This window comes from Leptonotus elevatus, chromosome 1, assembly GCF_054856555.1.
Source record: "Leptonotus elevatus isolate MCC_2025b chromosome 1, RoL_Lele_1.0, whole genome shotgun sequence".
NCBI classification, from domain to species: Eukaryota; Metazoa; Chordata; class Actinopteri; order Syngnathiformes; family Syngnathidae; genus Leptonotus; species Leptonotus elevatus.
This window is the reverse complement of record NC_141239.1, coordinates 16,894,741-16,962,984: the sequence shown is the minus strand read 5'-3', so window position 1 is coordinate 16,962,984 and position 68,244 is coordinate 16,894,741. Positions and strand designations below refer to the sequence as shown.

Sequence of the window (68,244 nt, the reverse complement as noted above, 5' to 3'; positions counted from 1 at the left end):
AATGTTTTTAATGAATTGGCAGTGAATGAGTTAATAAAATATAAATATGCAACTTTATGTACATGATTACCAAACATCATTCACTTCAAGCACTTTACAATACCTTTTAGCAGGTTTAAGACTCATTGTATTTACTATTATTTATTAGGGGATGATTGATACCACTTTTTTTTCACACCGATACCACTAGTACTTTTGATACATAAAATAATTTAATTTAATTAAAATATTTTTTAAAGACATTTGAATCCCAATGTAGCATTTTTCCTTAAATTACATCAACTTCCACTTGTTCATAAAATACCTATTGTGTATAGAAAAACACAATAAATCACACTGCAATAAATAAAATAAAACTAATAAATCAGTGGCCATAAAAAGTCTGTCAGGCATGTGTATGCCTTTAGATCTTGATCATAAAACGTCCACAAGAGGGTGGCTGCGAGTACGACGAGAATATCTTGAAATTCGACTGGTATCGGCCCGATACGGATACATGGTATCGGTACTCCCCCATCCCTAACGAGGGGAAATTCAACTTACTCTTTTCCACGTATTTTAAAAATCCTGGCCACATTTTTTTCTAACACCACTGCAAGGTCTTCCCATGTGGCTGATCATTATTAGCACTAGCTTGTGCACGAGCCGCAATATCCCGCTGGCGCTATCACACGCGGTCTCACCTTGGTATTGCTCAGCATCTCCATAAGGTTGCTTGGCGCCTTGACCACGTTCTTGTCCAGCGCAGTCACATAGCACAGTTCCCTTACTTTGTCATAATAAGCCGTCTTGCCCTATCGGTACAAACACGTTTTAATATCCGCTTGAAATAAATACGTACAAATACTTGGACATTGGTAATAAGCTTGCTGGTCCAAGGTGAGAAGCGCGTCTTACATTTGCGAAGTCATGGACGATGTCAATGTTGTCAGCGCTACCAAGACCTCTGACCATGAGAACCTTGATGAACTGGAACTCCTCTTCCACGGAGATGGCCACCTTCAATTCCATCTCCAGGTTCCAAGATTTGGTCTCCAACACAACGTGGCAATTGAATTCCTCCGCACGCTAAACACACGCACACGCCACACGCACCTTGGTCAGCACACAGCACCTTCCATCAATAACCTCACACTTTTTCTTTGGGGTACTGGATAGATGTATGAAATGGATGGATGGATGGATGGATGGATGGATGGATGGATGGATGGATGGATGCATGAAAATGGATGGATGGATGACAGCATGGATGAGCAGATGGGTGGATGGATGATGGAATATTAGGATGGCAGGATGGCTAAGAGATGATATATGGATGGATGGCAGGATGGATGGCAGGATGGATAGAAATGGATGGATGGATGGCAGGATGGATGAGCAGCCGGGTGGGTGGATGGATGGATGGATGGATGGATGAATGGATGGATGAGCAAGCAGCTGGGTGGATGGATGGATGACAGCATGGATGAGCAGATGGGTGGATGGATGATGGAATATTAGGATGACAGGATGGATGAGAGATGATATGTGGATGGACAGACGGATGGATGGATAATGGATGGATGGCTCAATAGGATGGATGGATGGAAATGGATGGCAGGATGGATAGATCGAAAGGTATGGATGGATAATGGATGGATGGATGGCAAGATAGATGACCAGATGGTTGGATTAATGGACAATGGAATAATATTAGAATGGCAGGATGGATGAGAGATGATATATGGATGGACAGACGGATAGATGGATAGCGGATGGATGGATATATAGGAATTATGGATGGATTGCTCAATAGGATGGCAGAATGAATGGATGGACGGAAATGTAAGTATGTATCAATATGGATGGATGGATGGCAGGATGGATATATAGGGATTATGGATGGATGGATGGATGGACAGATGGAATAATGGATAATAATGGATGGAAATGTATGGACGGATGATGGATGGATGGATGTGTCAATATTAGGATGGATGCATGGATGTCTCAATATTAGGATTGCAGGATGAATGAGATATATATGGACGGACCGACGGATGAATGGATAACTGACGGATGGATATATAGGGATTATGGATGGATCAATATTAGGATGGATGAATGGATGGATGGTTGGATGGATGGACAGATGGAATAATATGAGGATGGCAGGATGAATGAGAGATGATATTTGGATAGACTAACGGATGGATGGAAATGGATGGATGTCTCAATATTAGGATGGCAGGATGGATGGATGGATGGATGGATTGATGTGAATATAAGGATAGGATGGATGGATAACATATATGAATGGATGGATGGATGGACGGAGACGTACACTCAAAAATTCATAGACTTTGGAGTCAGTTGGCCGGTACAATTTATGGACAGATAGGTCTGCAGAGATGTCCTCCAGCTGGACGGATGGATAAACACATCGACAATGAGTCATGTCAAGGAAAATGGCTGTCAGGATCACTGCACTTAGTGATTAACGAAGACGGACGATCACGCAGGCGCCTGATGGGCGTGCAGTGATGCAAAAGGTACCTCAACAGGAAAGAAGTGGCGGTACGCGTAGATGGAACCCAGCACCAGTCCTAAGAGGACGACCAGCACAGAAATCAAGAGGGCGCACAAGCGGACTGGAAAATACTTCTTGATCCGGGAAGAAGTGTCCGTTTCCAGGTCCTGCCGAATAGACCCCCCCAAAAAATTATCTTTGGGTTGCCAAAGAACGGAGGCCCTTCTTATAGCATCAAGGACTTTCTACTCAACGGGTACCTCTTTTGGATACTGACTTGATTCTAAGTTCCAAACATAAAACCAATAATCACACTCCCGACACAATAGGTTGGCGTGTTTACAGTGCTAATGCTAACTTAGCATTGCTAGGGCTGCCATTTTGAAGCCAAAGAGCGGGGAAAAATGGATACAGGCCATTTGTCATTTGTGTTAGAATCACTTTGACATTGTTCCTTTACACAGACTCACACTTCGTATGAACTTTTTTTTTCTGAGATGTTAAATTTGAAGTTGCGACTTTTACCGTCTCTGCGGCAACCTCCTTATGAAACTGACAAAACATGACTCAAATTAACTCATTCACTGCCATTGACGGCTATAGACATTAAAAATTATTTTTAACTATTAGTCTAACATTTTTTCCACTTTTGTTAACAAGAGTATGAAAACCTAAAAAAAATTGAATTGTACATTTAGAACAGAGATCAAATTTGTGATTACTCATGAGTTAACTCGTTAGCCCCTAATTTTTAATATTCTTCTCTTTACTTTTTTAATCTTTTCTTTTATTAAAAAATTTAATAGTGAAGTCATGCGATTTATTATAATAAAAAAAATAATCGCCTGACGCCCCGAAATTTTAGTAATCTTTTCTTCTAAAAAGAAAATATTTAAAAAAAAGAAAAAATAGGGATGTCAGGCATTTAAAATTTGTAATCCTAATTAATCGCATGATTTCACGAGTTAACTTATGATTGATCACAAATTTTATATCTGTTCTAAATATACACTAAAAAAAAATTTTGGTTTTCATACTCTTGTTAACAAAAGTGGAAAAAAATGTTAAATAGAAATAGTAAAAATAAAATTTTGACGTCTATAGCCATCAATGACGGTGAATGAGTTAACAAAGAATTCGTTTTTTTTTTTTTTTGCTGCAGTTGTGGAACAATTTAAATTTTTAGCTAAAACCACCAAACACCATATTTTTTGGTAATTTAAGAACTTATTTCAACCAAACAATTTTTTTAAACACAATCAGTTTCTACAGTTTTTATTAGTGGTTCCATGTTGTCACCACCAAAATCTATTTGTGTTCAACCAATTAACACCTGTTGTGAATTCTGTGAGTAGTCACTAATGTATTCGGGAATCACCTCTCGACAGGAAGTCCCGACGTGTGAATTGCGTCGCCGAGCCGTGAGTCAGTCAGAGAGATCTGATAGACGCAAGAGCAGGCGGCGCTGAGACCCGCCAGATGCCCACCCACGGCCTCACTAGCAATCTGCCGCCTTCGCCGTACTACCGTCTCCATGGCGAGGAGCGGAAGTGGGAGCATCAGGAGGCTCTGACGAAAGGTGTTTTGGCGGAGGCCTATTCTGAGACGCCTGCGTCCATATCTGAAACTCGACGTGGGAATCTTGGAGCTCATTTATTTCCCTTATTTTTAGACACTTGCGGCCCCCGTTTATTGACGTAACGCGGGACTGGCAGACCGTGTGATTCGTCACTTGCTCGTATGTGGAATTATCACACAAGTACTTCATTAACTCATTCACTGCCATTGACGGCTACAGACGTCAAATATGAATTTGAACTATTAGTTTCACATTTTTTTCCACTTTTGTTAACAAGAGTATGAAAACCTAGAAAATTTAGAACAGATATCAAATTTGTGATTAATTACAATTAACTCATTCACTGCCATTGATGGTATCGATGTAAAAAATTCATTTGAACCATTTCCATTAATTTAACGTTTTTTTCCCCACTTTTGTTAACAAGAGTATGAAAACCTAGATTTTTTTATTGTACATTTAGAACATATATAAAATGTGTGATTAATCATGCGTTAACTAGTGAAGTCATGCGATTAATTACAATTAAAAATAATAAATCGCCTGATGCCCCTAATTTTTTATATATTTTTTAAAATCGTGTCAGGTGATTATTATTTTTTAAATTGTAATTAATCGCATGACTTCAATAGTTAACTCACAATTATTTGTAGATTTGATATCTGTTCTAAATGTACAATAAAAAAAATTCTAGGTTTTCATACTATTGTTAACAAAAGTGGAAATTATTTTAAATAGAAAATAGAAATAGTTCAAATGAATTTTTGACGTCTATAGCCGTCAATGGCAGCGGATGAGTGAAAAGTTGTAATCGCCTGATGCCCCTAATTAAAAAAAAGAAAAAGAAAAGATTATAAAAAATTATGGGCGTTACATTTTTTAAATTGTAATTAATCGATTAATCATTAATTTAATATCTGTTATAAATGCACAATAAAAAAAATCTAGGTTTTCATACTCTTGTTAACAAAAGTGGAAAAAAAATTAAAACTAATATAGTTCAAATGAATTTTTGACGTCTATAGCCGTCAATGGCAGTGAATGAGGTAATATGAGTGGTTGTCTCCCTGGGAGGTTGTGGGTTCGATCCCCAGCCCTTATGACCATGTTGAAGTTAGTAGTAGTAGTTTGCTCGCAGTGGACAATTAAGGCAGCAGTCGACCACGGTGAGGCTTTACAAAGAGTTTTGGACAGCATTATGGTGTAAATTAAGCGTTGTATTATAAGCAGTCCATTTACTGCGCAAGAAAATGGCTCATTTTGTCAACACTTTATGAGCATCACAAGACAAAACATTAGGTACACGTGCACCACTGAGCTACTTACCAAAAAGAGTCTTTACAAGGAATTAATACTCACATATACAGTACAGGCCAAAAGTTTGGAAACACTTTCTTATTCTATGCATTTGTTTTATTCTCACGACTGGTTACTTTGTAGATTTTTCACTGAAAGCATCACAACTATGTATGAACTAATATGGAGTATGTAAAAGGTGAAATAAATAATTAAAAACATGTTTTATATGCCATCTTTTGCTCTGGTAACCTTTTTGCATACTTTTGACATTCTTACCTGTGGGAACTCCTTAAAAACTGATGGAAAACCCTTTCAGGGGTTGGAAAAACCTTTTGAAGCTCATCGAGAATGCCAAGAAGGTGCAAAAAAGTAATCAGAGAAAAGGGTGGCTTTTTATTTATGTATTTATTTTCACCTTTTTTTTTGTTAAGTACAGAACTCCAAATGTGTTCGATAGTTGTCGTCATAGTTTTGATGTCTTCAGTGAGACTCTACAATGCGCATAGTCATGAAAATAAAGCATATTATTGAATGAGAAGGTGTGTCCTGACTTTTGGCCTGTACTGTAATGTACTGCATTTAAATTAAATTAAATAACATTATGTCCACTAACAATATTATTGAAAAACTGAAAATAGTCAAAACGCCCATACACATAATTAATCATAAAACACTCATGCATACATAGTATTTAAATAATTCATATTATATATAATTCAGGTTCACAGCAAAATAGCGCTAGCAGGATGTGGCCGGTCATTGCTAAATATCCAGTGTTTAATATTTAATAAAAAAAGAAGAAAAGATAATTGAAAACTAAAAATATTACCTTAAAGTACCCACACAGGATTATAAAAAATATTTGACTAAAATAAAAAAATACTAAACTGGTAATCACAAAGTCCCCACACAGGATTTTAATAAACAATATTTACTTTTAGGAGTACTCATTGTACAAATCATCATCATATACATCATATACATCATATAAAATCCCCACAAAGGCCACAGGTACCTTATATAATGCATACAATATAATTATGTTTATTATCTTAGTAAAACCATAGCCACAAAGTACCCACACAGGATTATAAAAACATTTTACTTAAAAAAAAAAGTCCCCACACAGGATTATGATAAAAATATTTACTAAAAATCTGGAAGAAAAAAACTCAAAAATCATCCTAAATCCCCACACGGGATCATAAAAACATAACTGATCTTATATGATACACAGTTTGTACATTGTTCGTTATTTTAATCATTGCATACAGCTTAAGACAATAAATTCAATTTATAAAAAATAGTAATTACTCTACTTTAAATATGTATACTGTGCAATCAAGAATAAAAGTGTGCCTTGATCATCGTCGTCATTTCTCTTTGGCCCGTGATGGGCTGGCTGGTGACATATATAAACATAGTAACAAAAGGGGTCCTGCTCAGGTACATTTATTATAATTATAATTAGCATTGTTATAACTTATTAGTATATAATTGGCTTTATAAATTTTGCAGGACAACTTAAACAAGCATGACAATCAGACGAAAGTCACTTTCATAAAGAGAGGGGTGGGAAAGTGCAAACTTACGCTCAGCTGGTTGATAACCACATCAGCTTCATCACCTTTCTCTATCTTGTCAGACGTCGTAGGACGCAAGGTAATCCTCACCATTGTGGACTTTCTGTCTGGTCTGCGTTTTGATGTTCAGGTTTCGTCTATTTTCAAGGATACACTTGCTCGGCTCTCGGCAACTCTAATAGTTCGTGCAGATTGTATACCCTTTATACCCACTGACGGGGACACCATGACGTCACAAGCACGTCTTCTGTGACCAACACCGGCGTGTGTGGGTATCGAGGAAGAGTCGCCCTCGTACAAGTCAAGTAAAAGCACAACGTCTAAATAACCCGCTTAATTTGACACATAATGCGACTGTTTACGTTTTATTATAAGATTATACTAAAGTGTTGACGGTTTCCTATCGGTAAACGCGATTATAAAACGTCGTTAACGCAGTTCATGCCAATCGATACTTTTATTTTGAATGTAATAGTCAGATATGGTTCCGGAAGCGCAGCTTTGTTCAAAGTGAACTTGTCTGCAATCGTACTAAATTTGCATCCCTAAATCTCATTTACATGCCAGCAAATATCACAATACCACAACAACCCCCACATAATAAAAAAAAAAAAGATGTAATAGTGGATTCCAAACCATTCAAAAAATTTGAATAGTATGCTGGAAGCCAAGGGAAACTGAGTGTATATTGTGTTGAATGTCGCTAAAACACAAGGTTTTATCAGTAGGGACAACATCGTATGGTAAGCAGTTAAACATTTGAAGAAAAAACGGAAAAACTGTGACGTGAAAAAGAAATATCATTATAACATTAGAATTTATTGACAATTTTAGAGTTGAAAAATGTGTGTCAAATCCCCCCCCCCCAATAAAAAAATAAAATATAAAAATAAAAAATAAAAATAAAAATAAAAAAATAAATAAAAATAAAAATAAAAATACATGTAACATTTCAATGTATTTTAAATTTTAAAGAAAAATAATAATTACGATTATTTTACATATTCAAAAACAATTAAAAATAATAAGTCTGAGATATTGTAACATTCAACTTTTGTACTAGGCTCTACATTAACTTGAAAAATATGTAATGTGCTGCAAATTGTTCATATGTGTGAATGTAAGAGGTTGTTTGCCCTGCAATTGGCTGGCGACCGCTTTTCTGGCCCAAAGTCAGACACTTAGGAAGCTAACCTTTGTATCTAATGTATGTAAAGTTATTTTAGAGTGCTACAAAACTGTTATAAAACTTGTTCTTTTTAAACACAATTTCAAATTTTCTAAATAAAAAACACTGGCAAAATATTGGCAAAACTTCAGGAGGTGTAGAAGCTTCTTTGTAAGTATTGCAAGTATGTACAACATGTCCATTCAAAGCCTGATGAATTCATTTTACATTGAATGACAGAACGTGCACAGTGATGTTCTTCACAGCCAGGAACTGTCAGATGTTCCGGGCATTGTGAGCAGTCACAAATTGTCCAGGATTAGGGGATTAGGGAAAGTGGAGAGAAGAAAAAAAAATTGGCAGGATTCTGACTTTATTCTCAGAATTCTGACTTTAAAATCAGAATTCTGAGAAAAAAGTCAGAATTCTGCTTTTTATCTCAGAATTCTGCTTTTAATCTCAGAATTCTGACTCTAAAGTGAGAATTCTGCCTTTAATCTCAGAATTCTGATTTAAAAGTGAAAATTCTGACTTCAATTTCAGAATTCTGTGATTAAAGTGAGAATTCTCGAAACGAATAAAATGCCACACAATCTGTTTGTAGAACGTGTAGGTTATCAAGGCCATATTGAAGGGAAGGGTGTCCATAAAGCCTGGGTGCATGGTAAAAAATAAATAAATAAATCAAACAAAACAATTTTATCTAATTGTGATAATGATAAATAATAATTTCAACATGATTTCCATAATTTTCAACATATAATTTGATGTGCTTTGCAAAATTGCGGTATACTCAATGAAGATTACAAATTGAAACCACATTAGATAACATTGACGGCAATGCAGACCTATTCAAGTTATGCATTGAAAATTATGGCAATCATGTTGAAATGATTCTATAATAACAATAAAATTGAACAAAATAACTTTATTTTAAGAAATATGTTTTTGTTTTTGTTTTTGAACCATGTAATTAGACTTTATGGACACCCTGTAGTTTGGCTCTGAAATATTACATTGTGTCCTAGAACTTTTCGGACACACGTACCTCGTGCATCTTGAAAATGTTAGCCCAAATATTAACCCAAACTTTTTTGTGAGCAGTGCATGTAGGCTGTAGTGCCATCCCATCCCGGAGAACCCCCCCCCCCCCCATTCATATGTAAATCAGTCGTCACATATATATTGAACCTAGCCCATGTCTCCCCCTCCAGTGGCAGCACTAAAAAGAAACTAGGTCTGCTGGCCGAGCCATCTGTCTAGTGTCTCCCCACTGAGGAGGGGGGGGCTTCGAAAGACAGTACCGAGGGTTCTCGTTGTATTTTTTTGTGACAGGAATGGCCCCCACTGGCAAGCACACATCGACTGACCACTGCACGGGCGGACACAAGTCTGACAGAAAGGTAAAAAGAATAACAAAGGGGGCGGATTTATTCTAATATGTACCGTCGTTGTTATTTTTGGCGGCGCTAAAAATAATTTTGTGTTTCCAGAAGAGGAAACCTCTAGTCGAGAAGAAACGACGAGCTCGTATTAACGACAGCCTACACGAACTCAGGGCTCTCATGGCGGATACAGAGGTAAAAAGCACTTCATATATTCATCTTAATAGGCCAATCATTCGCTTTTTAATGTGCTAAACATGAGCTGAATGTGACTAGCGTGTGTGTCGCGTTGCAGCTGCATTCAAAGATGGAGAATGCCGAAGTGCTGGAGATGACAGTCAAACGGGTTGAGAGCATCCTGCAACACCGGGCTCAAGGTAAATAATAAACACAAAAGAATTAAACACATAGTGCCATTGATAATCTTAGTTAGTTGGTCTTCTTTTCATTTTAGTGCGATTATGGCAGTGAATTGTATTTTACTCGAGTTTGCCTCGCTTTTGCTTGGCAAGTGGCAACCCGTTGCCAAAAACCTTGCTAAATGTTGCATTCAAAGGCAGCTGGGAATTCAGAGAAATTTGTACATCCGACCAGGAAGCTCGCAAGGAAATGGAGTGCAAATTCTGGTTTTGATGACAAAATAAGGGAAAGTCGGTCAATATCTTTATAAATGTCTAAAGTCATCGTTTACATGAATGTTAGTACGCTCAAATTGGTAGTTATTTTCCATTTCCCAGTCCCACCGAACGTAGCGTTGGTAGCTAGTACCCTACAGTTGCATTTGACACACTAATCAAGCATCGAGGCTACAGGTGTAACATATATAACGTTATATATTATATATAATAATATTTTAATTTATTTTATTTATATATATTATTTTTTATTTATTTATTAATTTATAAAAAAAAATTGTGGGTAACATCGCTAATAAAGTAAGTCTAAAGTAAGTTTTAAAATGCAGTCACAATATCAATAAATATACAAAAAAAACTATCATAGTTTAAAATAAAGCCTTTCCAACTCTGAAAATGTGGTAAAGAATTATACGCATTTTTTTTGCACTCCCCACCAACATCTAACCTTTTGTTTTGTTTCTGTTGACTCCAGAAGTGGAAGCGGGCGAGCGTTTTGCGGCCGGTTACATCCAGTGCATGCACGACGTGCACACATTTGTGTCCAGCTGCCCGGGGATGGACCCCACGGTGGCGGCCGAGCTGCTCAACCATCTCCTGGAGAGCATGCCGCTGCACGGCCAGGACCGCCTCAGAGCCACGCTTTCGGGCACAGACCTCAACGCCGGCCCCTGGTCCCCACCGGGCCCCGCTCCCGCACCGGCCCCGGGTTCGTTGGTGTCCCCGGCCCCTTCATCTTCCTCCGCCTCCAGCGATGACCTCTGCTCAGATCTCGAGGACACAGACTCGGAGCAAAGTCAAGGTTCGTCTTCTGAGGAGTCGGAACAAAGTCAGGTTTCTTCGTCAGAAGAAACGGAGCCGCAGGACGTGGCGGCATGTGTGTCCGTAAATGGCAACAGATCCGTTTGGAGACCTTGGTAGAATGAAATGGCTGTTCGAGTCTATGAAGTGTTTTAAAGCAGGGGTGTCAGACTCGGTTTCATGGCGGGCCACATTGTAGTAGAGGGTTGGTGGGGTGACTGCGAAAAACTTATAAAGGAATAGTCGCGTCATTGTACAGTCGTGCTGAATACAATTAAATATATTCTTATTTATTATTGTGGCAGTAAGGTAGTAGTATATTTTATTCAGTCACCCTTCAGGAATTTATTCCATATAACAATCAATACTTAGTACTCAGTACTTTAAAAGTGAAAAGTGGATCACACTTTTTCAAATTCATATTTGCATCATTCCAATATTTGACATTTTATTTTATTTTTTGTGTGCAATAAACTTACAAACACCTATCAACTCATATTGAGATTCCCAAATTAAAAATAAGTTAAGTAAATAAGTTAACCAAACAACTTGGGCAATTCTGATATATTAGATCAGGGTTGGGCACACTCGGTCCTCGAGGGCCGGAGTCCTGCAGGTTTTGGATGTTTCCCTTCTCCAACACAGCTAATATATGATCAGCTCATCAGCAAGCTTTGCATCAGCCTGATAACGATTCTGTTAATTAGATTCAGCTTTGTTGGAGCAGGAAACATCCAAAACCAACCCTCCAGGACCGAGTTTGCCCATCACTGTGTTAGATGGAACAGAATTGTGTATATTTTAAACAACAAATAGAATTTGAAATCTGAAGTTAAGGGGAAAAAATATTTGGAACAAAGAAAAATTGTGTGTGGGTCAAGGCCGGGGGGTTTTCACTCGACCAACTCGATCGTTTCAAAGTCCTGAACTTAAACTGATAGTTTAAATAAATAAAAACATACATTTTTTTTAAGCAAATTTGCCATACATTTGTAGTACACCCACTTCATTTGCTTTGGTGAGCCCCCCCCAAAAAAGAAAAAAAGATGCGTTGGGCCAGATCTGACCCCCGAGGGCGTCGAGTTTGACACCTGTGTTTTAAAGCGACGTCTAAACGTGTGTAATATGTAAACTAATTGTTTTAAAATGCAAATCGGTGATCTGATTTGGAAGCGTAACTACCTCAGATAGGAGGCAAATATACTGTATATATTTACTTGTAAGACAAGCTATGTAGAGCGGTGTTTTCCCAACCTTAATTAAGCCAGACTCATATTTTACATTCAAAAAAGAATCACGACACACTACTCCATGAATTGTAAGCAAACGATTCTTCAAAAAAAGACGCTTCCAGCTGTTTATTCCCAATACCCACTTGAAGCTTACTGCCAAACGAAACATAAAACAAGGAGAATTACAACATTGTGTTTTCAAACAAGCCACACAACTTTGCTTAAAGAATGTGCTAGCTTAATGCTAACACATACAGTACTGGGAAAAGCCAGGCTAACCAAAACTAGCATTAATATAGCATTAAACTTGTAAGTCAAGGAAACAATTTCACGGTTTATTTATCGACCTTCTGCCATCTACTGGCAGACCATTTTAATCTTCTGTTAAGTTGTCACTATACGTCACCGCGATAGATAGAACAAATACACATTTTTACATTCAGTGTTTGGGAATCACTGCTTTACCAGCTAGAACGCCATTGTTAAAATTGTGTAAATTATTCCTCATTTTTAAAAAGTGGTTTTAATGTATTTATATGCATGAAATGATAAGCACAGAACCTTTGTCAATAAATTGCTTTGTGACAGTTGACTTTTCTTGGAAGTTTGTGTCAAACGAGCCCACTCGGCGCCCACTCACGGCTGTGTTTTGTGTGTGTTTGTTTTTCTTCCAGGATGTTAGCTAATATTCTGCAATGGCCGTTCATTTGCGTACACGTCATAGGCACTGCAGAGGTGTTAAAGATGAGTAAGCCACTTTAGGAGGAGCCAATAAAGCTTTTCAAATATTATTTCATCGGAGGGAGACACCCTTCGATGAAATGGAATAAATGATAAATTATGTTTAGTTTATGAGAATGGGTTAGCAATATTGTTGTAATTTGCTGTGGTATAAAACTGAGATCGGATTGGAGTACTGTTGGCCTATTAGCATAATTGCTACTTACTTTCACAATGCTAATGTACTTGCTAAACAGGTAATACGCGAAGGTTGAATCACAGCAAATTAATTCTTGTTTGTTGAATTTGTTTTGAGTTTTTCTTGTCCTGAAAATGTAAAAAAAAATAGCATAGGCAACTATGCTATTAGGCTAACCATTTGCGTTAATGGATGATACTTTTTAAGATCCTTGAGGTACTTATTAAAACTTTAAATGGTTCCTGTAGGAAAAGTGTTCCCCAACTTCTCCATTTAAAATGGCAGCTAGCTTGAATTTTCACGTTATACAGTGTACTCTACAATTTGTGTTAACACGCTTTGTTCGATAAAGGACACCTACCGATGAAATAAAAATAAAAATCTGTCCTTTTAAAATAATAGTGATGCTTATTTTGGTTACAGGGGGTTGACAATACTGTTGTAATTTGCTGCGGTATAAAAGTGAGATAGTATTGCTAGCATATTAGCCTAATTGCTACTTACTTTCACAATGCTAATGTGCTTGCTAAACAAGTACCGGTAATCAATCTGCAAAGGTTGAACCAAGGCAATTAGATTATTTTTGTTTGTTGAGTTTTCTGTGTTTTTTGTTTGTTTTCCAAAAACACTCAAAAATGACACAGGCAACCATGCTATTAGGCTAACAATTTGCGGCATTGGATGATACTCCTATACATTTTTATAGCCCTCGAGATACTTTATAAAACTGTAGCAAAAGAGTTCCCCACTTAAAACAGTACCTAGCTTGAATTTTCATAGCTAGCTTGAATTTTCATAGCTAGCTTGAATTTCGTAGCTAACTTGAATTTTCACGTTACATGACGAGTGAATAAAGAGTTTAATTGCCATTTAGTGGAAGAGCATTGAATCGCTGGCATAGACCAACAACCAAAGAAACATCTTTCTGTATTAAATAAAACAGAATTTTCAGCCCACTTAACTTAAAATTAGAAATTTGTCACGGAACAACGGTTGAGAATCACTGCTCCACATCACTTTTTTTTTTATTCTGACATATAATTTACATAATTAAGGTTGAAATACAGAATCCACAATCTAGGCTATCTAGTAAGCTAAAAAGCTCATGTTAATAGTCCGGTGTTCCCCACGGGGGGCCCACTCAGTCCCCCACAGGGGCCACTGACTTCTTCCCTCCCGTCCTGACTCCTGCAGCTGCATGAGAAAAGCCGATGGTGCACTCGTAATGTCATGTCTGCTCTGTGATGTGCATGCAGGGTGTCATTTGTCATGCCGTAACACTTGCGAGTGAGGAAACAGTAAAGATGGTACTACATAGATTGCACGCTTTACTATGGGGCCTTTTTTAAGAAACTCCAAGAAGGCTTCAATGGAGTTTTGCGATGTGGTGTCATATGTACTTCCGGGGTGGCAAAAACTCATGTTATCCGGAATAAATGGCTTGAATTATGATTTTTTTTTTATTTAAAAAAAACCCTTTTTCTCTAGTTTTATGGTATGATGCGTCAGCTGGAAAAAAAAGAGGTTCCATGAGGTAAATTGAGGGGATACGGAACACATTTCAACAGATAAGTTAAAAAAAACTAATGATGGAAATTCAGACATAGTTAACATGGTCATTTAAGTACTGGTTCATTAGTTGACTTTAATAAAACTTGGATTAACGGCACAGGTGTGTTTTAGTTTTTAATTGTAAAATGGATAGCGTGCTGACATTAGCTAGCAGGCTAGTAGCGCTGCATCGAACAATTATTAAAAAGTTACCTATTATTTTTTCTATTAGTTAATGAATTGGACAAAACAAATGTAACTTACATCACTTCATTCAAAAACAGGAAATTATTTCAAACTGACAGTGCAGAAAATGTGCAAACATGATATGGGTTTGGTTCGTAAGGTCATAAAATCGGCCAAAATGTTGATTGTTTAAGTTTGCAAATGTCTTATTTTCAAAATATACAAATCAGTCAGCTTTCACTGGAATCTCAGAATATTTGCTGTTGAGAGGCTGAAATTGATTATCATAATTGCATAATTTGAATATTGACTTGTCAGTTAATTTATTAATTGTTGCAGCGCTACAAGCTAGCCATTATTTTTAGGTTAATCACTCAAGTACAACAGTCCTGCCACTATTTAAAACATCCCCTGATTCATCCTACTCTCAGCCGGATGGGATTATCTGGATTCATTTTGATTATTTTTGAAGTGCATATATACAATTTTAAGGCCTGTATATGACCTTGGTGGGCTTTGCAGACGCCCAAAAGGTTCAAACGGGCCTCTGGCTGCAGGGGGGCGGCTGCCTAACATTCACACCTTCACCCCGAGGTGCGAAGATGTGGAGGAGGCTGCTGGCTTTGATCAAACATGCTGAGTCTGCAGGATCTGACTCTCAAGAAATTTGCATTAAGAAGGTCAACCTCCGCAGGACTTTGAGGATTCTTGCATTGCAGGGATTTGCCGAAAAGCCATCTTAAAAGAAAAAAATCGAATTTCTTGCCTTAATGTTTCTTTAAATGTCAATTTTCAACAAAGAGGGACATTTGGCCAACTTTTCTCATTCATCACTGCAGCCACTATTTTTAACATGTTCCTTCCCGCTTCTTAAAATGTCACTTTTTGAACAAAATATGCATTTGGGAAACAATTTCTCTTACATGACACATACAAATGGTTAAGAAAAATCATCCCTGCAGGCCATATCAGAGATTGACAGTCACATCAAACCCTCAACAGCATCCCCACTATTTAAAATAACTAACACTTAAGTAATGACTAATTCAAGCAAATGAGCGTTTGTCAGATTTAAACTAACACGAACAGCTCGTCACTGTGCCAACGAGGCTCAAAGTGGACATTTCACTCAGTGGAAACTAAATGAGGATTCCCCCATTAGGGAAAATGTGGGGGTGTTTGAAAGAGGTCGAGCTGGACCAGCTTCAAAGTGGAGGAAAGGCCTCGTTGTCTCCTGGCCGCCGCAATAACCCTAAAACGTCACCTTGTCGAGATGGGCAATGAGCTGCGGGAATGTCCACATTTTATGAGGGGCACACAACACCCAATAAAAGTTCGCAACTTAAATAGTGATGCTTTCATATACAGCAATGGTGTCAAATTGAAAAGTAAAAAAAACAACAACAACAACCCCAAAACAAAATAAAAAACCTCCTAGGTAAACCCGCATTGTCATTCTTATGAAAACCCTAAGCCACAAAATGGCGAGAGAATGGCATTATCAGGAATTAGTAAGGATGGGAAAGTCCAATAGCAGATGTCGGGCTGATACCCAGTTTTATTTCAAAGTATTGGTGCTTGCTGTGACAGCCGATATTGAGCGCCCTCTTGTGGCCGTTTTATGATCAGGGAGTACAAATTAAAAATGAGAAGAATAGAAAATGGCCGTTAATTCTATTCAATTTGAAGGAAACATGCTATATTTGTATATGTAGGTATTACTTTAAAACTATCTGCCATTTTTTGTTGTATCAAACATCCCTAGTAAATAGCAATGAAATCAGTCCAAAGCACGTTATGTAAAAAAGTAAAAACATTGATTGTGACGTAACAATGGCCTACCAAGACTAACACAGCAGATTTCACCTTCCGATTCAAACTGGTTTAGTTTTGCTACCCTTGCCAGTTCCCAACATTGTTTTTATTTTTGGAAATTGACATTAAACACCCCAGACAGTAAATAACACGAAAACGCCGCAGAGAAATGAATTTATTCAAGTTAGGCGAGATTTGCGAGTGGTATCTTAAAATGGACGCCAGTGGCTTCACTTCTCCTGACAGCGAGCAAAATGCTGCATTCGAGGATGGTCGGAAGTCGGATATATCAGAGCTGTTTTTCCCCAGTTCCGACCTGAAAGCGTTAGAGGCTAAAGTAAAAAACGAAAATGGCGGATAGTGTTAAATTGTTTTTTATTTTGGTCGTCAAAACTCATTTTGAACTCCAGCAAACTTGCCTTCTCGCAAGTTTGCTTCATTACTTATTTTTTATAAGCATTTCATACAGCTCAGTAGTTCACCATATATTTTCATGCAGGGAGATAGCGCCATACCGTCACGTACGTTGTGTTACGTGAAGAATATTTATGAATGAAGAAAGCTATCTAGTTTTATACTCGAGTAAACTGTGTATTGCCATTCACGGTCTCTTTCCAAAGGGGCTGCCATTGTAGAGTGACGTCATATTATAGTCCGTCGTGAAGTGGGGTTACTTTTTTGTGTGGAATTTCCGAGTTGAAGGGGACGTTCCCGTACACACTTCCTGGTTTGAACTCGGAAAAGTCTGACTTCCGACCATCCTCGAATGCAGCGTTAATACATTCATATACAAGTCCGAGGTATACGTTAGCATTAGCATTAAGCTAGCGGGCTAAAGGCTATATTTGTTTTAAGTACACAACATGTAAATTCTCTTTGTTTTATGTTTAGTTTTAAATATATTACATATATACAACTCCTTCTCAACTCCCTAATCCAGTAAATTTTGTTTTAAAATTATTTTCCAGCACTGTACATGTGCAATTGTTTATTTTACTAATATGTCCATTTCAGTAGGCTATTTATAATAAATTTTAAAATGGTTTCATAAAACATGAATAAGGTGAAGAAATACATGTCGTACATTTGAATTTTAAAAAGCTTTTAGGAAAAATTGCTCAGTGGGCCATGACTTCAGCAGTTCACTGTCTTTATTTCACATTATTTACAATCAGAGTGCAAAACCAGAAAAGAACGATAGGGCACAGAAAAAATGTCCTTACGTTTTCTCCTCTGACGTCACTCATAAAAGTGCACTTGTGCATTCCAAGGCCTCATCTACGCAACGAGCCAGCAAAAGCAATGTTAAGTAACAGCAAATCACAGAAGTCTGTGACTTTTACGTCAGTAACTACCACACACTCCAAAAACGGTTGAGTCAAACGTGACCTAATTTGGGTCAAAAACAGACCGATATTCAGAAAGTTGTGTCAAATCGACCCGAATAGTGGATGGGTCTATTTTTACCTAAATGGGGTTACTTTTTGACAATATTATTTTTTGAGTGTGTGATCACTTTCTGCTGCACATTTTTTAACCTCCTGAAGCTCCCTTTCAGTGTCTCATCTTCAGTGCTAGACAGATGCAGACATAAATAGCTGCACTTTAGTTTTTTTTAAATAAAGCTGTGAAAAACAGATGACAATAATAAAAAATAAAATCTCCATCCAGCACGGATCCCTTTAAGCCTCCTGTCGTGTTCCCAGATCAAATTGAGCCACAAAAAAAAAAAAAAAAATGTTAGGCATGAAACTTAATATGTGTAATCAACATATATTGTGAAATCATTTTGTATGTTTTCAAGTTGAATTACTCAAGACACATATTTGGGTTTTATTTAAATATACTCGTAAATATGTAAAATATTTGCATTTTATTGACGGATTGATTTGGGGATTCGGTTGTGAAAAAACGTGAAAATAATGAACAATGCGTCAATTATTTTGTGAATGTGAGAAGATGTTTTGATGAAGTTGGAATGATACCAATCAGACGAGAAATGTGGAAGATTTAGGATTAATTTGTAATATTTCGCATTCGTTTCAGTGGGATTTTTTTTTCATGGAAATTGTTGAATTGTGGGAAAAACTGGAATTTCAAGAATGTGTAAAATACTTCCACAAGTTGAATATGTATTTGAAATGTAAAAAAAAAATAAAAAAAAATAAATAAATATATTTTTGGGTACGAAAATAAAAGTAGGTCATGGTTTCTTTGACAGCGAACCAATTTGACTTGCAACATGACAGGAGGGTTAAAAATATATATATACACATCGTACAAAAATAATGAAAACACATCCGAAGTCTAAAGAGCAAGAAGTAGACTCTTATTATCTTGGAATGATGCCCCCCCCCCCCCAAAAAAAAAACTAAAAACAAATCAGTCTGTCACGTTAGAAAGTCTTGAGCATTCTTCCTGCGTGTTGACGTCGTTCGACTACTTGTTTGAGTCTGCGAGCACGCGGGGGTGTCGACCCCACAGGAGGGATCCTCTCTGGGGGTCCTCTGACAGCTCCCGTCCACCACGGGCTCCTGCTCGACCAGCTCCAAGTCCGGCAGGTCGTCGATGGCCGGCGCGTGGATGGCGCCGTCGCAACACCAGCACACCTGGACAACGACAAAATGTTGGATGAAGGACACATACGGGCATACTGGCCACTTCATTAGGTACACGTGCACAATCGTATCTGAAATTTTGCTATTAAAAAAGGGGCAGTGTGTATTTTTTAGTACCATCTAGAAGTGAACTAATAATTAATTTAAAAAACAACAACAATTATTTCAATAATGTGCAACAAAATATGTTCTCACATCAACATACATTTAAAAATATATATATAATCGTAGGTCTAGTAATCGCTAATTAGTTTACATAGCTTCTTACGGGTGGCTGACATCTTTCACTGCCGTCTTTCTGTTGCGGATACCAGAAGAAGAAGATCTTTGCAAATGTAGTTAGCCTTTGCAGCTGTCGGACCCGATGGGTTGACCGACGCTTACCTTCCACAGCTGGGGCCTGCAGGTGGTCCCCACTGAGTCCCGTGATTCGGGCTCCTACCACTTGTTTCCCTCTGATTTCCTGCCACTAGCTTCTCTTGTTAACCGCTCCAGTGAGTTTTTGCTAGCCACTCTTGCTTGCCGCTCACGCTACCTCCTGCTCGCTCGATCCAAATAGTTGGGAGTAGGCTTGCAATTGCAAAGTGTGGTCTGTCTGAGGTACGCGTGCTTAAAAATCGTTGCATTCTATTAATTCAACACTAGATGGCACTAAATAATACACACGGTACCTTTAAAAGTGAAACAATATTAAAAAACTGAAGAATGTTTGGTTGCTGAGCACCAAATGTGGGGAAAAGACAATAATAGCTCTCCCTTTTCCCCCCCTCACTTTTTATAATGTTAATTTAAAAAAAATAAAAAAGACCATATATTTATCCACTATTATTATATATGTATGTGGACAATTTAAATATTGTTTTTATAAATTATTGGCTATTAGTCAAATTTATTCTTGAGTTTTGTACAACCATGTGAAGACTTTCTTCTTTTTTTTTTGCTTTGACATATGATATATATGTGGGTGATTTTATTTTTAAATATATTATTTAATCTTGGTTAGTCAAATGAATGATTGGGTTTGTGTAGCCCAATGAGAGGATTTTTTTAAAATTACGATTATAATCTTTTCATTTAATACAATGCTGTTCACGTGTGGCCTTTCATTAAATGTATTTTATTTCCTTCATTAATGAATTTTTGTTTTATAATTCAAAGAAGTGACTTTTTAAAATTATCTTTTTTTTTTTTTAAAGTATTACATGGACATATATTATTTAAAATAAGTTAAATATTATTAGTCAAATTAATTGATCTTTTTATAATCCCATGAAGACATTTTTATTATTTATAATACAAAATTATTTAAAAAATATTATTATAATAATTTTTAATATGTAATCATATATTTTTAATTTCATTTTTATTATTACTTAAAAAAAAATACTATAGTATGTATGTGTGGGTATTTATTCCATACATGTTTTTAATCATATTTCCTTAAATCCCTCATGGGGTTGAATATGATTATTAGTAAAATTCATTTTAGTTTAACCATTATTTTTGATTATTAATAAAATTTATTACAGCTTTTTATAAAGACAGATTTTTTTCCAGTTATTTTTATTAATAGAGTGCTATGAGTGTATTTAATATATTTTTAAATGAACAAATACAGTATCAGCATAATTAAACAAAATGTGTCACCACATACCAAAGTGCAACAACTTAATCATTGACATTTAAATTTATTTTAATCCTTCAATATTGATATTATTTTTGTACTTTGCTTTTATGATTAATATTAGTGTGCATGTGTGAATATAGCTGTTGTGACATGGCTGAAGCATCCATCCATCCAAATCTCACATTGCCGTCAGCGACCGTCTGACTTTTGCAGCACATACCTTGACATCCAGGGCTTTGGGCAGTCCCCCCTTCTTCATCCAGGCGTGCACCTGCGCCAGCTCCTTCTTCTGTTCCTCAGTGAAGCTCGGCTGGCTTGTCTGCATCAGCCTCAGCTTCCCGCGGTCTTCCTCCAGAACTTGCTGGATGTCGCTGTTGACAAAATACAAATCACATCTCATTCAACTGCCAAAGTTTGAACAGCAGTGAACGTGCTCTGAGAGAGTCATTGCAGTGCAAGCTGAATGCCACCAGGGGGCAGCAGGCAACAATACTGAAATGGGGGAATTGTTAAGTCTTGGGCAGAGACGCTCACGTTTCATTGTGATGATTGCAATTTGCAAATGTGCCTGCTTGTGCCACATAACCACGTATTCTTACTTGCACATGCTTTCCAAGACGGGGTTAGGGGTTCAATATCATGTTAGGGGTTCAAAATAGGGTTAGGGTTTGAAATGAGGGCTCCAAGCCAGTTTGAGATTTTCAAATTGCAGTTTTAAGATAGAAATCAGAGTCAAGCTTTCAAATTAGGACTTCAAATTCAGGTCTTAAGCCAGGGTTAGAGATTCAAACTACAATTAAGTTTTCAAGTCAGGGATTTCAAACTTAAGTTAACTTTTCAAATTGGGGGTTTAAACCAGGGTTTCAAATCCAAGTTAACTTAACAAATCAAGGTTTTAAGATTTCAAACTAGAGTTACTTTTTCAAATTAAGGTTTCAAGACAAGTTTATGGTTCCAAACTAGGGTTAAATTTTCAAATTTTGGTTTAAAGTTGAGATTCCGAGATATTATTAGGGTTTCAAATTAAGGTTTCTATCCAGGGTTCAGGACTGCAAGGATTTCAACCCTGAGTTTGAGTTTAGGGTTTCAAGATCGGGTTAGGGTTTCAAATGATTTAGCCAAAGTTATGTTTCCAAAATAGGATTGGCGTGTCAAATGAGTTGTTTCAAAGTAGCAGTACGGTTTCAAATTGCAAGTGATGACTCACCGCGAGGGCAGCTGGTAAGTCATCATGACTTTGTCGTCGGCCTTGGCCATGAGGAGCCAAACGGGGTCCTGGAGGACGTAATTGATGAAGCGCTCGCTCGGCTCCATCTCGCTGCCGCTCGAGTGACCTTTCACCTTCTGGCTCTTTTGCGACGAGTCAACGCTGCCAAAGTATTTGCTGCTGTTGCTACCTGATGGCCCAACACAACAGTCCAGTTGTTGGCCAATATTCATCGTATAACCAAATACTTCAATAGAATAAATATACATGATTTGTAGTGAATAATGAATACGTTTGTGACCAATTAAAACTCGCTCACTGCCAGCCCAGTTCAAATGGATCCTGACGTCTCGAGCCGCCAAAGGCAGTGAATGAGTGAAGTGAAATGGGATCATTTGGGCTAAAGCCCTAACCCACCTGCCCCACTTCCGGAGATCCCGCTGCCCGAAGCGCCGCTGTTGGACGTCCCGCTGTTGGACGTCCCGCTAGCTGAGGTTCCGCAGCCGTTGGAGCGAGAGTGCATGGAACTAGAGGTGGCCGAGCCGGTGCCCGAATACGAATCCTCCTGCAGGATGATGTCCAGCATGTCGCTGGAGGATGAGTTGTTGTCACTGTGGTTGCCGTCACCGCGAGAGCTCGCCTGGGAGACAAGAGACACACACGCACGGATGTTGAGTGACAGTGTTGACATCTCAGTGCTGCATCCTCAAAATATAAGTCAATGGAAAAACATTGGTTGCTGCTTTTAGTGTGTGTTTTTTTGGGATACAATTATTGACTGACTTTTTCATTGTATACACACACAAAGGGCCGGTCCATCTAGTAAGTGTGAAACAATCAAGGGGGTAAAAATGATGTGCCCACAAGTGAGGTTTCACATTGACAAATGAGAATATATAAAGTACATACAATAATAATAATAATAATAATAATAAAATATTTTATTTAAAGAAATCAATACATTATTTAAATAAAAAAAAATTAAATACTGTATCACACATAATATACAATTAAAATATATCTTGTAATTTGCAATAATTATAGCAAACCATCATTTAACAAAAAAAACAAACAAATTGTTCAATGTTCTTCATTTTACTGATCTTGATTTGACTTACAATACTTACTTACTTTGACTTACAGTTTTATGTACAATAAACTATTTTAAAAAAATCAATAATTGGGGTATATTATTATTAAAATCATCAACTATTATGGATGTTCGATAGCACCTTTTTTTTTTAGGCCAATATCAGCATTCACCGATACCAAGTACTAATATCACCAGTGCTTTACATAAATAAAGTCCCCTATAGCCCCCAAAACAATGACAGATCATTTTAAAGAAAGACCTATATATACACAGTAATATAGAATTTCTCATTAAAATTGTCTGAAATTAATGGAAATTTTCTATTCTTCTAATTTCTAGTTCCTGATCATAAAGCAGCCACCTTGAAAAAAGGCCTGGTATTTGTCCGAAACAGATACCGTGAAAAGACACGCGAAACAATGCATCAAATACCACAGGACTAAATGTTAATACTAGGTGGAAAAAAAAGGGAAAAAAGTAAAATAAAATAAAAAAGGACCATACTTTAACCACCCCTACTACGGTTCAAATGGCTAGTGGTGGCACACGCATTATTCATTTGCAGTCTTCTCCAGAGTCTCAAGTAACACCACCCAAAAAAATGCTAGATTTTTGCAATTAAATTAGCTCGTAGTGAGCGTCAAAGACAAACACATTCATGTCATAGACTATAATACCAACATCGTAAAATAACTTGTCTGAAAGATATACAAGCATAAAAAGGTCATTCCTCACCGTGATGACATTTCTAAATAAACATTGCCTGACCATTTTACCAACAGCACAACTGCTGCTGATGCTATTCGTCTTAATAGCAATACAACATCCCATGAATTTCCTTCATGAGGTTTAAATATGCACACCAGTCGACAAAAGTTGGAGTGAGATGGGAAGAGCGATATAGTTACACCTTGAACGGACATAATGGAATTGAGTAGGAATGGGATTGGACAAGGATGGAAAGGTTTTCGGACGGTCAGCCTACCTCGCTGCTGCAAGCCCTCAGCCTAGAAGAGAATATGCCTTTATCCCAAGACAAACGCTCACAGACATGGATCGAGCCCTCGTAATACAACGGTCCAGGTGGACCAAGGAGACTGAGAGATGGCTAAAGGGTGTAAGGCATAATACAGCACGTGTTAACACCCATATGGAGCTCGGGACCAAATTTGGCTTTTACACACGGTATAGGAGGTACATGCGAAATTCTTGGGAGGAATCAATTTGACATTCATTTTAGTCAGAGCTGATGAGTTTTGCACAGGCTCAGCAGGCCCAATAATGGTGACTTGCAGGATGGCACATATAGACAGAGAGTGGGTACAGTGCTCCCCGCTATATCATCTGTCCAATAATAGATCAATTTTTCCAATTGAAGTTTTCCTTACACTCGTATCAAAATGTGGTTAAAAAGTGTGGTTTTTTTTCATGTGAGAGGTAAAACTCGCGGATTTCCCCCATTGATGGGTCTGGATACACCCCCACCCCCCCTGCGCGATGAAGCGGGGTTCACTGTATTGGGAGAGGGAAAAAGTTCCGTTGCTTGCCTACCTTATTCAGCTCTTTGGCTTGGCCCCCGACCGCTCCTTTCTCCCGTTCGGCCGCGTTGCCGCATTGTCCCGCGGAGGGCAACGCCATGCCGTCCTGCCGGTCCCCGGAGAGCTCCAACTCCAGCAGGTTCAGAGGAGAACTGCAGCGGGACTGGAAGAGCGGCGGCGAAGCAGACTGTGGCGTGGAGGCGCGAGACTGGCCCTCCGCCGGGGCCTTGGGAGCTTCCGAAGTCGTCGGGGGGAAGTAGAATGAGGGCGTCACGTAGCCCACTTGAGGGGTAAAAGGGCTCTGGGGGCTTAACAGGGTTGGAGTCATTATGGTCGCTTGTCCTGGAAAGGTGAGTTGGGTGTAAGGTTGGGCCTGGATGGGGAAACCGTCAGTCCCTGGAAGATACAATGGCTGTGGAGGTCCGGGACCCAAGGGTGGGTAAAGGTAGTTAGGCAGCACAAGAGCCATGATGGGGGCCACCATTGGTGCTGTGTAGGGGGAATGAGGGACCCCTGGTGGGCAAGGAGGAGCCCCTAGATTGTCACCAAAGCCTTGTAAAGGGCCGTTCACACAGGGAACTACAGAAGTGTCTCTGGGGAAATCCTGGAGGGGGAAGCCAGGGTACGCTACAGGAAACATTGTCTGCGATGCGTCCGAAACGGACCAGGATGTGGGGTTAAGGCCTTGGTTCAGGAAGGGACCTCGCTGCTGGTGGTGTCTCGGATAAGACGCGGTGCTGTCCGAGGACTCGGTCTGCTTGGCTCGCTTGGTTTTGGTCTTTTTGTTACGGGTGCCGCGCCGTGCTGCGTTGGGATTGGACCCTGGGCCGCTTTGCTTCCCAGGCTGGGAAGCTGGTGCCACTGTGAGGAAGGAAATTAGCAATGCATTCAAGTAGGGAACATATTTTGGTATGGAACAACCAATAATAACGCTGGCGTATCGGGCCGAATATGATCACAGCACCCTGTGTGGTGTGAGGTGTTTTAAGAGTAATTTTTCTACCCTGAGCTCTTCCAAAAATGGTAGGGTCAATAATCGTAGATGTTAAACTTGTTCAATATTTATGATCACAAATCCTTGCGGGTCAATAATCGTAGATGTTAAACCTGTTCAATATTTACAAACCTGTGTGATTATCCTCTGTTGTGGGGTATGGCAAGAGTGATATTCCCACCCAAACTGCTCGGAAAACGGGCAGGGCCAACAATCTTAAATGTTAAACCTGTTCACCATTTCCGATCACAACTCCTTTTGACTCATTCAGTGCCGGTGACGGCCATAGACGTCAAAAATCAATTTGAACTGAGCTAGCAGTGAATGAGTTATGCATGCGTTTAATGCAGAGGTTATCATCGTAAATATGCCAGAACGAAAGAAAACACTCAATACACCTCAAACCACAAGATAATCACTCTGGATAATATTTTTTTAAATGTGCTGACTTTGACTATAAATGGTCATAAATCAGCCTGTTTATCATTATGTGTAATGTTTGACTTAAAAAAAAATATCTTTTTTTTTACCGTCTGTGTTCTTTTCCCTGTGACGTTCCAGGTACTGCGAACAGTCGGCTTTGAGGTCGGTGAGCCGGCGAAGTTCCTTGAAGCGAAACAGGAAGGCCTGCTCTTCCTTCTGCGTGTGGGCTGCCAAAACCTGCTTGGTCAAACCCAGTTTCCTGTACGACTCCTGTTCTTGGCCCCGGGGCGAAACGGCCCGAGACGGCGCCGCCTGTGCCGGGTTGTGGCTGCATTCTGCCGCCTCACCCGCCCCTGACACATCCTCTGTGATCTCTGTATGGATGACAGAGGACCAAGAACTCTAATGAGTCCACATATGATATGAATTGAGCTGATTGAGTTCATATACACAGTGAGAATAGAGTGGAAGACAGTGGAAAGAACTTTGGACACAAACTTATCCACAACTGAACTTGTTCACATGCACACACTCAGAGAGACAGAGAACTCGGTAGGAAGCACAAATGCATCACGTTGATCCTGTGATCAGAATTTCTGCATGACATCATTTCGTATTTAAGAACCTTTTGTCTCATTACCCTTACTCCTTGGTTTTGATCACATCATCAAGGTGCAAATGTGCAGTAAACAATTACATACATAAAACGCAGATGTATTTACAGTGCTGTGAAAAAAGATCATTTCCTCGATTTTCTCCTTTTATTGCATATTCCTTTGACAAGAGCCGCATCGAAAATGACATATTTACAAAGACGATGATGCTTATTATTTTAACAACCATTACAGTGGTACCATGAGGTAAGAGTGACCTGTGTCGCTTCACTGATTTTGGTTGCAGTGAACAAGCAACAGTTTATCAGAAAAATTAACAATTATTTTTTTCTTAAAAAAAAAAACGTTTATTGCCACTCACACTTACTGTCAAATTAAAAATGAAAACAACACATGTTTTAATTTTTTAAATAATGCAAAGACTATATATGGGTGTCTGTAATAAAACCCTTTAACAAAGGTAGACGGGGAACAATAGTCATAGCCATATATTCTTTATCCTCTGCAAAGAAAGACTAATATTACTGTGGGTTACTAAGGATCAGTGACCGTTTTCTGTACTCAGGTGGCCAAGGCACAATTTTGAAGTAAAAAAAACAAAAGGTGACAAAAACTTTATATTCTATTTAATTGTGTCATTACTGTATGTTTTTATAAAGTCCAATATTGTTGTGTTTTTTGGGAGGCTGTAACAGTTAATGGCGTTTCAATTCATTTAAATGGGGAAAGATGATTTGAGATACGACTAGTGTGAGCTACAAAGAGGTCAGGTAACAAATTCAACTCAAGGCGCCACTGTATTGCAATAAAACAAAAATTGGAAAATTACATAAATAGTAATTAATAATTATGTAATATATTTTTTTTAAACTAATCTAATTATTGTTTATATATTTTTTTAAATGTGTAATCAATTTAATAATAAATAAAAATAATGATAACATAAGTTATTACTAAATATAATACTGACAACGTAATACGAGAGGAAATATGCATCAAAAGAGGAAAACCGCCAGGAAATGGATCCTTTTCACGACACTGTACCTGATTCTTGCTGAGGTTTCTTGTCCCCAACATGCACTATGGTGCTACTGTAGCTACACTGGCTGGTGATGGACACCACACTTTCGGGTTTGTTAGGTAAAGGTAGGGGCAGCGAGGTGCCCACTACCGCTCTGGCCGCGTCACTGGACTTTTTATCTGTGTCGTCCAAAGTGGAGAGACCGGACTGATCCTTCAACAAGGCCGGTTCTGCCAAAGAGAACAGAGAACAAAAAAAAAAAGATGCTGACATGGGACTGCCGTTCTGGAGAGTCTGAGAAAGAAGAAGATTTTAAGCAGGGATGTCCAAACTTTTGCCACTGAGGATCAAATATGGAAGGAATGGGGGAAGAGGTGGGGCATGTTATAACCAATTCAAGATGCTGTCGGTCAACTTAGAAAACAATCCATCCAGCAAACTAAATCTTACTTTTGATGTATTAGTTGAAAAAGCAAAAAGCCTCCAATATTGAATTGTAATAATTTTAATTGAAAAAAAGAGCAATATCTGGAAACGGTCTTGGGATGGACTCACTAGCGGATTGTGCTTTTGCTCTCGCACTGCGTAGCCATCATTGGCAACGTGCATGATAAATTGCTGTAAGCTAAATAATAGATTTATCGCTCCAAGGCGGAAAACGGAAATATGTTGCATTTGCAGGCTGAAGTTCCGCCTCCATATTCTCAATCATCCAATCACAAATGATGACGCCAATTATTTGATTTTCATCAGAAAATATTATCTATATAGCATAGCGTGTATGTTATTTATTGAATTGTAGTGTCTCTAATGTTGGTATAATCATTTCAAAATAGCTGCCCACGCATGTGATAAAGGCGGAAGTTCCACCCATGCGCAATACATTCAACTCAACCACAGATGCCAGAAGCAGGCGCGTCCACTCCAAAGCAGCGCTGCTTTCTGTTAATAGAAATCACCGTGCTGGTGATAGCGTGAGCGAGGCAGTCAAGAAATTATCAAAATGACCACAAAAAATGTGTAGCAAAGTAATCTTTTAAATACAAAATGGTATGAAAAACGTATTTTTTTTTTTAATAATTTGAATCTGAAATTAACATAGTCACCTCAAAACATTCTTTAAATAAAACGTTATTTTGTCACATTCAGTTTTTAATTTCATGTTTAAAAAAATTCTGTGCTCTTGTAGCAGTCGAAGTTACATACTATATTAAATAAAAACGATGGTGTGATTTTTTTTATAACATCACTACATTCTTATTTTTAATTTAAAACAAATAGTGAGCTATCGTTCAATGTTTTAGTCTTTTCTTGTAACCTTTTAATGCAGGCTGTTGGATTTTATGATTCGACTATGCGGCAAAACATGCAGCCGGGACCGCAAGTGGCCCCCGGGTCGGACTTTGGACACCCTTGCTTTTAAGGTAAGAGTAAGAAAGCCTTTGAAAGATGACTTTCCAATGAGAGGGCTAACTTTTATGAAGGTGATGCAGTGGGACATACCTTGAGAAGTCTGCATTGTGGTGCCCACTTTGTGTTTGTCCTCATCAGAGGACGTGGTGTTACAGGACGATTGGCATTTCCTCTTCAGAGCGAAGGGAACATTGCAATTCTCCAAGTACCTGCGGTGATTGATAATCATAATTAGGGACAAAATGATGGCAACTTTATTATTATTATTATTTTTTTAATGGCCGACATGGCGTCAACACGCACCGGTGTATATTATTGGCAGCAATATGGGTCTATCAAAAGTTGTGTTTGTACCTGACAACACTGTCCAGACAGCTGATCTGCTGGTAGGAGTAGACCATCTGGTCGTTGAGCGGCATCTCCTCATGGGAAGAGGACCTGCTCTCCTCCATCGGCGTGGGGCTCTCCTTCCAGCCGAGGAGGTCGGATAAATCCTTGGGCCGTACCACTGCCGGGCTCTTTTGAGCAGAGTCGACTAAAGAGACGGATTTAAGGGGTGACTGCAAGGCGGGATGGCGTTCACTATCAAAGCAGAACGGAATTCTGAACTTACTGCTGTTAATTTTCGTGCACTGTTCCTGGTGCTTCTGGAGATGGATTCCCTTGCAGATTTCCTGGAAGGTTCGCTACCAAAGAAATGGGAAACAAACGTTAGAGTCTCCTTTGTCGATTCAATTTGACATTTTCAGTTGGGTCCACTGTGTAAAGTGGACACAAACTCACCGGCCGGGCTTTGCTGCTCACGTCTTCCTCCTCATCGTACTCTTGATGGAATTTGTTGCCGTTGTTGAGGCTCTCGCTAGAGGAGGTCATGCCCAGGAGGTGGTCGGTGCTGTTCAGACTCCTGTAGCCACTCGAGCCACTGTTATGAACCGGCTGGAGGAGAAACAGAAGATACACATCAGGATGTCAACAACACCTGTATAAACCTTATTTAGCTTTCCTACAAGAACACCAAGTACTGTAAATTGGGCATTTACTGTATCCAGACTAGGGGTAACCTGATCACACTTTTGTGGCACCTGAGTCAGAGTATTTGGTTTTAAGTATCTGCCAATACAGTACAGAGCCTCGATCTGACACCTTGGCAATACGTCAAGAAAAATAAATAAATATCCAAATTGCCTCAAATATGGAAATATACATACAGACACGTACTGTATATACATAAATGTGTACGTATATGCATAGGGTTAGGGTAACTAATCCAAACAACAAAACATAACATTGCGTAACAAAAAATTAAGCTATCACTGTTACCATTTGACAAGTTGATTATAATTTTTTTGTCCTGATCAGCTGGAAATCACATGATCGGCACCAATTTCCGATCACATGATCGGAACACCCCTAATCGAGAATTGTGGAACACCCCCTTGTTTTTCCACTGTGATCCCAGGCAATGTTGACATTCAAAAATCAAGTTGACTGAGCAGCAAGCCTTGTGGAACCTCTCCCTTGTTCTCACCTGCAGGAGGAGTCTGTGGATCTGCTCAGTGACCTCCTGGATGTCCGAGTCCATGGCCTTTGATTCGGCGCCAGCAGAGAGCGGGGCCATGAATACATCCTCGTTGACGGGGCCCCTGGGGTCCAACAAATTAAAAGGTTTAGTAACCAGAGTACCACTTAGTGATATATTTGAGTAGTGGAGGGAAGGAAGTAAAATACAAATACTTTTTTTTATTATACTTAAGTCGATTTTTTTCAGCTATCTGTACTTTACTAGAAGATCAATTTCTCTGGTGACTTTTTACTTTTATCCCCCAAGAATGTTTTGGGGTGAACGTGTTCTGTCTTGTCTAAAAAACACTTGCTTCTAGTGTTAAAAAAAATTAGCTGTCGAATCTGGAAAAAACACTTACTGTATGTAAAATGAACTTATGCCAGTCGTTATCATTAGTTAATTTTTTGTTAGTAACATTAGCAAAGCTATGGGAAAATAATAAATTTGTTTTACGCATGCTCAGTATGAGCACTATGTAAGGAAATAAAAGAACCATTTTGTCTAATATTCAAAAGGCAAAAACTCACGTTCGCACTCTGTGTCTCCCGATGACAAAGGAGACCTTGCGACTCCAGGGGTTGACAAAACTGGACCAGCTGGTGTCCAGGATGACGTATTCTCCGTTGCGTGCGCAGAATCGGATCGACGAGTGGTCGAACGGTTGCCCTGCGTACTGGAGGACTGGATGTGGGGAGGGGAACGTCACATTACAGGTTTAAAAAAATAATAATTGTTGAGAGATTGATAAAAAAATGAAGATGTTGCTTGTGGTAAGTGACATATAGTGTAATTATGTTACAGTAATATTTGTACAATTAGTCCAAAGTGAGAAGTCTAATATTATTACTGTTGCTATGCCAAGTACTCACTCTTTCTGTGAATGGCCAGCATGATGTGTCTGTCATTAGGATGCAAGTGGAGGAGAACCTGTGTACCGATCAGATCCTGGGGTAGGTAACCCAGGAGAGGAACCACTCTGAAATACACACAAAAAGTACATTTATGACACCGGAAGAAGCAATAAATGCGCTAACATGATGAGATGGCATGAATGTACAGTAAATGTTTGTTTGCCAAATATGCCCTATGTTGACTGGCGACCAATCCAGGGTTTACCCTCTTCGCTTGCCCAAAAATCACCTGCTACCCTAATGACAAAATGGACCATACAAAACGGATGGATGCCTAAATAGAACACGGCAACCTCTAATCAAAAGTAGGAAGAAAATTCACACCGTTTCCAGTTGTGACCCAGTGACTCAGAACTATGATTGAAAATTGTCATGAATGTCTGGCTCACCGTTCATCCACATCCTGGAACACGCAACTTGGAGAATGCGTCGTGGTGAAAACGCGCTTATCTGTCGGAATCCGGGGTGCTGTCAAAAATGAAAACAGGGTTAAGGTTACTGTGCAGTAAAACATAGACGTGGAAGCACTAACCTATATAAACAATTCTAATATTAGTTCAATGAAATTGTATTAACTTATTTCAAATATTCATTTTGTAGTTTCTCTAGGCTGCACTGCTTCCAGTGTCTTGGATGTTAGATTTTTGTCCAATCAGATTTCAGTATTGCCATGTCAAATAGTCTGCCTTCGAAATGAGTCACGGACCTAAAGCAAAGACGTACTTACTAGGGGTAGGCGATTTTTTTATTATTATTATTATTATTTTTAATCGTAATTAGGCACATGACTTCTATTGTTAACTTACGATAAATCACAAATTTTATATCTGTTCTAAATGTCCAATCAAATATTTTAAAGTTTTCATACTCTTTACTACTCATTAATCATCAAATTTGTGGCGTAAAAGGAACTTTTTATAAATTTTGACATCCCTAGAATTGACATATGTGGACGTCCTTACCGTCATAACCCGAGTGAACCCTCTCAGCCAGGAGGAGGCAGCAAAACTGGTCCTCAGCATGTGCTGCAACTTGGACCTTCATCAGGTACGGAGTCATTCGGAAGGGATAGTACTGCAGGTCGCCTTTACACCCCTTTCCTCCACTGGACCAACAAGTTGAAAAAAATGTGGAAGAAGAACCAATATGAGCAAAGACCATTAAATGTGCCATGTTCATCTGGCCAGCATAGCGGGGTACACACATAACAATCGGTTATATAATAATCATGTATTTGGTTTCGGAAACGTTGGGTATATGTGGAGCCCACTTAACTGACAAAATGATGGCCTTGGCACGCAAATGTTATTATGCATAACAGAGCATCTCATTAGCAGTGATGCGCATATGATGTCACAACGTCAGTTAAAAAAACACATCCGGAAATGGAACAAAGACATGACTAAAAAATCACAAGCAGCAGATGGTCCGCTAGCGAGAACGCAGAGCCGGCGCCCACCCACCTGATGCGGCAGAAAAAGGACTTCTCCTGCATGCAGTCAGGCAGCGATGACTCTGAAATGGGAAAAGGAGCATGTTTTAATTCAGAGGTAAAACGATAGGGCACAACTTCGCTTGCTTTTGCTCCCCCGGTCGGGGGCAGGTGCTCGGATTTTCATGAATTCCATAAATTAATTCATAGCTCTACCTCTGGTTGCAATGACTTAATTAAAATGTGAGAGTTTGGCTGTTGGTGGTTAGGAAAAACAAGCGGTGATGAATGGGGAGTGGGTGTTTCTTTTTCCACTAAAGTGTAGGTCATCAAGATGTTGATTCACTTCCAATTTCTTAAGAGCAAGGGCGGACAAACTTTTAAAACAGGGAGATGGGTCAGAGCATGTAGATGAAGTAAAGAAAATAGTCAACTAAAATTCATGCTTATTTTGAAATTGCCATTTTCAGCAGTAAAAAGTTCATATTTTGTCCAGAATTAATTTGATAACTTCAGAATAACATTTTAAAAACACATTTTCCACTTTCTGTCGACTAAAGATGACATCACTTTTGCTGAGGAAGTAGGTAACGACCTCCACAAGAGAAAATGATTTTATTGCAGTTTCGACATTAAAATGTCTTCATCCTTTTGTTTTGTTTCTTCTGCTTTGTAATTTTTTTTTTTTTTACGACATTTCTAATCCCCCCTCATTGACGATAACTTCAACAAACAATAGCTCTTACCGGCCCCAGTGCACATGCTCCAGGATGGCAAGCGGTACGGCGTGGTGAAGCTGTAGAACATGCTGACATCCTGCGGGATCAGGAACTCCACAAACTTGCTGTTGTTGAACACTTCCCTTTTGCAGTTGAGGATGGAGGCGGCCTGGTCGGAAATGTACACGATCTTTCCCGTGATGAGTGACACGGCCACCGCGAAAATGTCCTGTTAATAGAGCACAGCGACGACGTCATGCGGACTTTTGTCAATACACATTTGATGCTAGCTTAGCTGCTATGCTAACTGCTAAGGCTTAGCAGTTAGAACGGCTTCTTCATTTTCTCTTCTTTTTTTCGTATTTGGACGATAATTGACGACTTACATTGTTTTTGAGGGTGTATTCAGATGTAATGCTGTCTATCTCGTCGATGGTATACGACGATACGTCCAGGCCAGAAGGTTGACTGTCATTTGTCATCAGCAGCTGGTAATACTCCTCATTAGCTGAAAACAAATGTAACTATTCAAGTCTCGCAGACAAGAAAATTATTTTGACATAAAAAACAAAACAAAAACAAAAATAATAATTTGAACCAGAGAATCGGATTTGATTTAAAAAATGTGCGGTTATTTTTACATTTTGTCTGAAAATATCTATAAAAAAAAAAAAAGTCTCAGAGGAAGTGCGTGGCCCATTACCTTCCACCTGCTTGACGCAGCGCAGGGCGTACTTGAGTGTGTTCAACGTGGTGGACTTGCTGCCATGCCTCTTCTCGGCAGGCAGGTAGTGCTTCAGCTCTTTCAGGATCTTCAGAACCTCCTTTTGAGTCTTGGCTCTAGCCGATTCTTGACTACTGCAAGTGGCACAAGCGCATTTGTGTTTAGTCATATATGCATATATGCATATATAAAAAATAAAGAAAAAGCCCAATTTGAGTTTACGGCCTTCGGGTTTACGTACCTGCAACCACTGGTGGAAGGGTTGTCCTGCTCGGAGCTGAGCAAACTGAAGGCATTTGAACTACTGGGGGGAGATGTACTGTGGGAGTTTGAGCTGAGGGGGGACAGAGAAGGAAAATGGACTTTATGACTAAGTGGTTTATAAACACTTAACCCACAAGCCTAACAAGGACCTGCTCAAGCCAGAATGGACTCTGAGATGCTGACTGATCACAACACAGGTGAACCTAAATAGCAGGCTAATCCGGTTAAGAATAGCGCCGCAATGCCACAATTAGCAACCTTTGAGCATAGGAGGGCTTTTAAATGCAGTTACGCGGAGTGCGACAGGCCCAACATGTACTAAGCTTTTACCGGAGGCTAATTGGCCTGCATTGCATCATCACCGACTTGAGAGTTTAATTCTGCTTGAATGACCCTGTAGTTGTGGAAAATAGCACACCATTCAGTTTTGCTTTTAGTTACATGGGCTACTTTGTTACACACACTCACTTTGTGTTCATGTTCTAAATTGGTGACTTTCAACCGCTGTGTCGAAGAATATTAGTGTGACGCGCGAAATGATCTAATTTGACTTCATATATTGCTAGCCTAGCAAAATATGCGCATAGTTGTGCTAGACTTGCGCTGGGTAAGAAAATAGGGCTTTAATAGTGAGTGAGTGCTGCAATAAAAAAAAAGAAAGAAGATGAACTGCCTAAAAAGTGCAATAAATTATAATCTACATGCAAATTGACCCTCGTAGCTGGCGCGCTTCGTTCCGCAATGACGAATTACATAATTGACATTTAGTCAAACAGAACTACTGAAATGCATCTTCAGCCACTTCACTCAATATTTAATTTTTTATTTTATCTCGAGGTGACATCATTCTGCACGGCTCCTGCGGAGTGAGGAAGAGGCAGCGTTTCACAACACTTCTCTGACAGTTTATGTCCGAAATTTGTTCAAGCTATTTTCAACACATGAAATTGGTTACAATAACAGAAGACCTTTAGTATTGATTTGTGGGAAAAATATGAAATTGGTCATATTTGACACATTTGAACGTATGGGGTTTGTGGCAGAAAATGTGACAATATGCTGATTTGGTTTTCGAAAATGAAACACTACAACTTTGCTTAAGTACTCTAAATACAAAATTATTATTACGCACAGCATTTGAAAATGGCCCAAATAGATTGTAAATGACTCTTGTGGAACCAATGCCAACACATTTGCTCATAAAATTACATGTTAACATAGAAGACTTTCTTAAAAATCTCCTCACCTACCAGAGATCTCATTAGGGTTACGGTCTGGGTATGCTAGTAGCCATGTATCCATCACAGCTAAAGCTTCTCTTGTATCTATTAGCCATGTTGCAATTATTTTACTTAGGGCGGCACAGAAAATTAGAAACCCCACTTATTTGGAGGAGGTCATTTCGACTTTTCGATTTTTTTTCCCCCGATTCACTTAAATGCAATATTGACGAATTAAGGAGCACCAATTCTTCTTAAATATCAAGGACATTATAAAAAATACATATTAAATTCAAAATAAAATGCTGCTTAAATGATTTAGTTTATCAATGAAAGTAACATGTGTTATAATCACTTACATGTTACACAAACATTGACCTCAGGGAGGATGAGATGAAAATATTTTCAGAATTCGAATTCAATAATTGTAAACATGAATTAAAAAGGTTCTAAATTGTCTTAATTTTTCATTGAATTATTTATTTTTCTCCTTTTTTGTGTGCAGTGTATCATCCAGGTACAAATAGCAGATTTGCAAATATTACGAGATTGAAGACACGCTCACTCACCTCTTGTTGCTCCCAGAAGACTCCAACAAAGCGGAATCTTTGCTGTTACTGTTAGAGCTGCCCACCGACTCGCGGCCGTTGCTCTCATGGCCGCGGCTCTCGTTGCCGTGCGACTCCGTCCCGCTGCCGCTGGACCCGCTGCTCTTCATCTCCACGTCCTCCTCCAGTAGCGACAGGGAACGAGAACTCTTGCGAAGTTTGCGCGGCCCGGCGGGACGAGGGTCCTGGCCGCTGCTGTCGCTGCCCTCCGACGGCAGGCCCAGCTCGGGCCCGCCTTGGCCGTAGCCGCTCATCCGCTGCAGCTGCGCCATGGAGCTGCAGCCGGAGGCCCCCATCGGCATGGAGCCGCACGATGCGGACGCTCGGCAGTTCGGAGCGCCATCTTTGTCCTCCAGTACGGAAAAGCAGTAGCGCTTGGTGTCCGAATCTTCTGACATCAGGAGGATGAGCTGATTTTCTTATCGTTGGTGGTGTATTTGGGTAGGCGGAGCGCAATCACCCCATCGTCAGTAAACTTGCGGAAGGAATGGAATGGGACTGATCTGTTAAGAGAAGAATGGAAATAAAATCAGACTTATACATCTTCAATCTCTTCACATATTGTTGCTGTCGGGCGGAAACACGGCCTGTCCAATTCAAGGTTATTTTAGTTTTTGTTCAAACTAACTATAACTATAGCAAAAATGTCCTTCGTTTTAGTCTTTTATTAATTTAATGCATGAGCCTTTGGGGATGATTTTAAATGTGATTAATTAACCGGATTAAAATTGTTTGTGATGTCATCTAACAGCAGCCAATAGAAAAGCACCTTCAGATGACGTCGCTCCGAGGCGTCAATTTTGCGTGTTTTGGCTCGCCTGCTTTTTCATTCGACTCAGCCGAAACGCAACTAGGTAAGAAATGCATGACTTTTTTCATTTTACCACGGTCTTTATTATATTGCGCACAAATAATACACATAAAAGACAAAACGAAAAATATTTCTGGAACCAACTAAAACTAAGATGTTTTTTTAACTAAAACTAACAGAACTACACTGAAAACTAATTAAAGCTAACTAAATTTAAAAAACAAAATAAAAACGAACAAAAATGAAAATTCCCAAACTATAATAACCCTGGTCCAAATGTAGTCAATTTCATATACTTTTTTCACATTTCACATTTAGTTTAGGCCCATCTATCCCTTCTAAAACTCCAACGTGCCCCCCCCACCCCCGAGTATAAATATGTGCCCACCCCTAAGCTTGAGCAGCCCTAATAAATCACCATATGTATCATATAACTTACTTGCCTTCCCAAAATGATCATTATCGGTTTTATGACGGAGAACGAGTTCTGAACAGAAGTCAAGGGAAAACTGGCCCGAGGGATTTGATTTTGACACCTGTGCGTTCGAATGCTAATGATGGAACTGTGAAATGCTCCAACAAACAAGCAAGCTCACCCATGCAGAGATTTCAAAGACAAAAATCTATTTTCTAGACATAGACATGAAACGCTCAACACATGGCAGAGTTCATCTTCTGACCTCGATAAACACTCTGCAGGTGCTTTTTTATTTATTTATCTACAGTGAAAAGGTGAGCAGGTTCAAGCTGTGTAGCCTTTGAAAAGAGAAGCTCCAACTGAGCCCTCTGACCCTTTCAAAAGGATCATCTATCACGTGAGACACAAACAAACGTTTACTTGAATGCCACGTTAGGTTGCGGCGGCGTGTTGTTGTTGTTGTTTCGTGGCCTTCAGTCACCACTTCAGACTGAGGATGCAGCGAGCAGCAAATATGACAAATGCAAAAGAAAATGAAATGTCTGCTCTGTAACCACACGGTGGATTCTTTGGTAACAGGAATGAACACGTTTCATAATTTTAGCATCTAAAATACATTTGGGAGGAAAACGTGGGTGGTTACACCAACCAAATAATTTCCACCCATTTTTGCTTCTATCTTAAGTTTTACTGAAGTTTAGTGATTCCATGAACTCGGGTCTATTCCAGTTGATTATTGCTTTGGCGGAGACTTGTCGTAGTCCACCGCTAACGAGTCAAGTGGGTCAATACGCAGAAACATGGCCAGGATGTCATGTCAACAAGCAAACTTGCACTCTATCAAGGAACAACGTTTGTGTTCAGAGAGCACTCATACTTCATCTGTCTGCTCTCATTTGGTGTCGGGCTAAACCAAAGCAAGAGCTGTATTTGCATTTCTATCCATTCCATCTGTTCAAGCCATAAAAGAAGAGCACTTAAAAATAGTAACTGAGTGTTCCAGTAAAATTTCTCCCACAATTTACATCTAACTATATAGACCAGGGTTCCTCAGAACTAAACATCAGACAAATCGAACTCCTTCTTCGCGGTGGTGTTTTTAGCTGCAAGTTTTGCACCATTATTGTTAATAGACCAAGACACTGAGAAGAACATTTCACTCCAGAATTCCTTGAAAGTCTTGGGATTTGACCCTGTGCAAAATTAATCGACCAGCAATCGATTATCAAAACTATTTTAATAATCAAGTCATCGTTTGGCGCCATTCTGTAATAGAAAATAGTCTAAATTCTCTGATTTATGTAGTCCTTCATGAAAGAAGGCTGATTATATTTTTTATTTAATCAAAATAAGACATTTGCAAACATCTATTTTTTATTTGGAAAACAATGACCCAACTGGTAACAGTACAACGTCCATCCCCCACCCCACTTCTTTTTTTTTTCTTCTTTTTTTTAAATCAGTGATCGCTATATGAATACGAAGTACGGAATAACCACAGATAACTGGTTAATAAACAGTAATCAGGGGGAAATGCTTTTGTAATACACTTTAATGCAACATTAAAATTAATCTGATTAATGGATTGAATAATCGATAGATTAATCGATTCTAAATATATTCAATGCATCAAAGCAGCCTCAGAACATAGCCAAGACAGCCCGTTTCGGATTTCATCTTATCATGCACAGTTTAAGATACCAGATGGGGCAAAGCAGCCGCAGAACAAAGCGCCAACTAAGCTTTCTGACACCAAACAGCACAGTTAGCTTCACAATGCCTTAAGATTATGTTATACAAAGCAAAGATTCAATACAGCCCGTTCAGATGGCGCTAAAGCAGCCCCAACATTGTACAAAAATGTAGAAATGTACCCAAACTAATAGTTTTGGGTGAAAAAGCACACCTGGAGTTGCTCGTCTAGCATGGACTCGGTGTCAAGTACACTGAAATAGTTGACTGTAACTACTAGTATATTTCTTTTAAGCATAGGAGTATGCATTCCGAGCATTCTTCATTAATCGCTGCTGCATGACAAACTCCAACGGTCATGTGCTGCGCTGCGCTATTTATGTAAGGTGTTGTGTCGGACCTTTTTTTTTTAAGCACGAGCTCTTTTTCTTTCTTTCTTTTTGTGTGTGTGTGTGTGTGTGTGTGTGTGTGTGTGTGTGTGTGTGTGTGTGTGTGTGTGTGTGTGTGTGTGTGCCTCCTACTCTATTTAACTTAAATTCATTGTTTCTCGAATGAACACATCGTTGATATAAGCGACACTTATGAAGTTAACGTTCTCATGTGAAAGCCCAGCCAGCTGATCCAGTAGTCCACTGACACAGTTATGCAATTTAGACAACTGTCACCTTTATAGGAGAGTGTGGATAGTGAGTATAAAGAGCTCTACGTACCGTAAACAACAAACAACCCTGGTCCTAGCGTGCACGCTCAACTGAAATCTTGAATCCAACTGGAAAAGCAGGCATGGAGATATCAATTCTTCGCTGCCCGTGACACAGTTGCTCACTCGGTCAGAATTGTACTCGCACTGCGTAGTGGAGCTCCGGCTGAAGTAGTGACCTCATTCGCAGCGACTCCTCCTTCCTTGTTCTAATTGGCTTCTGCGGCTGTCAGTCTTGCGCTTCCAGCCAAGTGGCGCCATTCTTCCGGGTAAAGAGGCGTTCCGGCGGGAGCAGCTCGGTTCTATGATTGGCCAGCACCACTGTCACTCTTTTTATATAAGCACGTCACCGGTTTCACGTGGAGAACTAACGGTGGCCAATCAGCAGCGAGCAAGCGGTAGTGAATGAAACGCCCGGGATTCTGTTGTATAAACGCTTATACAAGGCCGCGTCATGCCGACTGCGCATGCGCGGAAGTATTAAAGTTCGCAGAGACGCAGACACTTCAATGGTATGATATAACACAAGGTGACTTAATAGCAAGTAATCACAGCGGCACTTATTAGATAAGTCTTCCTTCTCGACACTCATATTGCTTCTATGCTGTAATAGAATAGGCTGAAGTAAACTCAGCTAAATAAAAATAAAAATATATACTTATAATATAATATAAACCCGTATTTTCTTACCATGAATGAGCCAAGGAACATGTTTTACATGATAAAAATCGAATCAAAAAGGTCACAAAAAAGGATATTGAACGGAAAAAAATAGATGCTTGTCATAATTTATTCATAAATTTACTTGGTGTAAAATGGTATAATCTGGGCCTGTTTAGTTGAGCACAAAGTTAGTAATTTATTTCACACAAGTAAATTGTACCTGCTTCTGCATCGAAGTGGCAAAGATTGATGACATAAGTTTTGTTTTAAAGAACTGATTGGGAATGAAGAGGAACATTCAGCAATTCCAGACTCACACACAAAATACATTTCCAATTTGTTGGTGTCGCTTTCCAGATGGAATTGTTATGATTATAGTGCATTTCCACTTATTGATGCTTTCATTTTTTTTTTTACTGTGGGCAAACTTTTGCACTCAAGGACCACATTTGATTTCCAAAATGTACAAGGTCATTTGTCGATGAGGATAAAATAAGTAAATTAATTAATTAAAAAAAAAGTGGTGTGTGTATGTAAAACATTAAAAAAATCATTAAATTAAAATTCATATCATTATAATTAACTAAATGTATATTTAAAATGTTATGAATATTTATGTATTAATCATTCATAATTAATTGACTTGTTATTTAACAGAAATATTTTAATTAAACAATTTTTGGGGAAAATAAGCCAGATAGATAGACATACTGATTCTTTATTAATATTGTGAGGGAAATTATAAAGGATATAAAAAAAAATTGATTAACTCAAATATTATGAATTCAACAAATATTACAGGACTCTTGGTTATGTAAATGCTTTGTGGGCTGGTTTAAAGAATAGAGTCTTCATGCATAACTCTTCAAAAACACCATCAAATGTACTGTAGTGAGATTAATTGCAAGTCAAGAAAACAGCAACAGTTTGGGAGATTGTAAATGTTATTAGCAACATTGAATATCCGCTCGCTTTGTTGCAACACCCTAGCTCTGCCCAGTCATCATGGTAGACTCCACTTTCCCCAAAAATGTGAATAACCATAGTTAATTGATGATTTAACTATGAGGGAGATCAATACTTTTTCAACACAGAGCCAGGTAGCTTTTATTTTTTCCCTCCCTTGACAAATAAAATCACCATTTAAAAAATGCATTTTATATCAAAAGTGAACACCACTTCTGATATTTGTATTTGTTTGATCACCGTAACATTAGAGGAGGGGAACTATGCAAAAATAGTTTGAGAAAGGGGAAAACACTTTCTCAAGGAACTGCATGAGTATTGATTAGAGATAGACTGATACGGTTATTTCAGGGCAGATACCGATACCGATTATTAATAGTCAAGGCGATAACTGATATTTGGAGCTGATATTAATTTTCACTAAAAAGGAAAATATTGGCATAAAAAAAAAAATACAACCTCCAGCTCTTTAATTTGTTGAATTTTTAAGCATATGTTTATTGAGCAACTTTTAGGATTCGTAAAAATATTGGCGTTAAAAAAATAAATAAATCTTAGTCAATAGACATTTATATTTAAAAAATCTAATAAAAAGTTTAGGGATCTCCCAAGGGCAGTAGCATGCCTTGGAAAGTTAAATAAAAACGTAAACAAGTAAATAGCTTGCTATTGTTTTGTACAGTAAATAAAGTTTTCCAAAATTTCAAAATGTTTTTCAGTATTAAAATTGGACTCATCTTAGTTATCATTTCAAACAAAAACAGAAGGTCCAGAGAGTTCCCAGGGTCAGCAGCATCTCTTATAACGTTAACTGAAAATTGAAATGAATAGTTTTCCATTTTTAAATTGATATATTATCGGCCGCATGATTCTTCAAAAAAGGCCGATGCCGATATTCGTCAAAATGCTGAATACCGGCACCGATAATTGGCCCGGCCGATTATCTGTCTGTCCCTCGTACCGATACAGAAATGATGGTGAATGATGTATTTCGCAAAACACGTTATCTCCTTTCCATCTGCTACAAGCAGAAATAGCTTACATTAAGTCAGCGTTAATTGGCATAATCAAAGCTCATTTTGATCCAATTTGCATTCATCTGGTAATATGATTCCCCAACAAAGGAAAACAGACTGAGATGAATATTTGCTGAAAGTGAATCAAGCTTCCGACTGCATTCATATTCATTAATCATGACTGAGTAATTCGATAAGGTGTTAAACTATTATGATGTATCATACATTATAGCTCTTGGCTTTGTTAGAGTGACTTTGGGCGAGAGACACGGACGGGGTACACCCCGGACTGGTTGCAAGCCAGTGAACATGAACAAGCACGCACGCTCACATTTACACACATGGACAATTTCAAATCTTCAATTAAACTGGATTACAGTCTCACACTGATGACTTTTCTTCCCTGAATAATTACCACAAAACAAAAACATATTAAAATTAATTTTGAATTAAACAACCCCAAATAATAATAAAAAAAATAGAGATAAATATTCAGTATGCCTTCCCATGACGAACAGGTGGGAAATTGTGGAAATTACTCCGCAAATACTTGGAAAAATCAAAATCTGAATAACATTGAGATAAAAAAGTATCTGCGAATATACTGTAGTTTTAAGTTGTAATAGACATGTCTTATTTGCGTTTACACTGGGTCTTATACTGCCCAATACTGTAACATTAGTTGGCCTAATAATAATGTTTGTGGATTTGGAAAGCGCGACAAACATAATACCTCAATAATATTTAAAAATGCTGAGTGAGTTGATTCTTGTGAAAAAAAAGAAGAAAAAAAAGACCAAATTGACTTCTTGCACTTTCCTCCTATACACTGGAAAGAAAAAGAAAAAAAAAAGGAAGTGTGTGATCCCATGTGAACCCCCAGGATCACTGATGAAAAATTGTGGCCCCCTCCAGCATTTTAAGTAGCCCATTCCTGAAGGAGATAAATAAACTAGGGGTGTCAGGTGATTACAATTTTTAATCGTAATTAATCGCATGACTTCAATAGTTAACTCACGATTAATCTAAAATTTTGTATCTGTTCTAAATATACAATAAAATGTGCAATAATTTTTTTTTTAAGTTCCATACTCTTGTAAACATAAAAGTGGAACAAGTTAAATTAATATAAATATGGCTGCATCTTTTAGTGATTGATACAGTAATTTCATAATAATTCATAAAATTGAGTTCAAATTAAAAAGATGAGCTGTATTGTAAACGAGTGTGATATTAATTTGTGTTGAGTTCATAATTCTGCCACTAGATGGCATAATTGCATTTGTAAAACATTGGTGACAGCTCAGTGCATTTTTCTTTTCATATTAAGACCTATCTAATCTTTAACATAACTTTAAAATTGTAAAATACAACTTGACCCCAGTCTCCACAAATATATGCATTATTATTCCATTTATTACTGCTAAATATTGACCTGGACGTGTCTGCTGCGTTGCGACTTGAATTCCTCTTGTACAGGCTTTCCAAGTAAGGGGCGGCCATTGATTGTGTGTTTAAAAAAATAGTAGCGTTAAAGGAACTTTAAATTAACTCAAAATGGATGCACTAATTTTGACACCCCTAGAATAAACCAAACATCTTTCATACGAATACCTAGTTCATTATATAAGACCAAAGCATTTATGTACCATTATAATGAATTTGATATTTTTTATTGTCATAAAAATAATTTGTGTCTGTTAAAAAAAATGCATGGAAAGATGACCATATATTAAATCACAATTGAAATATTGAATGGGAGGTGGGGACACACAATTCGACTATTTTTCAAAATCGTACAGCTCTTCACAGGGGACATAATGTATAAACAAGTATTCAAACTCACATTCACACCAGCGGACAGGTTTACATTTTCAATGAAAGTTTTGGATGCAAACTTGTCCCACACAGATGTTCCAAAGGAGATTCAAATACGCACACGTGCCAAGCACAACGCCACCATGTGCGCCTCATCCAGTACAAATCAATTTGAAAACACGCATTCCTCTCCAATTTCTCTTGTTTCCTGCCATGCCTCGTTGTCGTCTCCGGAGCTATTTGAGGGTTCCAGATGGACGAGAGTCTGTCAAACACATTTCCACATAAGGAATGGAGCGACTCATGGCGAAAACTAACGAGCCGTTTTTGACAAACATAGTGGGGAAAAAAGCTGTAGAATGTCGATTTTCTTTTTAAAAACAAGTCAAACTTGAACATTGAAACATAACGAAAAATGGACTTTAATATTAATTTTTTTGTAGACAAATATTTGTGTTTTTGGAGTGCCCGCCCACCCCAGTCAGTGTGAAATTACACCAAGTAAATCTTTCGTAATCTACCTATTTTTGAAAATGTGTTGGTGAGCAAGTCCTTATGAATTTTGCTGAATTGTGACATCACAGTGGGCCTAATTGACCTTGTAACAGTCTACACACCGTTTCTCGCCCATAACATGATGAGCTGCTGTAATGTGTTTGGCAGAGCTGGACAATCATCATCATCATTTCCATCATGTCGATGCGCACCTTTCAGCGAGCGCACATTGCACGAATTTTCCGTCAGCCTCGGAAAAAATACATCAACTCACTTTTTTTTTTAACCCCGGAGAACCCACTCCGTTATTTGTTTTTAAGGCTCTAACTGGTCTCGCCATTTAAAAAAACAAAACGCATCTTAAAACCCTTCTTTATTCTCAAGCTAGCAAAAGGGTTCTAGGGTTCACATATTACAACATATGGCTATGATGACGTTTTGTGCAAAGCCAGGATTGGCTGGTAAGAACGGCAGGCAGACGACAGGATGCTCAACTCTTACTCACGAGGAGAGGGCGCTTGCCAATGGAGGCTGTGAGCAAACAATTCTAAATATGGCGCCCGGAAGCTGACGTTACAGAACAGATGGAGGCACTACCTTACATCTTAACACTTTGCAGGAACCAGCCTGAGGTGCTCAGTCTTAGCATGTGTCGCTTGTAAATGTCTTTCCAAATTCTATTGTTATCACCCGACCACCCATTTTCGACAGCACAGTCCTCATTTGGGTGCCATCTTGGATGACATTAAGGCGGAGCAATTTCCTCCTCCCGTCCGTGAAGCTTTTTCAAACTGCCCGCGTGTGGAGGACACGACTCGTCAGTTCGTTCGTCCTCACCTCACGACATGTAGCAACGGTCTCTCTCTCTCTCTCATCGTAATTGTAATCCCTCAAAGTAATCCCCATTTTAAATAAATGTACCTGTAACCTGATTACATGTATTTTCCTGTAACTGTAATGGAATAGTTACATTTATTTTGCAATCTGATTACGTAATGGCGGTACATGTATTCCGTTACTCCCCAAGCCTCCATCTGTGGCTCCCTCCCACACAGAGTTTGTCACTTTTGTGTAGGCAGGTGTCAAAGCCTCCACTGCACGAGCGCATGCGAATGATCTCGCACCGCACGGCATATGCCGCGGATGGCGCTGGATGGACGTCAGAAGGGAGAAATTTCCACGTGCCTATCGCCAAACGACTAACTGCGTCACTCGTATTCAGTGAAGTTTAATAAGAGAAGTGCGCATCTCTGCAGCGCGGTGCATTATGGGTAGGCCGGCTGGTAGCCCGCTACCAACTTGTCATTGAAAACTGATGGAGTCTAACGCTGATTTGGACCATTTCAACCGTTGGAAAGTTGATGATTTTTATTGAATCTATTTTAAACATGAATAGCATGTCGTTACCGACTACCCTCTGCCGGGACACGACAGTTAAGCCTATTTAAGTGTTTATTATTTGATTCAATGTGTGCACTTTACCTGGAGTTGGACCGAGGACACAACACCGGGACGCGATCAAGAGATGGGTAGGATCTTTCTTCACTGAAGGGGTCAATTGGAGCTAAAAGCAGGTTCTCAAATGACTGTCACTCCATTAGTTTGGTTACACGTACGTCCGCTTGTAAGCTTCGTGATGCTTCAGTCTGTTCTTTCGCGTTCAGGATATTGACAAAATAAATGTTATATATATATATATATATATATATATATATATATATATATATATATATATATATATATATAATAAAAAAAAATCTATTTTAGCCTCTTATACGTCCGTTTGGATCTTTCTTTTCTGTCTGAAAATTGTGAAGAGTGAAAGGTTTACAAGCGTATACTTCGTCTTCTCGAGCATTGCAATGGTGTTTTTTTAATTTATTTTTTTAAATAAGAATAGCACCAAGTGCACCTGTCGTTTTTTCACTTAAGGCTGAAAGTCGTTTAAACAATGCTTGCAAGCTTTAAGGTGTGCAGAAACTTTTGAGCAGCACTGTATATCCTGGCCAATCTGTCCTTTTACCATTCAAATGTGGCCCTTGAGCACCAAAGCACCTGGGAAACTATCAGCAGCAGGCCTTACTCATTCAATGACGAGGGAGAGAACAAGGTAACAATTACTTTTATTTATTATTCTTTCAACAGGTAGATAAAAGTCATTCTACGTCAATGTGCAAATTGTACGTATTACATAGGGAGTAAATCAAGTGTGAGCATAAAAACATTCCATTGTAGTTTCACAGTACAGCTCCAAGTGATCTTATAATCTCTTCATAAACCCTCCGAAGTGTCTTGATAAGTTAGTGAGGGGCAATTTGACAAAAATGTCAAATAGCAATGATGAAGAATCAATATTCAAGCAAATGTTGATTTTGTTCCAAATGCTAACTGAATGGGTGTTCTAGATGTCCGTAGTGACAACTGGTGTGACTCCGTGGACGAGCAACGTGGGACCCAAATCCTGACTCAGCAGGTCCACTTGATGCAGGTAGGCCGAGTAGCGGCTTGTATCGGCGGGCGGGTGCGGTAAATACAGGAAGCGCACAGCCGGCTGGGGTGCGCCATGCCTTCGGATAAGAATGTTGACAGCGCTGATGTACTCATCTGTCAGCTGTGCTGCATTGCTGGGAAACGCTTCTTTATGCCCATCGTCCACTTCCTCACCCTGCTCCTCGTCTTGATCCTTTCCTCGTCTTTGCCAGTGTAGCTCCACCACCTGGTCCCAAGCCACTGTCTGCACTTGCGCCGACATCCGGAGCTCCCTGAGCATTAGTCGCAGCTTGGCCGCCTCTTCCTCCCGCAGACCTCCGCCGGCCTCCACGCATAGGAAAAGGCGCAACCTGGCCTGGCTCCAGGCCCGAGTTTCGTGAAGTACGCAGGCCAGCTGAAGCAAAAACAGGGAGCATACGTCCACATAGCCGCAGCTGTCCGGTCGCAGCAAATTCAGCGGCCAAATGTCAACAAACGGGCCCGCCGTGCCTTTGTTAGTCTTTGTCTTCTTCCCCGAACCTAAAACCTCTTCCCTGTTGAACTGGCTGAAGTATCGAGCCAGGGTCACATTCTTGCCCATTTTTACAGCGTCAGCAATAATTGACACATACTCCTCTTCTTTGATGTCTTTGGGTTTATCTGTGTCACGTACATTAGGGAAAAAAGGGAACAGTGGTTCTCCTGGGTCTTTGTTTGCAGGCACTGTATCCAAGCTGTTGTCTGGAGGTAAAATTTTGCCTTGGAGGTCGTCTTCAGGGGGGCAGTCATCATAGAAACCCAAGACAAGAGTGTTTGGCCTCATCCCGCCTAGGAAAAATTACGATAAACGTTTTAGTCCAAAAGAGGCGCGTTTCAGGTCATGAAAAGTAAAATAGTGAACCCCCCCGCATAGTCACTGCTCGGGCATACGTGAATTTGCTGATTTTTTTGTGGAACCCTTCTTCCATTAATCACTAAAAGGCTAACCTAAAGCCGTGTCTCATATCAAAGTGTTGCTTTGGAGCCTTTTTGTAGATTTTAGATGCCAAGGAACCATGTTGAAATGAGGACAGGAGCTTCATTTAGTCAGGTGATAGCTCAGTCAATAGAAAAGTAGTGCTTTGCCGCCATTTTGTGGCATCGAGATGCAATTAAATTAATTACTCATGGATGTTTGCTATTCAGAGCAGGGTTCGCTTCTTATACCCTTATGAAAAAAGAAAAGAGGAATCCCTGTACAGCTAAACAGGCGTTAAATTCATTTTTTGGCTTTTTTTAAACACAACCTTGCCGATTTGTGTATTTGTTTCCGCTTCCTTCAACTCCCTACAAAGCCACAAGATGGCACCACAGCCCAGGCCAATAGTAACATAGTAACTGGTGTCAAAAATTTATAATGTATGAATTTGAGCTTTTATAGCTGGGAGGAGAATGTGTATGTTTTTGCTAGTGCAGTTTGTTTTAATATGAAATCATTAAGAGTAATGTTGTAAGAAGAGTTTAAAATACTGTACAGTGTTATGGGGGTCACAGTTTGTGATAGATTTGCAATTTAAAGAAGTAATATAGGCAATTATGTATGAACATTTTCGGGGGCATCAATTACTCAAGTTTTTTTGTGTGTGTGCAATTTATGGCAGGCTAAGGCCGTTTTCCTCGTGAATAGCAGAGGATTACTCTACAACAAAAACATGTACCCACCAAAGCCTGAGATGAAAAGAAGGTTCTGAACTCCACGTCGAACAGATTCGGCCAAGGTGAGGTTAACAAAGGCTTTAATGTTCAAATGGTCCACCAAAGACAGCCAAGAGTCGTAATAGCTCTGCAAAGGATCAGACGGCCTCTCATCTACAGAAATGGACACAAAGTCAAAAGATGATTGCATCTCCAGGTTCAATCCATGTGTGTAAATGTGAATATGGTATGGCATCACTGAAATGCAGCAAGAGCGCCAATAAAAACTTTGAAAATATTACCTAGCAATCCCAGTTTGACATGACCCAGTACATAGAGGCCACTCTTCTTCAGGTCATTAATGAAAGTCAGCAAGCCCACACAACTGCGAGGGTTGGCCACCATTAGCAGCACCTGAGGCCTCCAGAACTTGACGTGGTCCTTGCGCACATCCAGCATCAAGAGGTACTTGCGGACCTGAGCAAGAACAAGTGGTGAGAAAAGGCTAGAAATGACAGTCAATCATGCATATTGGTCCTGATAATGACAGGGTTGATAAAAATCCCGTTATTTAAAAAACAAAACAAAAAACCTTGAAAATAAAATAAACCAGACTTTAAAAAGTATTGTTTCAGTTCATCTAAACTCTAAACTAAAGAATACATTTTTACATGCATATATATATATGTATATATATATATATTTTTTTTATTGATTCTTATCCAGTTTTTCATAATGAGATTTCTGCCCAAAAATTACCAATTTAAGATTATTTTTCTTTCTTGACAGAAAAAAATAAAATAAAATAAGTACATCTGAAGACTATTTTAATTTTAAATATGACATGAGGCAATGCCTGGTTCAGGCCATGGTGGTAGATATTAGTGTAATAGTATTACTTTTACATATGCATATTTAAATTTCTTAGTATTTTAAAAATGACTAATTACTTTTCAAACTACTTTTCAATGGGATTGATGCGAATTGTAACTGTGTGTGTGTGTGTGTGTGTGTGGCCAGAGTTAGACTCAAATTAACCTGATGATTCAAAATGGAGTTTGTGTACCTGGTGGAAGATGAGAGCCTGGCTAATGTAGCCCCAGTTACTGATGGGTCCCAGATAATGAATGAGCATCAGGAGCAGCAGCATAAATGCTATGCTGGCAAAAGCATAGATGGCATTGATCAGGAACATCATAACCAGGCAGCCAAAAATGCCCAGGGTGCAGGTGTGCCACGTGAAACAACGGAAAGAGGGCCTTAATGCATAAACAACAAAAAAGAGACATTTTCAACATGAAATGTGAAAAAAAGAGTCAAAGTAGAAAGACTACCCTGTATTCCAAATTATTTACACAGGATTTTAGTCAAAGTTTTTGTTTTCCAGTTTCAAGAGTTTTATCAATTCGCCCATTTAAAGGAAAATGTACAGAAACACAATGGTAAATAATCATTCGGAAGAGTGTCGACTACATCAAGTCGGTGCTTAGTCCTGCACCTTACCTAAAGTTTGGCGCAGACGCCCACTCTAGAGCCAAACAGGCCAGGTTGACAGTGGCATAGACCAACAAGAAGAAGATGGTCACAATTCCAGCAATGGTGTTCAATTTCCCAGCAAACAGCACCATCTAGTGGCAAACAAAGCACCTTATTCACCTGACACCTCATTCATTACTTTTGTGATGAGGGTGGACAGATGTGCATGTTAAAACACATTTTAATAATGGGTCAGAAATCTTATTTGTTTACAGGGCAACATTATACAATTACAATGAATTTAGGCAAGAACACTGCTCCATTGTGAATAAGAAAAAGACATGCATGCGACTCATGGACGCTGTGTCAGTAATGCCAGTTTCATAATTTATTCACATTATTAATCTCATCCTGATTTTAGTGTTACTTTTTAAACACCCGAAAGCCTTGAAAATGCAACGTGCATAAATACAAAATACTGCGAGTGGATACCAGGGAGCCGAATAAGAGCTTTAAGTCATCGTTTGGCTGGATTTTACTTTGCGTTTGTGATGTAGTGACACCCCCAAAATAGCTTCAAGCCATTTAATGCCTGCATTACCAGTTGAAATTTACTTTCAAAAATTAAACTTCAAACAAAGAATTACACGTTATGCGTTTCAAACAGCTTTCCATTACAGCAGTCTGTTTGGCTAAATGCACAATAGATGGTTATGTTGCTGTGCTACAGCACAAATGGTGGAGCAACACGTACATAGACAGAGCAATAATCACAGGCATATATTCTTTATCCTGTGTGAAGATTGTCTAATACTGCAGTTTTCTGAGTCAGTTGTGAAATTGTTTTTGTATTATACCCCCACCTGGTGGCCAAGGTAAGCACACCAGAAGGAGTAGCACAATGTGCATTAATGAAGAAAAACCTTGTAAAATTAATATCTTTAAAGGCTATTGAATTATGTAATTACTGTATTTTTTTTTTTTTAATTTACAAAATATTGTTGGCTTTTTTTGGGAGGCTGGAATGGATTAATGGCATCCTCACTTACACGACTAAGCCTAAAATGCATTCAAACCTTTACAGGTGAAGTTAATGTGACTTTCTCAAAGCTTTTGAATGCACATGTCCAACTGTTAAATGTTTCAGTACTTTTTGCACATGTTGCTGTTCGCTAACGAGGAGCTTAACGGCAAAAAAACGATATGGGACGTGCGTTGAACGGGGGCATATTGGCTTCATAACTGAATCGCTTTGTGCTTAAAAAGACTTGTTATACCCTCCGGCTCCAGCTCCGACATGAAAGCAAGTGGCCCTGTACTTCCTACTTCCTTTCCTCCGTGACCGGGCGGGGGTCACATGACTACAGGGAATGCGCAAAAAAAGTGTTTCCATTACACTTTTGCAAAATACTCAGATTTCAACACGTTTCAAAACCACCTCATGAGCGCGTAAAAACTTTTTTGCGATATTTGATTTGAGTTTTTTCGAAAATCATGTTTCCATTACCAGCTTGCTTTTGCGCAAAACTGAGGGTAATGGAAACATACCAGGTAATCCAGTGATTGTGCCCCTACATGAACAACACGGGCCTAATTTCATCTTCATGGACAACAATGCTCCTGTTATTGGAGGTGGCATCATCAGGGAACGAGTGTTGGGGTCTGGTGTACCTCAAATGACATGACCTGACCAGCTGAGTCGCCGTGTAGAGGCTGGAAACTCTGCTGCCCTGCCCCGCCCCGCCCCGCAAACCCACAAAAGGGAAGAGTAGCATCGTTGCCAGAATTAAACTGTTTACCTGTACAAGCAACCAAGAGACAAGCACCGAGGCCCAGGGGTTGCCACTGCGGGACGTCTTCCTCGCCAGAGCCAGGACACCACCTGTAGTCATGTTTTAAAAAGCTCAGTCAAAAAGTTAAAGTGCGCCTGTCTGTTGCCTGCTCATTTGGTTGTCAATGAGACAAACAACTGAGTTATCCCGCGGTGGTGTTTAAACAAAACACACGGTGATGGGATTTGTGTCTGCAGAGAAAGTCAACACCGCCAGCCATCTGTTGTCAAATGACGCATTCCAAATGAACACGGCACTATCAGGAAAACAACACATTAAATGAATAACTCTGGTCCATTTCCCACAGATGGCCAGCTATTAAAATGCTGACTTTTACACAGGGGTCGGCTGGGGTGGAACCGTCGCATTGAGCAACGCCTCAACTATCAACGGGTCATTTGATCCTTTCACACTTCTCAAAACTGTCGGAGGATGAATCAACTCGTGTCAAAATAACATTTTGCTTCTACTTGCATGCAGTACCAAATCTTACGGAAAATCTAGGACAATGTTTCTCAAACATTCTGAGTGCAAGTGCGCCCTTCTGAGCAAGATTTTTTTCTGAGGACCAGAGGCAATTCTAGGGTCAGAGGTTTAGGCGTGCTATAAAGACTAACGGTGCTTGGTTGCTCCTTTCGATACATATTGACAGTATGCATGTTTCTGGAGTAAACCAGCTCTCCACAGTTTACAGTGAGAACACAAATGGACCTTGGACTAGGTTGTTTTCTGACTATATATTGCTTGTTTGTACTTTGTTATAAAAATAATATATACATTAATATACACTTTAAAAAAGAAATGCACTTGAATCCGTAAAATAATAATTTTGTATGCACAAGTCTGTGTATGGATGAAGTGCAGACACCATATTAAACATTTTAACAAAACAAATTGACTTTAGTTTGTCTCTGCGTTTTAACATCTTGTCTTTAATACAAATGTATAAATAAAAAATACACTTCAAAATGGAGGTTTTGTTTGCTGAAAAACAATCTTGTGTCCATGACTTTCTCCATGAGGCGACTTTCTTTCTTTGCAGATACACACATGCAAGCACGCCACATTAGTTAAGATAGCCAATAGCAACACAACAGAGACATTAATATTAATACTTGTTTCCCTCATTCCACTCAAAAATGACAGAGGGGCATAAGCCTTCAGTCTGACCACCTGGAACATTTCCTAGCTTTGCTGGAAACTTCAGCTAACTACCTACCAAGTAGCATGACTACAAGAGCAAAAAAAAAGAAGAAGAAAAAAAAAAAGAGGCAGACTAGTAATGTGAATAATATGTTGGTAGAGTAATAAACCTTTCACATATGCTGGTGGAAGTAAGGCACTTACAATTTCACTCGACTAGACAGACACACTAGGGAGGAACCGCTGGAGGCGTGCTCTGCTTGTACACAATGTCACAACAAACCATTTCTAATCAAATGGGGATGTACTGTATTTTTGCTGTTTAAATATTACTTTTAAACTCTAACGTTTATATACATACTATATCATTTTCTAGCTTGTTAAAAAGAACACAGTAAAAATATACCTATATACTCTAAAATTTTGGGGGTGCTATGCTTCAACACCCCCAAAAAGGGGCTAAATACGTGTCTGTTGAGGACCTATCATAATCCAAAAATGCAATTGCCATATTTTTCCTACTATACATTTTTTCAGAGTGTAATCGCACAAGTCAAAAAATTCATCATGCAATAAAGAAGAAAAAAACCCAAACCGCTCTGGAGTATAGTATGTCACATTGTTGGGGGAAATGTATCTGATAAAAACCGAGACCAAGAACAGTAACGCTCAGACTCGCATACAAACATTGAGTTCCCTAATCATGAATGCATTCAGAAATACATTCTGAGCGTACACTGCATCACTCTGACCATCTGGAAACACAGAGTGTTCTTCAAATGTGCGGTTTGGTCATTCAGTGTCCCAAAAAATGAGTGCTAGAGCCCACTATGGTGTGACGGCGTCAGAGTGAATTTGTGAAAGCACCCCATGTTGACGGCAGTGAATACGTTCAAGTTTTGGTGCTGTAAATCCTCAAGGGACACGTATGCTAAACTAGCGATGGATCACACATTCGTTGCCATGACTACTACCACTACTTCCATTTATTCTTACACTTTCATTTGGAGGTTGGAAAATACTTTTGGTGTATTACCGCCACCTGCTAGCCACTGACGGCAATGCACCAAAAGTATTAACAACAGCCAAATAGAAAGCCAACACAATAAGGGAACGGGGATTTTGGATGCCAGTCCAGCTCAGTCACCTTGAGTATAAGTTGCACGAACAGACAAACTACCACTAGAATAAAAAAGTTGCCTATTTAAGGAAAGAAAGTAAAAATTTAACAGTTTGACTTTTTCCAGGTTGGAGCTGTACTGGCACCCAAAATCCCCATTTTACAAGTAAAACATTTTTTAGAGAGGAAAACATGTAAAGTTGTGAAATAAAGCAGTATTTTTTCAAGCAACAAGTTGTCGGGATGAAAAGTCAATCATTAGAAAAAAAGCTGTATTTTCCCCAAAAGTCATTATGCAAAAATAAAATAAAATAAAATAAAATAAAAAAAATAAATAAATAAAAGAGTTTAACAAAGGAAGTCATATTTTAATATGAATTCCCCCAAAAAAATCTTTTTTTAAAAACTTAATATTGTTTATGTGATATATCACAATAAAACCAGGGCTTTTGATTACCCCAAAGCTAAATTAGGTAAAAGACTAACGTTTTATTCTGGTCCCCATATTTATGTATACATATTTATAAATGATACGATGACTGCCCAGTATTTTGCAGACCCTCAAGTTCCAGCTCAAGGACACCCCAGTTTGAGAGCTACTGACCTAGCACCCACACAATGGCTGTCTTACCAAACAGGTTGTCTTTAGATAGCGCATACAGGACTCTGGAGGCTCCGATGAGGTTGCTCATGGCGGCGGACATGGCCGAGGAGTAGATACCAACTGTGACCAGAGGAGGCCAAACATTGATGGTCCCAAGGAAACTGTAGTCTCTTTGCAGAATGGGACTAAAGACAGATGGATAGAATTCTCAGTGTGAAATTTAGGACAAATAATTATGTATATACAAATATACAAAAAAAACATTTTGAGCAAACACCTCACCTATCCCTATAGTCTCATATAGGAACTCAAAAATCATTGTTCTAATGTGAATGTAGAATTCTTGACTATTAGCACAAGTATAACTTTATAATCTTACTCTCTCTTCAGCAATCAGCACTAGGATTTTTTTGGGTTTCTACTTCCTTTCTTGATGATTTTCCATATATCATTAACACGAGTGTACATGCTTGAATATTGCTGTTTCCTCACAAGAAGAATAAGATGCATTTCCCCCATTGTGAAACAAAAGCTCAAATGAATTGCCAAATGGGCTCCTTAAAAGTCAGCCCCCTTACAGTAGAAATGGCCTGAATTGATTTCCTATTTATAGATTAAACTGTTTACTAACCGTGATAATAATAAAAAAAATAATAATAATAATATATATATATATATATATATAGATATAGATATATCTCAAGGCTACCAGGTTTAAATTTGGTAAGGTCTTGCATAACATGGCATTTCATTTTGATGTTGCTGTTCTTTTTTTTTTCCCCAACATGGAAAAAGTGTGCTGGGTTGTTGCTTTTAGATTTGCTAGAATCCAAACAAAAACTTATTGAAATGCTTTGGATGAAAGCATTTCATTTCCCTTTTTCACCATTATCTTGATATCCAATTTTCATTCAGCTTCATCTCATCATCTAGTAGCAGTCACCGTTGGCAATCAGTGTACCCACATCTTTGCATACAAATGACGCAGACAATTTCTTAGACAGATACTTCTGAACTACCTTTGTGTTGATGTTTTCAAAGTGAAGGATTTATGGACGTGATTTGTTTCATGTCTCTCGAGTTAAAATATCAAATACGTCAAAAAAGGAAGAAGGACTTGTGACTCACTCCTGGGGAAGAGTTGAGTTTCATCCCTTGTTATGGTTAAATCTGTTTGAAATGGACCTTAAGACACTCTTTGGCACCCTTTTCCCTTGACTACGGTCTTCAGGCTCAGAATAGGACTCCTGATTTTAGCATAGATATCCTGATAGTCATATACTAACCGTTCACAAGACGATGCAGCCAGCAGACTTAACAGGTTGTATGTGACAAATGTTGTAAAAACTGCCGTCAAGGTTCCTCTGGGGATAGAATAACTTGGGTTCTTCAAGTCACCTGGTGAAAAAAAAAAAACAGAAGTTGTTGCAATCAAACCTCTTTTTATTGGCACCAGGTCTAGGCGATTTTCAGGATAGCGACTAGTGGCTAGTTAGCAGAATCATTAAGAATAGAGCGTGGTGAAAAGCAATCAGCAAGTTTATCATGCTAAACATTGCCAAAGACATGGTGCTCATTTATATGTTGCAAAAACAGAGGATTTAATGCCAGTACTGTATGTCGAAAGTCAGACAGGGTTTAGGCACCTTGAGCACTCAAATTGAGTACGTAAATATACACAGCGGTAGGAAGGGTCCACGTGGTGAGTCACTCACGTTAGTCATATATGGGTACATACATTTTGATTTTGGAATCAAAATACGTGTCTTTTTTTTTTGTTGCTTTGTGGTTTGAGGCGTCACAAAAGCAAAACATAAGTTCTGCTTGACAAGTTTCTTTTCACAAAAAGGTCACTTTTTGGTCAATAACAGGCGTTTTCAGTAAAACCAACCCATGCTCAACTGTTAATTTCTACAAAATGAAAAAAGGTAAAAACTAATTTATATTTACTCTTTCTTAGGTAGTTTAGTGACACGCCTTACCAGACATGTTTGATCCAGCCATGATTCCGGTGCAACCGTTGAACATGACCGCAAATACGGTGGCAAAATTCATCATGGCTCCAGTGGTGTAGTCGACTGTGTAACTAGCTGTAAGGAAATAGGAGACACCACTCGTCCAGTTGTGTTGGTATTATAAAACAAAAACCAGTCCTGGACATGCTTTGAAGTGATTTTTGCATATCACTGCAAAGTATTACATTCAACATTATGACAACGTTGCAGGGACATACCCCAAAGGTTGCCCTCCAAGGTGTGGAGTCGGAGGCCAGTGTAGTTGGCAGTGGTGTGGGTGGAACCGTTCATAAAGGAGGAATCTGGAAGTGTGATCATCCTGGGCTCCACAGAGAAGAAGCTGCAGAAGATGGATGCTAGGACAGTTGTGACAATGAGGAAGATGACAAAAGTGGCTTTGGCGTAGATGTGGGTGCCTACCTGTAAATCACAAGCAGCTTGGCCTGAGAGGCAAGTTCAACATAGTACAGTTATGACATAATGATCAATTACACAATCAATAATAATCATAATAATAATTGAAAGCAGGAGATGTTTTTATCCCCATTTTCATTTTTCTTAGATTTTCCAACTTTAAAAAAAATTCACTTTGACCAGCCGCAATATAACCGGAGGGTTAATGAAATTAAAAAGTACATCAAGCATGAAGTCAACACAGTGGTTAACTTATTCCACAACTGCATGGCTGTTAAAAGGGAAGTCGACCCCTCCCATTCCCACCTTCCACCAAAAATTCTTGACAATAATATGTTCTATGCAGCCCCACTAGTCTAAATACGGTATTCTTGTTAATATTGCGTTGGTGGGATTAGAGTTAAGCATCAATATCAGAGGGCGGCCATTTTGTCACTTGCTGTTGAGTGAAAATTACATCACAGTTGCTCAGGTAACAAATAATCACAGCTCAGCTTCAGAAAACAGGCGATCTGTGATTGGTCGTTACCCGTTACCAGCAACTGTGATGTCATCTTCAGTCGACAGCAAGTGGCAAAATGGCCACCCCCTGAAATGGATCAAAACGGCTGTATTTTGCGGCATAAGTCCTATTCCACAAAGGTAATATTAATCAGAATGTCAAGTTTAGACTAGCGAGGTCACATATGGTGAAGAAATGTTTAAGGTTGACTTCCCCTTTAAGTTTGTTAAAAGGTTATCATGAAACAGTGAAACATTTTAATATTATACATTTCTTTGTTTCCAATGTAAAAAATAGTTTTGCAATGCAAATTGTTCCAGTCAGCCAGCATCCCACTGGATTGCAGTTAACCTTCAAGATTCTACTTAAGTGACTGAATGAAATTACATGGCATGTTGTTGTCTCTCACCAAGCAAACAATAAAACAAATTAAAAGCAGCACAGTGCTGTAAAGCAAAGACCACCAGTATCCTGAAGGCAGCACCCGATGGACGGCTCCAATAACCCTCACAGCCTCTGAAGCTGGAACAAATATTAAACGATGGGTTAGCAGAGCCAAACATTGATATGCCCCCTGAATGTGATATTATGACAACCAACCTTCTGGGACGCCAAAGGCAGACATGATCGCTTCAACCAGACCTAAAATGTAGAGCGCACTGCCACACACGTTGGCAAAGAAAAACATGATTCCAATGCTGCCACCAAACTCTGGACCCAGGGCTCGACTGATCATGTCTGAAGGCCATCATTAAAGAACTGTAGGGGGCATACTTAGGAAATTTTTTGTTAATTTATGTAAATTGTGCATGTCCAGCCATCAAGCGTGAAATCAAACAACCTAGAAAGTATTTTGTTACGTGTCTATTTACAAAAATGTATGCGTGTGCAAACCACTCAAAATGTTGTCAGTGTAAAGCTAAATGGGGCTAAAAACCTATTAAAGTTTCTTGTCCAATACTTGGTAACTAGGCTGGGTGAATTTCTGCCATTTCCAAGCCACCGAAATACAGGGAGACACTATCATTTCAAAGCCAAAGGGTAAGCAGAGCGTTAGCCAACAGCGGTATCATTATCTTCTATACTCGGCACATAATAGAATGTTCAAATAAGTTGGGGAAGAAGTTTTAGTTTGTTAATGTGTCTGCTATTGTGCCACATGTGTGTAATTCAGCGGCTGAATGAAAATACTTTTCTCTTCAGACTCTGGGTGGTGTGAGTTGCCACTCACCTAGTTGCAGGGCTCGTCCCCAGTCGTCATGACAATAAAAGCTTCGTAGAACAAGGGTGTGGGGTGTGAGCAGTGTCTCAAAAAGGCAATAGACAAAATTGACAACCAGTTGTTGATGTAAAGTTTACTGTTATTCTGACAGAGACCTTTATGACTCTCTATGAAAATATATGCATTATATGTCAACAAGGAGACTAAAACTCCTGAATAGAGAGCAAAGCCTGACAATCATCATCAGCACCCACTATATGTTAGTTACCCTCGAAATGCAGATCAACTGAAGGATACAGTAGGCACCCCCTGCATCCAAGGCTCCATTAGTTGAGATGGCGCAGACGGAAAAGACTGTCAATGTGATAATGATGTAGGCCACCAAGAACATTGCGATTGCTTGGTACAGCCCTGCTTGACCCACAACAAATCCTGCAGACAAATAAACTGTTTTGACTGTACAGTGAATAGCAGCAGAGGTAGCGGTCCAACAAGCAGTAAAGCTTCCTTGTGGGGTTGACGCTGGAGTAATCAGGGTGGTAAACCTCTCAAGGTGACGCAGAGAAAGGAGATGCAAATTACAGCAAATGCCCAAGATAAAGCTTAGTATTCCCCCAGAAAACCCCACTAATAGCAAGGGTTCATTGTAATGTTGTTAGATTTATTTATCTATTTTTGTTCCACAAATTATTTCCATCCTGCCATCATTGTTTATTTACAGAGTTCAGACTAATTAATGTAGAATCATTAGCTCTAGAGGAGCAATTGATTCATTTTGTTGAGACCATAAATCACATTTGTCAAGTGTAATTTATCCTCTGGCTTTAATTACTCTTCGGGAAACAACAGAAGGCATAATTACTTTGGACAAAACGTATTAAATACCACCACTAGGCATCAAACAAACAAAAATAAAAAGACGGATGGCAATTAATAAAAAAGAAAGAAAAAAAGATGTTGACTCAAATTGGTTTGACCGACCACCTGCCCCCCCAAACTCGATATATGTTAAATAGTACCCGACAAGACATTGCTGACTTTGTGTTTGTTTTTATCCAGTAGTTTTTTAGCCTCTTTGTTTTTGTTTTGTTTTGACTCACCAATACGGAGGAACACGACGACACTAAACATAGACAGCAACGTCGGAATAACAACTCCGAAAAGGACGCCGAGTTTTCGGTCACTTTTGGTGGTGGCTGACCGACGACGGCCTCGATCTTCGCCATCAGGCGTCCTGTTTGCGGGCTCATTCTTCGACTCCGAGCCGCCGACGCCGTCTGTGCTAGTAGTGAGTCGATAGTTGAGAAGAGGAGCCTTTTCGGACATTCCAACGGTTAATTGTCCCTCTATTGACTACAACAACATAGTGGGTAAATCTTAATTTCTCAGATATGGTAGAATTGTGCTGCTAATCTCGCAAACCAAAATTGATAACCTCGACCGCAGCAGGTGGGCAAGGTGTGCTAACGCTAATGAGGCCGGAAATGTGACGTGGCTTCCTTTAATGGATTATTTTTATATCTCTTTTTTTTGTATTAGTTTTGTGTTAAGCTTCATTATACGAACATGAGTGTTTCTAATATTTTGTTAGTAGCTAACAAGGAAAATGTCTCAGTAGCCTATATCATGCAGTTTAAATACCACAAGCTACAACCACTAAGAATCCATTATTAAATGCCCAGCCATTTTTAAACTGAGCGTGACTATCTTGTTAGTGGAAACACAACAAATTAACCGGATCAACCAACCAGTATGATTGAGCACAAAGCACTAGTGGTTGCATCTTTGCCACACAGTCTGGTGGTTCAGAGTTAAAATCTCTGGCTTCCTTGAACCCTCCAAAAATAGCATCAAACTGTCCATTTTGTATATTGTCCTCATTAGGGTCCCGCGAGAACCATTTCCATCTGATTTAGTGAAAAAGCTGACTGCACCGTGGTCTGGTCGCCAGTCAGTCACTGGGCACACATAGAGACAGGCAGTCATTCACGCCAACCATCATTGAGTGCAGGAAGCTGAACCTACACTGAAGTCAGGCGAGGGGACCACTAAACCCTCAAACGATCTAAAAACATGCATTCGACGTTAATTGAAAACACGTGTCTATCTATATGTGCTCTGCGATTGGATGGCGACCAATCCAGGGTGTATCCGGCTTCTCTCAAGAAAAGTCAGGTGAGATAGCCTCCAGCTCCCCTGCAACCTTAGTCAGTGCCATGAAAAATAAATGTGTGGATGGTATGGTATTGCATCAATGTAGCTTTCTTTCTTTCTTTTCTTATAAATGATGGACTGCAACCAGTCCAAGCCGGCTTTTCTAATCCAAAATCAGATAAAATATGATACAGTCCAATCCACCTAATGGGGTTTATTTTTCAACCAGCTAGTTTTTGTTAAAAGACAGCCTTAAATAAGGATAAAATGAAACAACAGACAAAACTGAATGTCTACATGCTGAAAAATGCTTTATTGATTGTAAATGTGATATTCTTAAATTTTCACGCATTTTATTAAATAAAGGAATTGTTGTTTTGAATCCACAAGAGAGCGTAAGGAAAAAAACCAGCATGACTCATGTAAACATAAATCAGAAGTGTAACAGCAATACAATAGATCAGAAACAATCCCTTGTTCTCTTGGTTAATTTAGCTCATAGACTGCTAAATATCAATCCAGTAATAAGTACTGGAGAAAAAAATAAAGCCAGACCACATTTGCCTCTCTGCTTTGTGATCAGTAACTTTTCAGTGTAACAACATGGTTGATTTCTGACACGATGAAAAAAATGATAAATGATCTCACCATCGACATGGGGCCTGCAGGCTGTCAACATTTTTTTGTATTTGTGCATTTGACATGCCCATTAAATTCAGGGAAAGTGCCAGTCTTATGAAAGATGAGGTTAGCCTTCATATATTCAGATTTTGCCTCAGTTTTGACAGTGTCATTCTTGTGGTTCATTTCACTCATATTTCCTCTTATTCTGTCTGCAGTTGTGCAAAACGGATACTTTCAGAAACTACCAGATGGGCATAATGATTGACGCATTGATTGTTAACAATTCTATCGTTTGTGGAATTTATTGATTGTGGATTAATTTTGTCTTAAAGGGGATCTGTTATGGAAAATTTACCTTTTAATGACTCGTATGCAAATATTTGGGTCTCTGGAATGCCTGCCCACATCTAGTGTAAAGTGAAACAAGTCTTTTTTAATCAGAATATTTCTAAAAATGTGTCTATGAGCGAGACTTTATTGATGTTTTTATGTTAATTGATGTGTGACATCACAAATTGGCTTGTGTATGTAATAGCGTCCCTTCACTGAATTTCTCCCTACATGACATGATCAGCTAACCTGGGTGAAGATCCAGAGCCACTTTCAAACAACCTCCTGCTGAACTACGTCATGCAGAAACACCAACATCTTCACAGGGGCGACACCACTGCTATCACGTCAAAGCCCAAAGGTAAGCAGAGCTGCATTGTTGGATGCACAGATTAGCATTAGCTAACACCGATAGCTTCTGATAAGCGGCACATACTTGGTTGATTAGTAAAGTTATCAAGTCAGTAATGGCGGTGGTGTGATATTTGTGTTTGGTGATGTGTCCATGCGCCACATACTGTACATTCATTTTCAGACTCTACCATCGGTTGTCATGGTAAAAAAAAAAAAAAAAAAAAAAAAAAAAAAAAAAAAAATCCACTCTCACAATGTTATTAAAACGCGTGGGAGCTGTTTTAAAAAATATTGCATAAAATAGCTCCCTCAAAAAAAGTTGAAAAAAATGGAGTGCACTAGAAGGGCTGTTGATTTTGCGATCCAGTTAACTCATTGAGATAGTGGTCCAAAGAAGAACATCATGAACGCTGTTTGATGAACTACATCCTCACAGTCTTCCAATTCTGGACAAAGCTCCATATTTTGCTGTGTTTGTCATTGGGCCTTCATGGACCATTTTTGTCATGAAAATTAGCTTTATTGAAGATGCTCCTCTTGTAACTGGGAAGTGCATCTGCTTTCCAAGCTCATCATCAACCGCTCCAGTTTGCCCGTGATTAGCCGCCTGTAGTTCAGCAGGACCGTGCTCAGACTGAGGGTGCTTCGAGGAACACAAGATAATTCTGTGCTTTCCACTGGCCCCTGCTGGTCCTAACAGAATACACAACAGTCAGAGTGAAGCGTAGAAATTGGGGTACAGACTCTTTTAGTCAACCTTAAACATTTCTTGACAATAATATGTTATATGTGACCTCACTCATTTAAACATGACATTTGTGGAATATGTGTTATGCAGCAAAATCCAGCCGTTATTACCCATCTCAGGGGGCGGCCATTTTGCCACTTGCTGTCGAATGAAGTTGACATCACAGTTACTCAGGGCTCAGGCATCAACCAATCACAGCTCACCTATTTTCTAAAACAGAGCTGTGATTGGTTGTTACCTGAGACCTGAGCAAGTGGCAAAATGGCCGCCTTCTGATATCGATAAAAACTGCTGGATTATTGTCAATAATTTTTTGGGGGGTTGACTTCCTTAACCAATTTATAAACTCACACACACAACCGACCATAGTACAATCACTCAAGATAATCTTTTAAAGATGTCTGATATTCTGGGCTTTGCTGACTTTGATCACAAGGAAGGAAAAATCATACCCATACCACAGGATAATCGCTCACGATAATCTTTCAGAGACACATGATAATCTGACACTTGCTGACGGAAGGGAGGGAAAATGTTCAGTCGAGCAGATAGTATGTTTTTTATTTTTTTTATTTTTTAAGTATAGGCTTTTAAAACCTCTGAATTCAAGCAAGTGGTACAATTTACATACATACAGTTAAGAAGAAGTCAACCTTTGGAGCATATTTTGTAGGGGTGGGAATCTTTGAATGTCTCACGATTCGATTCAATTCCGATTTTTGGGTCTGCGATTCGATTCAGAATCGATTTTCGTTTGGGGACTATTTTTGATTCAAAATAATTGGATTGACAATGATTTTTGCTTCAATCTATAGATGTGCAAGGAATTGTAATGATCTACTCCAGTCTGACTCGCTAATGCTAATTAGTGGGCTACTCGCAACACTTTTATCACTCAAAAGAACGGCTCCACACTGTAAAAAAACAACTTTTATTGGAATAACTTGATTGTGACTTTTTCCTTCTACTCTCTAATGTGGCTACAACTTAACAGTGTATTAGACCGCGTGGAACCACACTGCCCCTCAGTGGCCAAAACCGGGTACATTATGAACAGCGCTCCAAATAAAGGCACACACAGACAAAGGCAAGACTTATATAATTTAAATAAAATCGATTTTGGGACATTTTAAATCGATTCTGAATCGTACTAAATGAGAATCATGATTCTTATTAGAATCGATTTTTTGGCACACCCCTAATATTTTGTTAGACTTTGGAGACACCACTCATGTGGAAAGTATGCTCTCCTATCTTCTTCTTGTCCTGAGGAAGGAAGTCTTTGGGGTCAGAAAACGTTCCCCGCATCATTCCCGGAGAACCAGTGATTCTAAAAGCCTTACGAGAAGCCCGGATGTTTACACACTTCATGAGACTGATAATGCTTCTGAATTCTTTGCGGCGCACAAAGAGAAACCCATTAACACTCAGCGACTCAGTGATTTGATGATTTGATATTACAGAAAAGCATGAAGGTTGCTAGAGGAAGGATTTTTTTTTTGGTAACACGTTTAGAAATAACATCATAGTTAATATTGTAAACATCATGTCACAATCTGGACAATGTGATTGCTCTTGACCAACAAATCACAGAATGAGCGCTTACTGCTTTTCTCTACTGTAATTGTGTCACCTTGACAGCCTCTTACACTCAATTGAAGATGTGTGAGGATGAGGAGGTAGCTGTTGATGTTGTGCTCCAATCTCTGCAAAAGCACTGAACCACATTCTGCCTGGTTGAGGGGCCTCGCAACTTTGACACCGTCGAAAAGATGCCTCAAGGAAGCACTGATGTCTTGTCTCCTCTCATGGTGCTGTGGAGGAGAGACACGCAGACAAGTGAAATGTGGTCGTAGGAGGAAATTATCGATTGTAAGTAAAATAATCGAATTATCATTGGACTCATGGGTGCACTAACATACTGATTTTCTTTCCCAAGATGCTACGTGGAGCTCGGTGCAGGGTAGCTGAACTGGCGTTGGCAGGATGGTGGAACTGTTGCAGTTGTTCTGCAAGGATGGAGTTTTGGAAGTGGAAATACGAATCAGTGAGTTTGAGATTACATACAATTGTGCCTCCGATGTTTAACGCCATATTTGGTCAGTTGCAGTGTTTTTTTTTAGCCTATTCTCTTTTATTCACCCCTATGGTCTGTGTTTATGCCCAGGTGTAATCTGCATAAAATTGACAGCAATTATAAATTCACTGAATTATTTTTGTTTTTTTAAAGCCCAAAAATTCATAAAAAAAAAATGGGGATAAATCTCCAATAACCGTTTTGTACGAAAACCGGAGATTGGCAGTACCCCCACAAAAATATGAATTATATAAAATTAAAGAAAAATATCCATCCTTCCATTGTATTTTTTGAAATAAATTATTGAAAAATAATTTGCTATAGGTAAATATGCAGGTGCCGAACCATGAGTAGACAGGGGTCCACTTCACAGTATTTGAAATTTAACCAGAACATTCTGAAAACATCTACCTCTAAAATTGCTTGAAAAAAGGTCAAGGTCACTAACGTCAGCCACTTAAAGGGTCTACTTCATCTTCAGTGATAGATTAATTTATTATTTTCAGTTTGGCAGAAAACCTGTACCGAAATTGCAATTTTTCTTCACTTTGACCAGTTTTACAAGCATTTATGTTTACCAAATTTCTTATCAACATAAAATTGTAAATAGTTGTAGGTGACAGTATTATAAATATTTGCTTGCCACTTTGTTGTTAAAAATATAATACAATATAATAAATGTGAATGAATAAATACCCAATGTGAGAGCATTTGTGTAATGTATGATGAGGTGGTTACAGTTTCTTAGCTTTTTTTTTTTTTAAAGAGAGCTCACTCAGTATTGTTCATTCGGTAATCTTACCAATTCAACATGTCATCATCATTGCTCTCTCTCTTTATTTTGTGTGTGTGCGTGCATATGTGCATGCATGTGAGTTTGCGCTCATTGATTTACCTGAAACCTATTAAAAATCCCATACTCTTCACCTAAACCGAATACTTCAGAATCCCGATAGTCGTGAAGTTGTCAGGAGACCCGAGGAAGGATCAAAGAAAAGAAAGAAAAGTGAAATCCAGCACCGACCAGACACCACCTATTACCCACAGGGTTACAAACCAGAATCTTTTTCCAACCCCAGAAACATCTAAATTCCAACAAATTAGGGAGACCTCAAGAGAGCAAAGGAAAGACTGAAGAAAGGAAGAAAGGATAGATGAAGCAGAGTGAGATCCACTAACATCAGCCTCCTCCGATTCAGTGCCTAGAGGAAGTAGCAGATTGTGTTTGAATTTCAGTATATGCTGATGTGGTGGACCTGGCATGCATGAAAACCTCCACCAAAAAAGGGAGCCGTCGACCCCCGGCCAGGACAGGGCAAGCACAACCCCCCAGGCCGCAGGAGTGCCAGGGCACAACCCCCAGGCCCCGCGGGGGCCACCGGCCGGAGAGCAAACCCAGGAGCCCGGAGCGCCCCCCACCCGCGCCCCAAGCCTCACGCTCCCCCTCACGCCCCCCCCCCCCCCCCCACCTACACCCGCCACCCACCACCACCCACACCCGCCACAGTATATGTGAGAAAGTTCAACTTGAAGCCTCACCAGCGCCGTCTGCATCTCTGCCACAATATTCATTGCTCTCCTTGCTGATCTGCTGCACACAAAGTCAATGGGCTTGGTTTCGGCATACAGCACTTCAGAGGCTAGCATACATATCAGCAGGAGTCCTGGATGAACACATCAACACACACTGAAGTCGAGTCACAGCAAAACCCTGAGTCCTGTTCAGCCCGTAAAGTACATCTCCTGCTACTCACTGCTTAAATCCATGCCCTGCGTTGCCACGCTCGATAAGTCCACATTTGTTCCATTAAGAAGACAAGCCAGGTGGAAAATGTCCCATGTCCACAGCGTGGTCTCACCGAGAGGAGCCGTGTTTCCTTTTGTGTTCTCCCCTCTTGCTTTCCAGCCTTTTTATTCAGCGGAGGGGAAGCGCTATCTAGCCTGAGAGCAGGCTGTGCTCCAACTTTCCAGCATACTTAAACCCGTATAGAAGCAAAACTGGATTTCATTGATACGGTGTTTACTTTCGCCACCCACGGAGCTTTTGGTGCTCATGGGACAGCTTCCTGGCTGACTGAAAGGTTAATGATTTATGATTGTGAAAGACTCCATTTGCACAAGTGACATCAAATTATCAATGCTGGAGGCTATTTACCTTTTGTTAAAGTGGCCAGAAGAGGTAGCCCTTCTGGTTCATATCACCAAACCAGAATAGAGGGAGCAACTTGTGGGCGGGGGTGTATTCCATATATGTG

The 68,244-nt window shown here is 39.2% G+C and overlaps 5 protein-coding genes across 10 annotated transcripts in view; 1 reads left to right on the top strand and 4 right to left on the bottom strand.

Moving 5' to 3' along the window:
• The window catches only part of LOC147181082 (integral membrane protein 2C-like), a 10,828-nt gene extending 3,633 nt beyond the window's left edge, over positions 1-7,195 (bottom strand). Inside the window, exons 1-5 of one of the 2 annotated variants that reach the window (XM_086059710.1) lie at positions 6,980-7,193; positions 2,536-2,676; positions 2,324-2,401; positions 898-1,068; positions 684-794 (exon numbers count right to left, since the gene is read on the bottom strand). In XM_086059710.1, coding sequence (XP_085915836.1) covers positions 684-794; positions 898-1,068; positions 2,324-2,401; positions 2,536-2,676; positions 6,980-7,063 — 585 coding nt within the window. In that variant the 5' untranslated portion in view covers positions 7,064-7,193. Of the gene's footprint in view, positions 1-683; positions 795-897; positions 1,069-2,323; positions 2,402-2,535; positions 2,677-6,979 lie in introns of both variants that reach the window. The other variant, XM_086059719.1, reaches the window with a different exon arrangement.
• A 2,133-nt stretch (positions 7,196-9,328) lies between these two features.
• hes6 (hes family bHLH transcription factor 6) lies at positions 9,329-12,781 on the top strand. Its single transcript, XM_086077298.1, has 4 exons — positions 9,329-9,541; positions 9,632-9,718; positions 9,819-9,900; positions 10,634-12,781. The coding sequence occupies exons 1-4, from the start codon at positions 9,476-9,478 to the stop codon at positions 11,077-11,079; spliced, it is 681 nt and encodes a 226-aa protein (XP_085933424.1). The 5' UTR covers positions 9,329-9,475; the 3' UTR covers positions 11,080-12,781.
• Positions 12,782-17,795: 5,014 nt separating this feature from the next.
• On the bottom strand, positions 17,796-40,431 carry per2 (period circadian clock 2). Of its 4 annotated transcripts, XM_086078314.1 has the most exons (24): positions 40,284-40,431; positions 36,614-37,155; positions 34,802-34,894; positions 34,540-34,694; positions 34,223-34,344; positions 33,864-34,065; positions 33,149-33,200; positions 32,648-32,790; positions 32,075-32,153; positions 31,644-31,750; positions 31,302-31,455; positions 30,739-30,853; positions 29,994-30,146; positions 29,824-29,896; positions 29,565-29,745; positions 29,301-29,419; positions 27,821-28,027; positions 26,270-26,536; positions 24,759-25,606; positions 24,193-24,315; positions 22,532-22,754; positions 22,115-22,304; positions 21,128-21,278; positions 17,796-19,271 (listed from the first exon to the last, which is right to left on the bottom strand). In XM_086078314.1, the coding sequence occupies exons 2-24, from the start codon at positions 37,048-37,050 to the stop codon at positions 19,053-19,055; spliced, it is 4,413 nt and encodes a 1,470-aa protein (XP_085934440.1). In that variant the 5' UTR covers positions 37,051-37,155; positions 40,284-40,431; the 3' UTR covers positions 17,796-19,052. The 4 variants fall into 4 exon arrangements, with proteins under 4 accessions (XP_085934440.1, XP_085934433.1, XP_085934448.1 ...); XM_086078307.1 differs by having other exon boundaries at positions 29,565-29,896; XM_086078322.1 differs by lacking the exon at positions 24,193-24,315 and having other exon boundaries at positions 29,565-29,896.
• Positions 40,432-47,337: 6,906 nt separating this feature from the next.
• Positions 47,338-61,170, bottom strand: LOC147181079 (solute carrier family 12 member 9-like). 2 transcript variants are annotated; one of them, XM_086078251.1, is made up of 14 exons: positions 60,803-61,170; positions 60,000-60,134; positions 59,081-59,218; positions 58,890-59,002; positions 57,783-57,984; positions 57,532-57,639; positions 56,836-56,947; positions 55,577-55,734; positions 52,650-52,732; positions 50,878-51,002; positions 50,441-50,633; positions 49,677-49,851; positions 49,402-49,548; positions 47,338-48,528 (listed from the first exon to the last, which is right to left on the bottom strand). In XM_086078251.1, exons 1-14 carry the CDS (start codon positions 61,026-61,028, stop codon positions 47,633-47,635), a joined length of 2,811 nt encoding a protein of 936 aa, XP_085934377.1. In that variant the 5' UTR covers positions 61,029-61,170; the 3' UTR covers positions 47,338-47,632. The 2 variants fall into 2 exon arrangements, with proteins under 2 accessions (XP_085934377.1, XP_085934385.1); XM_086078259.1 differs by having other exon boundaries at positions 50,441-50,534.
• A 2,513-nt stretch (positions 61,171-63,683) lies between these two features.
• thpo (thrombopoietin) lies at positions 63,684-67,893 on the bottom strand. Its single transcript, XM_086088109.1, has 5 exons — positions 67,744-67,893; positions 67,529-67,653; positions 65,835-65,921; positions 65,562-65,726; positions 63,684-63,857 (listed from the first exon to the last, which is right to left on the bottom strand). Exons 1-5 carry the CDS (start codon positions 67,754-67,756, stop codon positions 63,684-63,686), a joined length of 564 nt encoding a protein of 187 aa, XP_085944235.1. The 5' UTR covers positions 67,757-67,893.
• Positions 67,894-68,244: the final 351 nt, after the last annotated feature.

Excerpts from the sequence above, each read along its gene's own strand:
- hes6 (XM_086077298.1), top strand. The coding sequence starts at position 9,476 with ATGGCCCCCACTGGCAAGCACACATCGACTGACCACTGCACGGGCGGA. Across the intron at positions 9,719-9,818 it reads CTCTCATGGCGGATACAGAG|CTGCATTCAAAGATGGAGAA; the intron begins GTAAAAAGCACT and ends GTCGCGTTGCAG. Across the intron at positions 9,901-10,633 it reads CCTGCAACACCGGGCTCAAG|AAGTGGAAGCGGGCGAGCGT; the intron begins GTAAATAATAAA and ends TGTTGACTCCAG.
- LOC147181079 (XM_086078251.1), bottom strand. The coding sequence starts at position 61,028 with ATGTCCGAAAAGGCTCCTCTTCTCAACTATCGACTCACTACTAGCACA. Across the intron at positions 56,948-57,531 it reads GGCTGGATCAAACATGTCTG|GTGACTTGAAGAACCCAAGT; the intron begins GTAAGGCGTGTC and ends TTTTTTCACCAG. Across the intron at positions 49,549-49,676 it reads TGTCAAACTGGGATTGCTAG|ATGAGAGGCCGTCTGATCCT; the intron begins GTAATATTTTCA and ends CCATTTCTGTAG.
- thpo (XM_086088109.1), bottom strand. Across the intron at positions 65,922-67,528 it reads CAGAGATGCAGACGGCGCTG|AACAACTGCAACAGTTCCAC; the intron begins GTGAGGCTTCAA and ends CCATCCTTGCAG. Across the intron at positions 65,727-65,834 it reads CATCTTGGGAAAGAAAATCA|CACCATGAGAGGAGACAAGA; the intron begins GTATGTTAGTGC and ends TCTCCTCCACAG.
- per2 (XM_086078307.1), bottom strand. The coding sequence starts at position 37,050 with ATGTCAGAAGATTCGGACACCAAGCGCTACTGCTTTTCCGTACTGGAG. Across the intron at positions 32,791-33,148 it reads TCCTTTTTCTGCCGCATCAG|TGGAGGAAAGGGGTGTAAAG; the intron begins GTGGGTGGGCGC and ends TTGTTGGTCCAG. Across the intron at positions 31,751-32,074 it reads TTCCAGGATGTGGATGAACG|AGTGGTTCCTCTCCTGGGTT; the intron begins GTGAGCCAGACA and ends TGTGTATTTCAG.